This window comes from Vicugna pacos, chromosome 12, assembly GCF_048564905.1.
Source record: "Vicugna pacos chromosome 12, VicPac4, whole genome shotgun sequence".
Lineage (NCBI taxonomy): Eukaryota > Metazoa > Chordata > Mammalia > Artiodactyla > Camelidae > Vicugna > Vicugna pacos.
The window spans coordinates 57564441-57633055 of record NC_132998.1 but is presented as its reverse complement, the minus strand read 5'-3'; the positions used below and the strand labels follow the sequence as shown (position 1 = coordinate 57633055).

At 49.9% G+C, this 68615-nt stretch overlaps 5 protein-coding genes across 9 annotated transcripts in view; 1 reads left to right on the top strand and 4 right to left on the bottom strand.

The window, feature by feature from the left end:
• The window catches only part of EIF3L (eukaryotic translation initiation factor 3 subunit L), a 26210-nt gene extending 7188 nt beyond the window's left edge, over positions 1-19022 (bottom strand). The window contains exons 1-10 of one of the 2 annotated variants that reach the window (XM_072973490.1): positions 18964-19022; positions 13815-14083; positions 13229-13277; positions 12124-12334; positions 10991-11070; positions 8395-8456; positions 5831-5900; positions 5561-5634; positions 2250-2421; positions 523-677 (exon numbers count right to left, since the gene is read on the bottom strand). In XM_072973490.1, the coding sequence (XP_072829591.1) occupies positions 523-677; positions 2250-2421; positions 5561-5634; positions 5831-5900; positions 8395-8456; positions 10991-11070; positions 12124-12334; positions 13229-13277; positions 13815-13847 (906 nt within the window). In that variant the 5' untranslated portion in view covers positions 13848-14083; positions 18964-19022. Of the gene's footprint in view, positions 1-522; positions 678-2249; positions 2422-5560; positions 5635-5830; positions 5901-8394; positions 8457-10990; positions 11071-12123; positions 12335-13228; positions 13278-13814; positions 14187-18963 lie in introns of those variants that run through there. The other variant, XM_006207067.3, reaches the window with a different exon arrangement.
• A 282-nt stretch (positions 19023-19304) lies between these two features.
• ANKRD54 (ankyrin repeat domain 54) lies at positions 19305-28816 on the top strand. 4 transcript variants are annotated; one of them, XM_072973487.1, is made up of 9 exons: positions 19305-19763; positions 21247-21294; positions 24140-24238; positions 26206-26277; positions 26771-26818; positions 26894-27018; positions 27235-27342; positions 27702-27772; positions 28583-28816. In XM_072973487.1, exons 1-9 carry the CDS (start codon positions 19439-19441, stop codon positions 28749-28751), a joined length of 1065 nt encoding a protein of 354 aa, XP_072829588.1. In that variant the 5' UTR covers positions 19305-19438; the 3' UTR covers positions 28752-28816. The 4 variants fall into 4 exon arrangements, with proteins under 4 accessions (XP_072829588.1, XP_072829589.1, XP_072829590.1 ...); XM_072973488.1 differs by lacking the exon at positions 26771-26818; XM_072973489.1 differs by having other exon boundaries at positions 27702-28816.
• An 8086-nt stretch (positions 28817-36902) lies between these two features.
• GALR3 (galanin receptor 3) lies at positions 36903-40244 on the bottom strand. Its single transcript, XM_031671711.2, has 3 exons — positions 39674-40244; positions 38367-38744; positions 36903-37702 (listed from the first exon to the last, which is right to left on the bottom strand). The coding sequence occupies exons 2-3, from the start codon at positions 38723-38725 to the stop codon at positions 36925-36927; spliced, it is 1137 nt and encodes a 378-aa protein (XP_031527571.1). The 5' UTR covers positions 38726-38744; positions 39674-40244; the 3' UTR covers positions 36903-36924.
• Positions 40245-43189: 2945 nt separating this feature from the next.
• On the bottom strand, positions 43190-49478 carry GCAT (glycine C-acetyltransferase). Its single transcript, XM_006207066.4, has 9 exons — positions 49227-49478; positions 47638-47768; positions 46232-46333; positions 45621-45767; positions 44934-45088; positions 44715-44797; positions 44337-44508; positions 43755-43876; positions 43190-43491 (listed from the first exon to the last, which is right to left on the bottom strand). The coding sequence occupies exons 1-9, from the start codon at positions 49429-49431 to the stop codon at positions 43340-43342; spliced, it is 1269 nt and encodes a 422-aa protein (XP_006207128.1). The 5' UTR covers positions 49432-49478; the 3' UTR covers positions 43190-43339.
• Positions 49479-50375: 897 nt separating this feature from the next.
• Positions 50376-52180, bottom strand: H1-0 (H1.0 linker histone). Its single transcript, XM_015241610.3, has one exon. It carries the CDS (start codon positions 51888-51890, stop codon positions 51306-51308), a length of 585 nt encoding a protein of 194 aa, XP_015097096.2. The 5' UTR covers positions 51891-52180; the 3' UTR covers positions 50376-51305.
• Between the last annotated feature and the right edge of the window lie 16435 nt (positions 52181-68615).

Here is a 68615-nt window from a genome sequence, read left to right as displayed (position 1 = left end):
TAACTCTAAAATTTCTCACAGCTCTAAATCCCTCCACACCCCACTTATGTATTCTTTCTTGCTTTCTAATCCTTGCTTTTCCAAATAAGCCCTATAAAGGAAGGGACAGATGAGAGAAGACCGAGAGACACACACGTCAAACAAAAATATACCACTTTCCCGTGGCCAGGAAAAAACACCACTACCAATCATTATCCACACCATCTTAGAACTAAGCAAGTCTTTTGTTAATTCTTTAGTGAAACTTGAAGAGCAATAATCTGCCATTATCATTCTGGTTTGAAAACAGAATCAAAAGACTGATGAATATTTTAAGTGTTATTAAGCACCAAAGAGAAACCACTTCATCCAGGTTCAGATTTTCACTGCAGTGGTTTCCCCAATTCTTATATTAATTACCAACCGACATGCAGAGGAATTCTCTTTTTTCTCCCTGAAATCTGTCCTAATAGATCAGAATTTCTCTTAAAGCAGACAGACTTTCTGGCTCTGGGAAGAGGGCATGAGGAAACAGGGAATTACCTTCTTGTTCAGTTCGATATTCTCCAGCACCTTGATGGCCTGGTAGTAATCCCCCAACAGGGAGTGCAGACGCAGAAGCCCAACCAGGCTGAAGTACCCAAGCATCTTATAGAGGGAGTGCCGTCCATACTCCCCAGCCACACTCTCAGGGTCACCTGCGAGAGACGCACAGACACTGTGAACATTTCAGCAGGGGCAGGTGAAGGCGGCCAAACCTAACCCTTGACTATCACTCAGTAAACTCTTCACTGCCAGTCTCTAAAGCTTCCTGCAATAGGGAATCACTCTGCCTTTGAAGGAATACCAAGAAACAGGGCACCTAGCCTTATGTTAATCTTAAATTTACCAACTTAAGTCACATGAAAGGAGACAGCAGCCTCCTCCACACTACACCTGAGAATATGAGGGGATCCCCCACCACTTGTCAATAAGAGTTCCTGAGCAAGGCCTTTCTTTTCAGGAAGTCCATTAGATCACAGCTATCTTCCTAGTAATACTAAGGTACTATTTGCTTTCCTCACTGAGTTGACACTTGCACCCATGGTGCAAAAACAATGCTGGGTAAAACTGCTGACAACTCAGCATCAATCAGGCAGTGGCACTAAACTGTATGGTCGGCACTGTAGTCTTTACCACCACTCACTTGCAGTAAAAGAACCAGCCTTTTTTTTTTTTTTTGAGAGAATGACTGACACACAAGCTATGAGCTATGAATATTTAGATCTGGGTATTTAGCATACATTATCTCAAAAATGAATGAAGTAAACCTGTTAAGACTTCAACGAAAACAACTGACAGTATTTGCTACCAATGTAAACCTGAGCTTTTAAGCGAAAATTAGAATTTTATAAAACTTCTATCCGCCACTATGAGCTGTTAACCAAATACTCATCTGATGAAGTTGATGATGAAAATTGAACGGATGTGGTTTTAAAAAATTGTATAATAAAATATGTCAACATTTAGACAATCTTGCTAGCTCAATGAATCAGTATTTTACGAAACCATGCATGGCTAGAAGATTCATTCAAGCTGCAGTATAAACCAACAAACCTAAACAGAACAGAGTAAAAGTTCGCTGATAAGGCTTCAGATTCCACACGGCAACTAACCTGTATGAACCAAAGAACAGCCACGCTACCTGCAAAGGCTGTTAAATTTCTCCTCCTTGTCCCATTAAATATCTATGTGAGGCTAGATTTCCCTCGGATACTTTAACCAAAACAGCATATTGCAACAGACTGAATGCAGGAGCAGGAGACTCCAGACACAACATTGTAAAATGACTATAACTCAATAAAAAAATGTTTAAAAAAAAAATCACATCAAAAAAAAAAAGCAGGAGACTCCAGCTCTCTATGAAGTCAGACATGAAAGAGATTTGCAAAAACGCCACTCTTCTCACCATAACAACATTTTTACATAGATAAACTTTGTCATTCTTAATCTTGAAAGAGTGTAAAGCAGTCCTCACACAGAAGGTCTGAATGGTGCTTATCTACAGAAAGGCCCTGGAGAGGCAGTAGAAGTGCTTACAAACGCACGTCTCAGGAAGTGCTGGTTCAGCCTGGCATACAACAGACTGCCAAGCCCAGTGCCCCCCACATCAGCACTCGGCTACGGTCCCCACCCAAACACTAAAGAGCAGCCCATGACCTGAGAGACGGCGGCTCCTCGGCACACCTGTGGCCTCTACTCTTTAGGAACCGACGGCGAGCGGCACTCACCCCCGCTCGTGTACACCTCCAGCTGCCGGTTGATGTTGGACTTGTCCACCAGCGAGTGAAGGACGTTGAGGACACTGTGAACATTCCAGATTTTGGGGTTGGAACGAAGGAAGTCAATCTCCTCCTCCGACTTCTTGGCGGTCTTACAGCGGTACTGACTAAAGGACTGAAACTGTCGAGGAAGAAGGGAAAGATGCAGCAGTGGTGCCAGCCCCAGAAGCACAGCCTGAGTGCACAACGCTGCGGCTGCTACTCCCGCTAAGCCGTTCTGTAAACATTTGTTCTCTCAAAGCCATCTTTTTTCACCCCCGCGTTTGTTTTATGAGGGGGAGGTAATTAGGTTTATTTACTTATTTATATTCAGAGGAGGTACTGGGGATTGAACCCAGGACCTCGAGCATGCTAAGCACACGCTCTACCACTTGAGCTATACCCTCCCCTCTCTAACAGCGATCTTTGATTAAGAATTTTGTTCATACTGACTATGTTCCTTATTCCACAGCTAACTAAAAATCTCTAAAGTGAGCAGTAGTTTGTGGAAAAAAACATTCAATTTGGCATCCAACACAGCCTAAAGTTAGTTAATGTCTCTGGGCTTCACTATGTAGTCAACCTGGCCACCAGAATCAGGTGGCTTACAGCAGATCTATTCTTACGTGGCTTTGCTGTGCCAGGGTTGGGATCATGAATGACATGGTAGGGGTGGGGTAGGTATCTGCATGTGCGTGTCTTTCCTTCCAGAGCTGACCATCAATTCGCCAGTGTCAGGAGCCCACTCTAAGTCACCTATGTTCCAATCGCAGAGCCTGGCCTCGTATAAAGCCCATACAGGGTATATATCACAGGTATCTGTTTGGGGCAGTGGTTCTACCCGGGACCAGCCCTGGGCTGGCTCATCCATCACCCAGAGACTAGCACAAGAGACCTACTTACTCAATCAGAATTAAACGCTCCCTGGTTGATTCTGGTACACATGCAGGTTTGGAAACCAGCAGCTTAGAATCTAGGTCCTAAATAATGTAGAGTACTCATCAACTCTAAAATATCATCTTCCTCTAAGAGTGTAGGAGAAAATGTTTCCAAACTTACAATAAACAAAGAATAGTATCCAGAATATAGGAGTTCTCGTAAGCCAAAAATAACAAGATCATCCAATAGAAAAATGGACAAAGAATACTGATGATAACTTCAAAGAAAAACAAGCATGGTAAACTAACAGGGAATACTCAGATCTCTCTAGTTACCAGAGAAATGTAAATTTAAATGATTACTCTTTCTTTTCCATCAAATGATAAAAATTAGACTGATAACATCCACTACAGAAAACCTGCTCTCAAACACTGCTGGGAGTAGTGTAATTTGACACATACTTCTAGGGGGGTAGTATTACTATTTATTAAAATTCAAATTCACTTGTTCAATATCTATTGAGTGAATGAATATTCTATGTCTATATCTAATGAATAGTTCATTGAAATGTTCTATATCTTGATTGTGGTGGTGTACACATTTATCACATCTCATTAACTGTGTACTTAAAATCAGTACATTTTATTGCATGTAGACTATGACTCTGTAAACCTGATTTTTACAAATTTAAAAAGCCAATATCCTTCAGCCAACAATTCTAGTGATCCCTAGAAACAGACTTCTGCGTACACATACACCAGAAGGAATGATACATTCATATCAGGTACACAGCACAAAAGAATAAGGCAGGTCACTATCTAGGTGACACTTTTCTTTCCAGACAATAACTGATGCCTCTGCAAAAGCAAGGAAGGAAGACACTCACTTTATCTGCAGCTTAAAAAAGAAAAAAATTCAACAGTAATAACATATTCATGTATTACTGTATCAATACAGATAAATGAAACTGAGTGGTAGGGAAGAGTTACTCACCCCATGTGGTTTAGCTGGTGTTTTCTTTCTAAGGAGCTTAAAGTGCTCTTGCTGCTAACAAAGACTGGCTGGGAGGAATCACATTTGATCTGCACTGGCCAGTCTTTGTTAGCAGTGAGAGTACATAAACCCCTTAAGAGAACACCAGTTAAGCCCAGGGGATTATGATTACCTTAAGAGGGATGAAGAACCTTAGTACAGATGATCCTCTTTGACTTGCTGAGAGTCAACAGGACTGCCAACCTTCTAAAATTATGCCAAATCACAAGCCAAGGAGCCAGACAGGGCAAACAAGGCCCGTGTGGTTTGTGGCCTTCACCGTACAAAGGCACTAAAGTCTCATCTTTAGCAGGAGGCCTCTTTCTCAAAGAGCCCAAGGAATGCTCTCTCAGCTCACCAATCACAACTTATCAGCACTTTGTATTCACAAAGTCTCTTTGATCCATGGAGCTCAAATAACAGCTTTATCATTAAACATTTCTCCTGAAATACCCAGTAAGAGCTATGCCATTCCTGTAACACACTTGGAAAAGATATTTTTCCAAATTCAATTACTTTATCTTGTTTTTAGTCTATATTATTTTTCTAAAGAATAAAACTGGACTAAAGGAAGGTGGAGAAGAATGATGATTCTGACCACCAGAACTACCAGGCAACATGTCCTGAGTAATTATGCTGGGACAGGCACTGCACCATGTGCTTTACTCAGAGTGCCCCGGCAACCTTCCCAACAATCTGTGTTTTAGAGAAACCAAAGCAATGTGGCTAAGTAATCTGCCCAAGGTCCAGAGCTAGTGAACAGCAAGACTGGAACTTTCACCCCCAGGCTACACAGTTGCTGGATGCTGCGTCTGGCCTGGTTCCTGGTGGAGCACTCTGACATAGGTAACACTTCCATTCTGATTAACATGTTCTATATTATTCTGATCCAGTGTATACATAATCACCACCATCATAATCAAGATACAGAAACTTTCTTTTTTGTAGGTGAGGAAAGTGAGGCCCAGAGAGCTTATGGATCAAAGAGACTTTGTGAATACAAAATGCTGATAAGTTGTGATTGGTGAGCTGCTACAGAGCCACCAGGGGACAGCTGCCAGACTCATATCCACTTCTGCCTGAATTCAAAGACTGAAGCCTGTGTTCTTCCTGCCAGACCACTTCTCAAGGTCAGGTAAGAACCTGGTCAAAGTCAGGAGCTCAACTCTGACTTCCGAGTTTGTACCTGGAGCTCCTAGACCTCCATGACTCTTCAGAAGACCACGACCTGGCAGCCCACCACCATGTGGTATTTCATGCCAGGATGGGACGGTTTTATACCACGTATCTTTTTCACAATACAAACAATGGTAACAGCCGCTCCTTGTTTGGACCAGTTATTTCAAATGAGGCCAAAGCTGGCCAGATACCTGGTAGATGAACTCATCGATGATGTCCCAGAGCCACTGGTTGGGTAGTTCAAGGGGAGCAGGACCATCAGCATCTGTGCAGGGGACCCCAGAAAAGTCAGACTCACAGCAACGACTATGCCCATACAGTAAGGCTGTAGAACGCATTTTGAAATTTCTCTTAAAAGGACTATGAATCACAGGACTTCCCCCGCTTCCCACCTGCACATTAAAATCCTGCTAAAGAGAGCTGAAGGCCAATACCAGGCCTCATCATAACCTCAGACTCACTAAGAATGTAGTTGAAGAGATTGCAGTAGTTGTAATAGGATTCAAACCTCTGCTCCAAGGAGGGTCCTCCCTGTAAAGAAAACAGAGACATCAGGACACAGACACTTAATCTAAATGCGCTCTACTCACAGCCTACCATTGACAACTGAAAACAAATACAGCTGACCCTCGAAAACATGAGAGTTAGGGGTGCCAACGCTCCAGAGTCAAAAATCTGTGTGTAACTTAATAGTCAGGCCTCCATATACTCAGGTCCTCCACGTCTATAGATTCAACCAACAGTAGATCCCACGGTACTATAAATATTTATTGAAAAAAACCTAGGTGTAAGTGGACCCACGCAGTTTCAACCCACGTTGTTCAAGGGTCAACTGTACATGAAAATTGATGCCTGCTCCCTCCTTCTCTGTGTGTAAAGGGCACTCAAGTGACAAGGAAGACAGCTCCGTGCTATAGCAGTTCAAAGCGGCACTGAATACCTGACTACAATGGTCAGGTTTTATGTCAACAACCTTAACTGACCGCAGAGCGCATGTCGATTTGGCAAAGCAAAGTAGGGAGGGGAAGAAGTTTCAGGAAAAACAGGACTAACATAAGTAAAGAAATAAAATTGTGGTGTTTGAAGGTTGGGGAGTAAGACAGACAATACTACATTGGGCTACAATGGGCCAGAAAAGCAGAGGTCTTTTCAGTACCAAAGAAGGATTAAGCAAATCTACCATCACGTTTTTGTAAATAAAAGCTTAACTGGAACACAGACAGGCACACTCACTGTCCATGGCTGCTACAAAGCTGAAGAGATTTGACAGAGACACTACAGCCCTCAAAACCTAAAATACTTACTGTTTGGCCCTGTACATAGAAGGCTGCTCACCCCTGATCTAGACTTCATGTTGCTGGCAACTGAGAACCACTAAAGGTTTCTGAGCTGGGGAACAAGAATGGTGTATTGGTGATGGAGTAGAAAGAAGACAAGTAAAAGGCAGAAAGACGACAGACTGAAGACTGGAGTCTTAGCTCCACAGCTTACTAACTGTGGGGTCTGACAAGGTATTTAGTATCTCTAAAACGAAAGGTTATGAAGTTGAAGTACCTAACATCGTAAATACTCTTTTAATGAAAAACCTCCCTGACCCCGGGGGTCTAAGACTGGTCATGTATGTGAAACTGCCCCATCTGGTACCTAGCACAGAGGTCATGAGGTCAATGAGCTTCTGCTGAATCTTCATCTACAGACCAGAGGGAAGATTAGAGGTGGCAAGACCATCCATACTATTGGTTCTGATGCCATGGTCTTCCCAAAGCCATGTTATACAAGGCTAGATTCTCAGCCCAACCCACAAAGTACATGAGCCATGCCCTCAATGGTAGAAGGGAACCTTTACTTTCTGCCAGGTAAGGTAGTCAGAGAGCTAGCTCGGTGGGATGCAAGAAAAACACGGCCACCCTGCATTACTTTGGGAACAGGAACTCCTCCACCTACCACCACTGATGGTGGCCTCTGTATGAAGGCAAGAGCTCTAGTCCGGTCAAGTGGTCCTCAGGGAGACGAGAAGTGACTGTGAAGCTGGGAACTCTCAAGATGGAAATACTCTAAGGAGGCTGTGGTGCCAGTTTCTTTCATTTACACACACAAACATTCCAACAATTAACCAGTCACCATCAGGGATGAGACAGTGGATCAGAGCAATGAACACGATGAAGTTGGTGCCCTGGTGGAGTTTACCCTCTATTGGGAGAAGCAAACAAAACCCAAACAAACAAGTCAGACAATGTCAATGAGTAATATGTGTTCTGAAGTGCCACAGAGTATGGCTAAGAGCCCAGGGAAGGAGGGAAAGGTGTAGGAAATGAGACTGGCAAGGAAGTCAGGGACCAGATGAAGCAGGACCATAACTAAGACTTGGGATCTTATTCTACATATGATGGGAAGTCATGGTCGGACTGTGAGGAAAGGGGTGACTTGATGAGAATACGTTTTAAAAGGCTCATGCTGGTTACCAGGTTGAGAATAACCTTAAGTGGGCAAGAATGGAAACTGATAGCAGGTGAGCAGTTATGAAGTAACGCAGGCAAGAGATGATAATGCCTTGAACTGGAGTAGGTATCTGCATTTTTAAAAGACATAATGCTATATGTGCACTTTACAGACTACAGTATAGTGTAGCTTAACTTTTGTATGCACTGGGAAATCAAAAAACTCATGTGACTCGCTTTATTACAATATGTGCTTTACTGCAGTGGTCTGGTACCAAACCTGTAATATCTCCAAGGTATGCCCGTAAGTAGTAAAGATGGTATTTTAAGAGACTTATGGCACTCCAAAATTTAGAAACCAGGAAGAGAAGACACCAGCAAGTGCCCAACGTTGGAAGAGCAGAAGAAAGAAAACTGATGTCACAGTAAGACAGGCCTCGGTTCAAGGAGTTTTACCGTTTACTAATCGCATGAATTTGAGAAAAAGCAACCTCTTTGCACTTCAGTTTGCCTACTTCACAGTAGACAACTGTGTTCTGTGGTAAAAATGGCACAGTTTAAAAACTGCAACAAATGTAGATACTCACACTGACTTTGGCATATATATGCCTGTAGTATAATTCTTTGTACAAAATCAGGAAGACAGCATCTGAAAGAGATGGCAGAGGGGTGCTTCAGTAATCCACAAAACAGTTAGGGTCTTCTGGCAGTTTTAGCCCTTGGCAGGTTATAAAGGAGTAATCGTGACTTCAGAGACTAAATGACATCTAAACTCTTAACATTTAAATCCCAAGAATATATGCAACAAAAAAATTCGTTTCCCATTTCACTCTTTCAATCTCATCTTAATCTCACTCAGGTCCATTTCCCTTCACTATTTAGCTATTTTTGCCATCCAGTTGCTTAAATAAACCAGGACATAAATAGTAATGGCTCCCTGGAAGGTGATACGACACTATCAAAATTACAAGTAAATGGGTTTCTTTGACTTAGAGGTTTTATTTTAAAAACGATACAACCATTAAAAAGAAAGAAGAAAAAAAAAAGAAGCTCTTCAGGTGCCGATGCTGTGCGGAAGTTAGCATACAGGTCTGAGGCTTATCCTTAGAAAGGCCTGCTAGTAAAGCTGGTCCTTGGCTGGTACCTGGGAACCTAGATTTCAGGAGGGTTCCCACCATCCTGGTAAGGGTGGACAGAACAGTGCAAACAACATGGTTTACACTGAACACCTGCTTTCTTTCTGGCAGTCTAGAATTTCAGTTCATGCTAGGTAGAGGGTGTGCCTACATGACCAGCCCCTAATATAATCCCTGGACACTGAGTCTGTAATGAGTTTCTCTGGTAGCCAACTTTTCAAACATGTTGTCAAAATTCTTTGATCAAGAAATGAACAGCATTCCATGTGACTCCACAAAAAAGGACTGTTAGAAACTGGAGCCTGGTTTCCTCTGGACTTCATCCTATGCACCTTTTCCCTTCGCTGATTTTGCTCTCTATCCTCTGGCTGTAAAGGGATCACCTGATAGGTCTGCTGCTGTGGGTATGACTGACTCTTATGAGTCATCCCAGCAAATCATCAAAACTGGGGGTGGTCTCGGGAATCCTAGAGACACAAAATGCTCTCCAAAAATATAATAAATTTTAAAAGTGTAAAGGGGCATCTATTTAGTCTACGGAAAAAAGGGACAAGTTTTTCCCATTTGCTTATACACGCAGAGAGTACCACGGGAAGGATAACCGAGAAACGGTTAACACTAGACAGCTCCAGAGAGAAAAACTGAAAACTTGGGACGAAAACGGGATGGGGATTTTTATACCAAGTCTTTTACACTATGAGTCCTGTAAATCCTTACCTGTTTTAAACTATGTATTACGGGACTCCTGTTCTTAACATACACAGCATTACATTCTTTATAGGCAAAATATTAAATAGAACATAAGGTCTGGGCAACATGGAAACAAGTATTTCTTTAAGAGTTCTCAAAGTAATGATGATGATACTAATGTTAAGTGTCCAAAAAACCTTAGCTGTAACAAAAATGAAAGACTTGTACATTAAAAACTACAAAACATTATTGAGAGAAATTAAAGAACTAAACAGATGAAAAGACATCCCACATCCACGGATTAGAGGACTCAGTATTACTAAAATGGCAAAATTCTCCCCAATTGATCTTCAGACTCAACATAATCTCTATCAAAAATCCAAGCTGGCTTCTTTGCAGAAATTAACAAGCTGGTCTTAAAATTCATTTGGAAATTCAAAAGCCTCAGAAGACCCACAACAATTCTGAAAAAGAACAACAAAGCTGGAAGACTTATACTTCCTAACTTCAAAACTTACTTCAAAGCTACAATCGAGACAATGAAGTTGAAGGGGGAGTGGGGTGGGAAGGGACAGACTGGGAGTTCGAAATTTGTAGATACTGACAGGCATACGTAGAATAGATAAACAAGATTATACTGTATAGCACAGGGAAATATATACAAGATTTTGTGGTAGCTCACAGCGAAAAAGAATGCAACAATAAATATATCTATGCTCATGTATAACTGAAAAATTGTGCTCTACACTGGAAATTGACACAACATTGTAAACTGACTGTAACTCAATTAAAAAAAAGTGAAAAAAAAAAAGGCAGCGCAGTTGGTATAAGCATAAGGATAGACATGTATCAATGAAGTCAAACTGAGAGTCCAGAAATTAACCTTTCATTTACACGATAACCATTTTCAACAAGGGAGTCAAGACAACTCAAAGGAAAAAGAAGAGTTTTTCTGAAAACTGGTACTGGGACAGCTGGATATCCACATGCAAAAGAATGAAGTTGAATCTTCCTACTTCACACCATATATAAAAGACACCGTCAGAAAGTGAAATGTGAGAGAAGGCCAGAGAGCCCATTTTGGAGCAACTATAATGACCCCAAAACTTACAGAGCAAAAAGGAAACAAGTCAAGAGAAAAATCTCAATTTTAGCTTTCAGAATGTGTGAAAGATCTCTGTCCCCTCTTCATTTATTCAGCTTTCACTCAATAAGTTAGTTACTAAAAGTCTACCACGTAGCAAACCCTGGGGAAATAAAATGTTGATCAAAACAGACACAGATCGTTCGAAGCTTTCTAATGACCCCCCGTCACAGGATCCAATCCAGCACACAGGACACAAGAGCTCACACCTACCGTTGCCAACCTGTGGAGCAATGGTTTCAGCTTCAGGCCAAGGTGTATTCTTGAAGAATCTTTCAGTCAACTTGGTCCAGCTGAAAACCAAGCAGAAATGTTCTAGAATTCCAAAATAGGAACAACGTGAGAAGAGGCAACCCTCACATTTTACAGATGAGGACTAAAGCTCAGAAAGGGGAAGAAGTCACAGAAACAGAGTGAGGACCAGAGTTTCCAAATCTATAATTTTCCTGAACCAATTCTATACCTCAGATAATCTTTCTTAATATAGTGAAACATTTCTTATACATCAGTCAGGCACCCACCAAACTCTTCAGGATCATCTCCTGCCTCTGTATCATGAACTCTTGTCATATTTCACTGCTTACTGTTCCCTGATTTGAGAACTACTTTTCTGATACCCACAACCCCTGCCCTTAGCTTTCCACTTCCTGGAGCACAGTGCCTCCTCTCCTTCTTCAAACATGGAAACTAATCAGTCTGTTGCAGCCTGATGCCCTAACAGCCATAGAGCATCCAACTCAAACACTGCTGCCCAAGATGCTTCACAACCATACTTCCTTGAAGGCTTTCCTGTTCCCAACCCTGACTGACCCGGCTCACTTCTAATGGTCATTACACAAGGGCAGTCCCCTCAAAACTGGAAGCAACCACTTAAAGCTCGGCTCATCCTGATCTGCACTGAGAAGTTGTATAGCAGTTTAGAAATTAGGCTCTGGTGCAGACTGTGTAGGTTCAAAACTCAGCACATCCACTTAGCTAGCTATATGACTTAAGTGTTGTGTGTCCTCATCGATAAAATGAGGAAAACAACAGAACCTGCTTCATGGGGTTACTGTGAAGGGTAAATGAGTAAATACGGGAAAAGACCTCAGAACATTGCCTGTTCTATACTGATCATACCTATAATTGCTATTATAATTATTGATAGTGATGTTATTATTTCAGGCTTTATACAAGTTCTGGGGATAGAGTCCAACAAAATAACATATTCCTAGCTCCCAAAGAATCACAGAAACCTCTTGGACATTCTCTTTAGAGAGAAATGATTAAACATCACCCCTTTTTAGGGACTGCATTACTAGGCCAGTCCCACCTAGTAGGAGGTCATTTTAGCTAGTGGCCCATACCTGTTCTCATAGATGTCCTGGATCTCATATACCTTCTGGTCAATGACATCACTGGAGACACGACTGGCCTGTAGCTCATACACCTTCTGGTCAATCAAATCTGAGACAGTTTTGTGGAAATATTGGATGAAGTTTTTGATCACTTCAGGGATCACCTGATAGGTCTGCTGCTCATACTGACGTTCATAGGCCAGATCCTGCTTTGGGTCTCCTAGAGATTGGATATAATAAATGTTTCAAATCCACATACATGATATGACAAAAGGGCAAAACCATCCCCTAAAGTCTATAAAATTGGATATAATTCCCTTTTCAACACTCAGAAATATAAATCCTCTCCATGTCACCCCCAACCCCCACTGGCCTATTTCTTCAGAACATTTTCCACTACTTAAAGTTATTTATTTACTTATCGTTTCCCTCACTAGAACCTAAAGTCTGTAAGAGAAAGAACCTTGTGTGTCTTGTACCCAGGTATACCCTCAGGACCTGGAACAATTGTGTATGCTGGGTGGGGTGGGGGGGTGTGGGAAGGAGAAGCAAGTAATAGGCACTTAATATTTTTTGATTGAATGAATGACTGCCATTTTTCATCTGTATGACTTGGTGCAAGTCACTAAACTCTGTGCTCAGTTTTCTCATCTGTAAGACGGAGACAACATTAGCTTATGTACTTTACAGAACTGCTGTAAAGACTAAATGAAATATTTCACACAAAGTACCCAGCACAACTCATGGCACTAAGTCAAATCAAATTACCATAACAATTCAGGAAACCTCAAAAACAGTCCAAAAAAGATTTCATTTGGACTTGGTTTGAATCGCTTTAACTTTTCACAAGATTTTCTTTTTCAGTTAACAGTTTAAACAAAGAAACTGCAGCCAGGACAGTTATCCTTCCCTTTTGAGACTTTGAGGTGGACCATGAAAAGGGCCTCGGTTAACAGGCTCTACATCACTCTCCTGCTGAGAGCTAGTAACTAACTCCAAACCTGGACCATCAAAACATAGTTTTAAACAGGTGCCCGTCAGAACTGTTATGAAACATTCAAGAAGGTGCCAATCCCTATAAGTACCCAGCTAGCCGACAAACCTGTACACTCACCTGTGTGCATATCATAGTCGCCCGGGTAAGCATAGGGATCATAAGCAGCCTATTAACGGAAGAGACAAAGACAACAGTCACCAATTCGTGAATCTAAAATGCTCGTCCTAGGTTCTAAGGATACAAAGGTGGATAAGGCACAGTCCCTGCCTTTGAGGAACTCACATGACTGTGAGAAAAGAGAACAGACAACGACATTACGGCGTTACGGGTGCAGCTAAGTAGAACAACACACAAAAGGCTGTAGGAATCAGCGGGGTTTGACAAGGCTGCTCGCCCAGACCATAACAAGTAAGAATTTAATTACAGAAACACAGAATCCTACAACCAGCCTCCGTACGGAGCTTGGAAAAGGAGAGGACAAGGGGACTAGACACGAGGTGGGCGGGCCGAGACTGGGCTGATGAGGAGCCGGGAGCTGTGGGTGGCAGCAGCATGGGGACCGCGCAGGCAGGAAGGCCGGCTGAGGCTGGCTGCGGCCCGCGGAGACTCCCAGAGAGGCCCGAACACCGTCTCCCGCAGAGCCCAGCATCCAAAGAGCCTGGCCCCGGTCGCAGAGCCCAGCACATGCTTAGGGCCAGGTTACCTCAGACTCGTAATCATCAGCGGGATAAGACATGGCTGCGGCGATCGGAAACCAGGCCGGAGAGGGCGGAAAAAGCGGGCCTCACTGCTTCTTGAGGCCGGAAGTCCAGCCCCTCTCGGGCCCGCCGGGAAACCGGAAGCTCTTCTGGGGCCGCCGGCAATCTGAGACAGCCATGTTGGGAAGGGCGAAAGCGACAGATGGCAACGTTACTCTTCTTTCTTCAAATAGAGGCCCCACAAAGGAAGGTGACTCTATAGCACTTGCAAAAACTGTGAAATAAGGACATGAAATGTTTCGGCGTAATAAAGGATGGGCAAAGTAAGACAAAAATAGAATACCACACGGAAGATGGCTGACAGCGTCTTCGGGCCGACCACTCGTGTGAAGGAAAATTCGGATACTGGGGGCCTGATCACGGATTGAGGTGTAAGCGGTTTGCCTGCAGCGAATAACGTCTTCAAACGTTCCGGCCTCAAAAGTCTAAACTTACTGGGTGTAAAAAGTTGAGACTTGGTCCAATGCAGTAAGAGGGCTTTGGGAAAAGGCGCCCCTTAATTTTGGCTATAAAGTTTGGAGCAGGCAAAGATGAAGACAGCTGTGGTGTGAGGAAGTAGTGGTGGGACCCACGCACACTTATACTGAGCTATCACGCTGTGGGTGGTGGTTGGAATCAGGCAGTACCGTGGATTCGACTCCTGGGGAAGCCTTAAAATTAGGGATGGGGTTATAAAACAGACCAACCTAAACCGGTATGTCGGTCAAGGGCCTTAGCTTAAACATTTACAACGGCAACGCCTCGCTCTGTCTCCTTGTGCCGCGTTTTTGCTTTACGTTTTAGGGCGCCTGGAGTCCCCGGGACTCTCGGCTCAAGGAGGGTACCTGGCAACGTGCTTAGATGGTCATATATTTTTGTAAAATGTGCAGAAGAAATATTTTGTATTGCAATCGCTTAGAACCTCTCTCTACTCCGATTTCTCCTCTGTCAGACTTCCCCGTATGTCTAGTGGCCTTTGGGATTCAGTTAAAGAAAATCCAGTTGGCAACATTTGAGTTTTGTAGGATATGTTTATGTGATAGTTTTCCGTGTGTAGAATATACCAACCACCTTCTGTGATCAATGAGTGTCCTCAATGAAAAGAGTATTTAAGGTTAATCAGAGCACTAGATAGCTTGAAATTACCTGAAATCTTACAGTTAATATATGACAAAAATTTGACACAGGTTGACAAATCAACCCTCAACCTTGACAACTCTCAAAATGTTAATGACATTACTAAAAAAGAATTGCGAAGTCGGAAATTTTCTACATCATCAATAATTTAAAAAATTTTTGAACAGGCTAGAGGAAAGACTAAATTACCTTCCATTCCCATTATGAAAAATGACACAAAATTGTTGTTATATAAAGAGGTAATCAAAGCTTATCCAGCCTTAAAAAGAAAAAATATTATGGAGGTGTTCAAGAAAATTAAATTCATTTCTTTCTGGATTTTGTGATGTTTATGTTGTCATCTTTTTAAAAATACAAATTGCAGTTTGTAATTGCAAGATTTCTCCCACAATTTACGTTGTGATTTCTTGTTCTAGATAAATATTCTCCTTCCTTCGTAGTTTGGTTTTGTAATTTTCTGTTCTTTATTCTTCAAGTAAGCTTCACTCACCAGAAATGTGGATCCCTTGTTTGTAACCATCTAACATATTTATTTATTTAGGACTTCCCATCTCTTCCAGAATGTATACTCTACATAGCATTACATAGAGAATAGTAAGTGTTGTGGAAGGACCTTCCTCACTGGCTACTCTTTTTTACGTTCCTTTGTTGATTCCTCCTCATCTCTCCCATCACGAAATAGTGGACTGGCCTTCCTCCCTGGGCTTGGTCCTTGGGTCTCTTCTCTGTTTACCTTCCCTCCCTGCGTGGCTTATCCAGTCCAGTAGATTTAAGTACCCTCCATATGCTGTTGTCTTCCCACACTTTAATCTCCATCCCACACCCCACCCCTGAGGTGGACTCATAGCCCATGTAAGTACCTGGATGTCTAAAAGTCACCTCAAACTTAACACTTACAAACCAAGCTTCTGATTTTCTGCTTCAACCTCATTCCTCTCCCGTTCTCCCCATCTTAGTTAAAGGCAACTTCATTCTTTCTGCCCAAAGCCTCAGAACCACACTTGACTTACGTCTTTCTCACACCACACAGTGAATGCATCTCCATTTGGTTGGCTCTACCTTCAAAATATTCCCAGACTCAGTTCTCACCACCTGGCCTCCATGATGCTAGTCCTGGCCACTATCATCTCATTTGTATTGTAGTAGCTTCCTCACAGTCCCTGCTTCCAAGTTTCCCTATTTGTAGAATTGCATTTGAATGGGAACTTAGGACCTTGCTTGACAGCACATTAAGTCTGCTTAGAGATACAACTTCGACTTGAAAGCAGATGGACCCACATTATAGACTATGACATGTCCGATCACAGGGTGATTTTGCAAGGCTCCCTTGTTAATGGAAAAGCAGTACTTCAAAGGGAAAGAAACTGGGCAGAACAAAGCTCCTGGAATAATTTTACCTGGGAGAGTTGCTGAGAGGGTTTGGCAGCTGAAAAGCTACCCTATTTCTCTTGATCTTCTTTTGCTTGGGATTTGAGGCAGTAAATTCTGACTCACAGAAGCCCTAAGTTACATTTGATAGTTGTCCTGTGTTCTTCAGCTGTTATTTATTTCAAACACCTCACCTTCCCAAGAATCTTGAGTCTGTAGTTCACTTACTGTCCTGCTTGTTTCACTCTCCTAAGATGATCTCAGAAGCCCCTGCCCACCACCCTTTGCTGCAGTAGTACATGGGCCTTGAGAGACCAGTAGCTGAGTCTTTACAAATCAGAACTAGAAGTGTCTTTAGGGATCATCTGGTATAGCAGTCCGCTAGACAGAAAAAAACATTGCAGTGGCAGGCTATTTCCTGAATATATGTTGAACTGTAGCCTTCTTTCACCGTGAACATTGAAGACTATTGTTCTTGCCTACAAATAAATATTCACTTACTTTTCTGAAAACACAAGGCCCTCTCTCTGCAGTCTAAAAGATCAATTCTCAGATTGCTAAAATTGTAATTGCCATGCTACATATCTTGATGGGGGTGGTGGTCACCTGAGTGTATATATTTGTCAAAAATCATCGGCCTTGTTCACTTAAAATGTGGGAATTTTACTGTAAATACTTGATACCTCGATAAATTTGATTTAAAAATTATTGGTATAATTAGGGGGATGGAATAGCTCAGTGGTAGAGCATGTGCTTAGCATGCAGGAAGTCCTGGGTTCGATCCTCAGTACCTCCTTTAAAAGTAAATAAATAGATAAATCTAATTACCTCCCTCCTCCTCAAAAATTAAAATAAGTAAATTTAAAATGAAATAAAATACATTTTTTAAATTATAGGTAAAATTAACAACAAATAACTAACCAAAATTTTTTGGAACTTACACAATAGACAAAAAATTCGACTAAAAGGGTAAAAGCATAATTCTCGTATCAATAAAGAGTAAGCTTATTTAATCGTTAATGAAGGAAATACAACTTCATAGATCCAAGTTCCAGTCTAAAACCCTTGAGGCTAACTGGGTCCACATTCAACCCACACCCTATTCTTCCAAGATAACAATAGGTTCTTGCAACACACAGAGGGTTGGACTATGTAATTCATACTTCAACAAAGTTGATTGAAAAATTAGAAGTAACAGCCACCTCTAGATGTTCAGGGATCCTGTTCAAATTAAAAGATTTTTGACAATGCAAACATCTTAGTAGACCAGATGGCTTGAGGACCAGACCCAGTGGTAGGAGGAAGACACTGCTTATAAAGATAATTGGGCCAAAATCATCAAGGGTCTTGATTGCTAGGATAAAAGATGTGGACTTTAACAGGCAGATCCTAGAGATTTGTAGAAGATTGTGTTTTAGGCAGCAAGGACACCTTGGATTCTACAAAGAGGCTGGAGGGATGAAGACTATTTTGGAGGTTATTACATGGGAAAAGGGGAGATATGAATAATAAAGTTACTTCAGGGTACATTCATCAGGAGTGAGGTATAAATACCCAGATGTCACTTAAATTCTCTGGAGGCAGGTTCCAGTAGGCTTTTCCTTAAAGAGAGCAGTGTGATGAAGAGAGGCCTTTTCTGGGTTCAAATTCCAGTTCTTCAACTTTCTAGTCCTGTGCCACTGACAATTTATATAATATCTCATGACTACAATTTCCTAATCTGCAAAGTGGGTATAATAATATCTACCTGCTAAGGCTCTTGTGAAGGAGAATTAAAGGAAATATGACAATGATAATATATATCAAGCATTTGGTAAATGGTACACGCTCAGTGTTTATTTCTTCCCTCTGTTTACTTCTAGCTACAAGTGGATTTGGCATATGTCCTTCTTGGGCATGGGGCAGAGGAGGAGAGTTCAAATAAACACCATTTTTCTCCATAAATCAAATGATAAACCTTACAGTGGTGTTCTGAGAGAACTGCAAAATCTAAAAGTGCTTTTCAACTATCAAAGATTACAGTTTCACTGAGTTGAATAACAGGAAAGAACTTTTGCCTGGACACAGCCTTCCATTCAAGAGCTAGGTATCCATGAACAAGCCTTATCTCTCTGGTTTCAGCCCCTCGTCTATAAAATAGGGATGGTCCTCCTTGCTCACTCTATATAAGTTTTTGTGGTATACAGGGTTGTGAAGATTCTTACAAAAGACTGCACCGTGAGGGGTTGCTAAGCTCATCGTTAGCTGCCGAATACCTCCCTGTTTCCGGCTGACCTCTACCTGACTGTGAGCGTCTCAGGGGGCACCAAGTCTGATCCTGTGTCTAGGACCTAACATAGAGAATTAACTGGCTCAGTGACTGGCTCTCCGACTAAAGTGTCACTCTGGTGTTACTATGCTTAATTATATAATTCTTTGTAAATCAATGATCAACTCCAGGGTTACTGAGAGAGCTAAAGGGATCTATCGCATTTTGAAGTTACTACTCTGCAGTTCGTGGTGCTAGCCCCACATTTTAACATATTCTTACTTTCCTACTTACATTACGCATTTGTGGAAAGTTCTTTCTTTTCTTTCTTTTTACGTTCATTGATTTAAAATTTTTCTTACCTCTCTATCCCTTTCCTTTGGTGCCTTCACTTTCCTTTGTTGATTGGCTGCACATTATCTTAACGTGATTGGCTAGAGCAGCTGCCCGTTATCTTTCCCATGATCCGATGGGAAAAATGGGAGGGGGAAGTGTCTTAAACTCAGCTGTTTTATTGGCTGCGGTAGGGACTTACGGCGAGGGCGTAAGCAACTCAAATTTGTGATTGGCCCTAGTGTCCGTCAGTCTCGGTGCCGGAAACCAGCTCTATTGCCCATTCTATGCCCGATTGGCTGTAGGGGTTTAGGCTCGAAGGGTTTTCATTGGTCCGGAACGGCCCAGCTAGCAGCCTGAGCCCGCCCCCTGTTCGGTTGCTGTGGTTGCAGGCCCTGCCCGCCTGCTCGCCCGCTGACAGGGAGGCTTAGGGCGGAGGGAAGCTGGTCCGTTGGTCTGTCGGGAACGAGGCTCCGGCGGCCAAGCCAGCGCGGAGCCGTTGCCATGGCAGCCGCAGCCAGGGGCGCGGACGAAGAGCCGCGTTCGGGCCGCTCTAGCTCGGATGGCGAGTGTGCGGTGGCGCCGGAGCCGCTGACGGGCCCCGAGGGCCTCTTCTCCTTTGCTGATTTCGGGTCCGCTCTGGGCGGCGGCGCAGGCCTCCCGGGCCGGGTGTCCGGCGGGGCCCAGTCCCCGCTGCGCTACCTCCACGTCCTGTGGCAGCAGGACGCGGCGCCCCGCGATGAGCTGCGTTGTAAGATTCCCGCCGGCCGGCTGAGGCGCGCCGCCAGGCCCCACCGCCGGCTCGGGCCCACTGGCAAGGAGGTGCACGGTGAGGAGCGCGGCGGGAGGCGGGGCTGGCCCTCAGCAGAGAACCGGGCCCTGACCGCACCCGCCCGCTCAGGATGGTCCTTCGACGTCTGAGCCACGGGCCCCGAGTGACCCCTGAATCTCCTTTCAGGACTAATAGTAGTAGTAAACCTGCTAAGGACTGTGAGTTTAAAAAAAGTCTTCCTGCTCAGAACCAGTCCTGGAGGGTTTTTACATTTGGTAATTTATGAATAGAAACTTTTCCTGACTCCACGTGTTTATTTGTAGAAAATAAATGGGGTACTGGAGAATACGTTCACATCAGAGACTGGAGGCCAGAACCTTTAGCTAAGTCCTACCAACTTCTTTAAATGCACAGACCTGGACTGGACTTTTCTATCTCGTTGAAGCCTTGGGCAAATTATAGAACCTTTCACTTTAGTTTTCTCGTCTGTAGAACGGGTACAGTATGCTTTACAGTGTTGTTGCCAGAGTTAAGTAAGGTGAAGAATGTATAGGTATTATTCTGCCTTTGTTGTGTGCCAAACACTGCTGGGTGACATGTGATCACTTCAGATCCTCATGATAATTCATTGAGATCCAGATACTGTTCCCATTTTACTGCAGAGGAAACTGAGGCTAAAGAAATTGTCTTGCTCCAAGTCACATAGCTAAAAACTGGTTGTGCTGGTATTAGAACCCAGGTCTGCCAGACTCGAACTCTTACTTTGGCACTTCTGCCATATTGTCTCCTACATTTTATGGATGCCATGGAAACCAACACCCTGAAAGATTGAAGAATGGGGACTTTTAGGGTCCTTCTGGAACCTACTAATATCTTAGTGGTGTTATGAAGATTAAATGAGAACTTGAAAGTGCTGTATAAACCATAAAGTGCTATACAAATGTAAGGAATTATTATGTATATGAATTGCAATTTTTGACCATTTCTCTGATGATAAAGGCATTGCTTTATATTAGCCGCTAATACAGAGGCAGTGCCATTGTGGAGAAGAGAGTTTCTGCATAGGAATTACCAAATTTCAGTTAGTCATTTGGGAATGGCCTGTTTTGAAGGAGAATATAAGATTATCTGTGTAACCAGCTCACAAAGAGCATTCCATGTAAATCATCTCATTTTGTCTTTGCCACAACTCAGGGCTGTCAGGACGGAGCTCAGCCTTGTTTTGCAGATGATAGACCTGAGGCCCAGGGGGCTTAACTAACTTGTTCAAGGTCACCCCCGCCACGACAAGTGGCAGAGCCAAGATCTGGCTCCAAAGGCCTTGGAGGATTTGCTACAAAATGTGGCTTTTGCACTAGCTGTGTCACATTTCAAGTTTGTCCTTGTTCCCAGGGTAGTGGCTCCTGTATCCTGGCACCTTTCTCTCTTTAGATGCTACTGTGGCTGAATGGTGGGTAACTAGGAAGCCATCGCTTTCTGCTTCATCATGGCTGTTGCTGTTTGCTTTTTTTTTTACTTGGCACTCTTTTTCTCTTCACAGCTCTGAAGAGGCTAAGGGACTCAGCCAATGCCAACGATGTGGAAACAGGTGAGTGTGCAGAGCGAGTCCAGCTCCATGGTCTGGGCTGGGAAGGAAAAATCCAGGTAACCAATACCTGGGAAGACAGTGCTTGAATTCTGCCAGCTCACCCTTTGGACCAGGCTTACTCTATTTATTGTATCACTGCAGTCACCTTGCAGACGACAAGTCTGGCTTAGATGCTCACTCTTCCCTGCTTTCCCTGTCACCTTGTACTTCCTGATGTCATAGTGTTTATCACCCCATGGGCTCCCTGATGGCGGGGACCACGTCTGCTTTTGTATCCCTGGCATCCAGTAGCAGAGTAGGAGGTTTTTGGAATTTCTGGTCAGTGGGAATGAATAGTCACCTTGAAACCGCCAGGAGAGCCACCATCTGCCCCAAGCCACCACCTTCAACTGCTCACTGAGGCTTTGTGGTAGTTGAGTGACTGGTTCTCAAACTTCAGTTGCCAGAACATCTCAAAGGCATGGGAGGGCTCCTAGCACGACACCACTTTGGTTTTTTTGTTACTGCTCTTCACTGCTCACTAGCTGACAGAGCGGTAAGAGCATCAAAGATCCAAGATAAAGTATAGGAAAATATTTTTAATTTTATCCTCTGAATTCTTTCTATGAATCAGGAAAAAGTGGTGTATTGGTTTTCTATGGCTGCTGTAATAAATAACCATGAACACAGTGGTGTGAAACAACACAAGTTTATCATCATACAATTCAGTAGGTTGGAAGTCCAACACAGGTCTCATCAGACTGAAATCAAAGTGTCCGCAGGGCCGTATTTCTTTCTGGAGACTCGGAGGAGACTCTGTTTCCCTGCCTTTTCTGGCTGGAAGCCACTCGCCATCCTGGCTCACAGTTGTCTCCTTCCATCTTCCAAGTCAGCAATAGCAGACTGAGTCCTTATGCTGTCATCTCTGGTTTCTCAAGACAGGGAAAGGTTCTCTGATTTTAAAGACTCCTGGGATTAGGTTTGGCCTGCATAATCCAGGATAATCTTCTAGCTCAAGATCCCTAGCCTTAATCACATTTGCAAAGTCCCTTTTGCTATGAAAGCTAGCATATCCATAAATCCTGCGGACGAGGGTGTGGACATCTTTGGGGGCTGTTATTCTGCCTACCTCACAGTTTTGGTGGTGGGATGCTATGGTCCACAGATAAAAGGTGAGCGTGGATTGAGGGCTGTGGAATAGGAGAGCCCATTTACAACAGGTGTGGAGAGATGGTCACTTACCTGTGGGGGCTGGGTGTTCCACCATGAGCCTTGAAGTGGGTCCCTTACCCCTGGTAGAGCACAGTGAGCAGGCCTGGAAACTGGAGGGCTTTTCAATTCTCTCTACTTTCATTCATGGAGCAGGACAAGTAATATCTTAGTCCAAGTTATCAAGATAAAACAAAAAAAAAAAACCTCTAACATATTCGGAAAGGAAGAATATAAAGCAACACCATTTCCAAAATAAAACCCCCTGAACAACCAGAGACATGTGTTAAGTTCTCGAATCAGAGAAACCTGGGTTTCTCTCCCAGCTTGGCCTCCTGTTAGCTTAGGCTGGAGTCCGTCTCCTGGCCTGTAGCATGGACGTGGTACCATGCTGGGTGGTCGAGGAGCTTGGCAGACATGTACCTGACGCCTGGCTGGTCCTTGGTGTACAGTCCCAGTTACTCTAAAAGAGCGGAGCATGTTAATACGAGCAGGATGAACAGGGCACCATGGGGATACAGGAGAGGGAGTGGCTAACTTGAGGGAGGAGACAGAGATTCATGGAGCAGGAGGTATCTGGGCTTCGTCTTAGAAGGATTACAGGAGCACTGTGGAACATCTGTAAATATGTTTTTATAATTCCATGGTGTGCACTCAAACAAAACCAGTCCACTGCAGCTGCTGCTCCATGTATAGGGCCATGATGGAGTTCAGAAGGAACCTGGGAAGTGGAGTTAGAACAAGCGTCTGTCCCTGCAGGCCAGTCTGGTGGTTCGACCTTTAAACTCATTGTAAATTGCCACTGCCAACACAAGACCAAAGCATGTGACTTGTCAGCGCGCAGCATGACAGCATTAAGGACTGATGCTAAACCTCAAAAAAAAAAAAAAAGAGAGAGAGAGAGACTAAAATGTTGCTTGCTCTAGGATGATGTTTGGCAGCAATTTCTGCCTTTCAGTCGGACACGTACTATAATGTAATGCATAATGCCTCACATTTTATAATGGCTCTGCACTTTTCAAGGAAGGAATTTTATATCCATTACTGTTATCACAGCAGCTCTGGAGATTGGCTGGGCGGAGATTACTCCCATTTTGCTGGTGAACTGGGGCCCCAGTCTAGGCCTTCCTACAGCCAGTCCAGCTCTTCCCATTGCCCCATGTTGTTGGCAGTGAACTCCTTTCTTTTTTGCTTGGCTTAGCCTGGGGCTTTGTGTGGCAGAACCTGTGCTCTGTCCACTCTAGAGGGCTGCCTTCTATGAGCAAATTAAGCACCAGCCAACAGCCTAGGCAGCTGTGTCCAGCCGGAATGGATGTGTATCCACACTCAGGTGGAGAGGTGGGGCCAAAGTCTATGCTGGGTATTTCCGTGACTCCAGAATTCCTGACGCTGAGGGCCAAGAGCCTTTTGTGATGTTCTACCCCTAGATGCATAGTTTGAGCACCCAGGATCTGTGACCCTCAGAATCAGTTGTGTCCTCAGGAGAACAAGTCCCTTGGCACAGCAGTCCCTGGGGGGCCAGCATCCAGAAGGGACTAGCTCTCCCAACATTATCGATGCCTTGCCTGAAAGGGCACCTCTCTCCATCCCCTGGGGGCTGCAGCTTGGCTAACACTGCCTCTCTCTCTACTTTCTCCCTCTGTCTTGGTGGTGTCAGTGCAGCAGCTGCTGGAAGATGGCGCGGATCCCTGCGCAGCTGACGACAAGGGCCGCACTGCTCTGCATTTCGCCTCCTGCAACGGCAACGACCAGATTGGTGAGTCCTGGGGAGCGGGGCAGAGTGGGGCTGGGCAAGTAGCATCACCCCAGAGGCACCAGCGTTGGGAAGATCTGCTGTCTGCCAAACGAGGGGTGCGGATATAAGGAAGGCCAGGCCCATCTGACTCCCTTAGCCTGTGGAAGTGGCACTGCCAGACACCCTTCCAGACATTCCGGCAGCATTTACTCAGTGCTAAGGGCAGCAGTGGGACAGCAGTCCCCCCCCCCGCCTTTCTACAGAAGTCCTTTTTGGATGTGGTATAACTTACAAACAGTGAACTTTCTGGATGTAACCACCGTGCCCAGCAGCCTTCCTCATGCACCTTCCTGTCCTTACCCCGACGTGGACTTTGTTCACCATAAATCAATCTGTCCTGTTTCTGAATTTCACATAAATGGAAGCACAGAGTATGCACTCTTCTGTGTCTTGACTTCCTTCACTCAAAATCACATCCTTGAGATTCATCCCTGAAGGCTGTGTAACAGTATTTCGTGCGTTCTTATTGTCGGATGGTGGTGTTTCATTGTGTGACGGATCACAGTTCACCCATTCTACTACTAATGGCTGTCTGTTGTTTCCTTGTTCGGGCTGTTAGGAGCAAAGCTGCTAGGAACATTCTTGTATGTATGACTCTGTGGATAGAAGCACTTACCTGTGTTAGATACAAACACAGGAGTGGAATTGTTGGGTCACTGGGGCACACACATGTTCAGCGTTAGTGGTACTGCCAAACTTTTCCCCACTTCCACGCCCACCAGCAGTGTAAGAAGTTCCACATCTTCCCACCAATCCTTGCCATTGCTTGTTATTGTCTCTTAAATTTTAGCCCTTCTGGTATAGTGGTATCTCTTTGTGGTCTAACTTGCATTTCTCTGATGACCAATAACATTGAGCACATCTTCATGTATTTTTTGGCCATTTTCATTTCCTCTTTTGTGAAGTATCTGCCCAAGTCTTTTGTCCATTTTTTTTAAAAACAGTTACTTATCTTTTTTCTTATTGATTTGTAGAAATTCTTTGTATATTCTGGATACAAATCATTGATTAAATGTAGACGACTTTTTCCTAGCTTATCTGTTTGTTCTCCAAATGTCTTTTGATAGACACAAGTTCTTAATTTTTTTATAGATTTATTTTACTGCATTTTTTATTATTTGGGGGGGTAATTAGGTTTGTTTATTTATTTATGTATTTAAAAAATTTTTTAACAGAGGTACTGAGGATTGAACCCAGGACCTCGTGCATGCTAAGTGTGTGCTCTGCCACTGAACTATTCTCCCTCAACAGAAGTTCTTAATATTAATGAATCCAATTTATCAATCTTTTCTGTTTTATGGCTAGTACTTTTGTGACCTATTTAAGAAACCTTTGCCTATCCCAAGGTTGTGAAGATATTCTCCTGTTTTCTTTTATAGGCCTGTTTTAGCTTTCACACTTAGATCCCTGATCCCTCTTGAATTTGTTTCTGTATATGTTGTGAGGCTCAGGCTGGCCTCCTCCGATGAGTTAGTCTGCCTGCAGATCCATCTGGGTGATCGGTGAGCCACGGTGATAGCACAGCCCACCCCTGAGGTGGCCTATAGACCCTGAAGGAGCGGGTGCACAGCATCTTCTGTTGACCTAATTCCCACCGTGGTGCTTGGTTGTGGAGGGAAGAGGAAATGCCCTTAAGAGCCTTTACTAGCAGCCACTGCTGTTAGGAGAACTTTCTTTAACTCTTAAAATTTCTGTTGCCTAATACCTGCATGGGTCAGGGGCCCTCCCAGAACCCTCAGTTCCTGGCCCTCAGTGTCCTGCGCATGAGCCTCATGGGCAAGCAAGTGAGTGAACGAGACAACGTAGGGAACTGTGTTGGCTTTCAGTGTTCCACACTTGGAGTGAGTCTCTTCAGCTTGGTTAGGGGTGGGGGTTAGGGTGCTGCCCATAGAAGCCCCCAACCCCTTCTTGGGTTGTCCTGTTTCTAGTGCAGCTGCTCCTGGACCACGGAGCCGACCCTAACCAGCGAGATGGGCTGGGGAACACGCCACTGCACCTGGGTAAGTGCCGGGCAAGCTGCCATGACACCCTTCTCTGCAGCACAGACAGGTGCCTTTGATGGAAAGCCTGGGGTCCTGTGGGCTCCCAGCAGACTCTCCTATTACTGGGAGGGAGCCTGAGCCCCCAGGGCTGCACTCCCCCAGGCTGTGTCCCATAGCCTTCCCCATCAGTCACTGGTTGGCTGTGTCCTGAGCAGAGCTGATTTTACAACCTAAACTGGCTTAGCAGCAGCTCTGCTGGGGGAGATGAGACCTGCAGCCAGTTCCTGCCCCATGGCTGATTCACGCCGTGGCTCATGGGGAGGCAGGTCCCATCTCCAAGCCTCAGTTTCCCAAACTGGACAGGGAGGGAGTTTGATTGCTGAGTCCTGCCCAGTTGCTGCCTCGGTGATGCCTTCTTCGGGGGCATGACCTGGCACCGGGACACTCAGAGCCAGGACACAGCACCAAGCCTGGTGGTCCTGGACTCTCCATCCCTGCCCTTCTTCCTCAGCTGCCTGCACCAACCATGTCCCTGTCATCACCACACTGCTGCGAGGAGGTATGTGGTCCCTTCCCCTTCTCCCTCCTCTCTCACCCACACCCCCGGCATGCTTACCTCTGCCTGCTCCCACAGGCGCCCGTGTAGATGCCCTGGACCGAGCTGGCCGCACACCCCTGCACCTGGCTAAGTCGAAGCTCAACATCCTGCAGGAAGGCCACTCCCAGTGCCTGGAGGCTGTGCGGCTGGAGGTGAAGCAGGTGAGTGCCCACCTCGGGCTAAGCCTGCAACACCAAGTGAGCACTGGTCACGTGCTGCCCAAACCACAGACACACCAGCCCCCGGTGCCAGGGCTCCTGGGTCACTTCACGTGGGCCCCAGCTGGTACCTGTTCCACTGTGCCTCTTGGCAGCAGCATTGGGCCTCTCTGTGCCTCCTAGTTAGAAGCCAGCACTCAGCCCACCCTCTTATTTCAGATCATCCAGATGTTGAGGGAGTACCTGGAGCGCCTGGGGCGGCATGAGCAGCGGGAGCGGCTGGACGACCTCTGCACCCGCCTCCAGATGACAAGCACCAAAGAGCAGGTGAGCCACAGCTGCCGGGCCAGAGCCAGGGCCTAGCAGGAGCCTCCGGGCCAGCCCATCCCTGCTCTGCCGCAGCCAGAGCTCGCAGGAGAAAGAGGCGTGGCTAGGGGGTGGCAGCCGACTGTGGACCTCAAAGCTTCCTGCTGCCTTTGAAGCATCTGTGGCCTTTCTCTCTCGGGCAGTCTGAGAATACCCGGCATCAAGGATTAACCCTGGGACAGCTGTTCTGTAGTCATAGTGAAGCCACCACGTGCCCTGGGAGGAGAGTCAGCTCCTGCCTCCATGCCTGCAGTCTTGCCTGCGGTGTTGTGGGGGAAACCTGGGGCACCCCATCACAGAGCCTCGGTTTCACCCTGCAGGTGGATGAAGTGACCGACCTCCTGGCCAGCTTCACCTCCCTCAGCTTGCAGATGCAGAACCTGGAGAAGAGGTAGCAAGAGAGGCCCCCGCCTTCCTGCTGCGCCGCTCCCCTACCTGCCCCGCTTTACAAAAAAAAAAAAAAAAAAAGCCCGATGCCTGGGACTTTGTCTGCTGCGGCCCTCACCTCTGCTGCTGTGAGGCAGAGATGCTCACTCACCAAACTCAGAGCCGCTCCCAGCCATGGTCTCTAGCATCTCTGCGGGCTGGGACCACAGCCCCCAGCTTCTTTGGCTCCCACAGCACTGCAGCCAGACCTCAGCTCTGGCCAACATGCGCTGTCCTCGCAGGCCTCACTTGTCCCACGGCCGCCCTGGTGCCCTCAGAAGGCCCCAGAGCCTTCTGTGGGTCCCTTCCCAGCCATGGGCTTGTTGCAGCCAGGAGGGTGGGGCTCAGAGCAGGCACCCTCTGGCCTCGGGGGCTTCTTGGCTGGCTCTGCACCCCTCACCAGCACTTAGGTCTAGACTTGTCACCTGACTTTCGAGGCAGCATGGCAGTGAGTTTCTCCGATTGGAAGGGGAGAGTTGGTGAAGCCTAGACCTTAGAAATACAAGGTTAGGAAGGACCCGGCTGAACCCAAAGCAGAAAATCCCCAGCCCTTTCTCTCCCGATCACTGAAAACAGCAGGAGGGCGTAGCCATTCCACGGCCTTGTTGTAGTAGGCTGAGGAGTGGCCCCCAAGATGGCCATGTTCTAATCCAGGAACCTGTGAACAGTACCTTATATGACAAGGGATTTTGCAGGTGTCATGAAGGGTCTTTAGACAAGGTGATCATCCTGGATTATGTAGGCGGGCCTGGTGTAATCACAAGACCTTTATTAGAGGGAAGCAGGAGATAACGGTGACAGAAGCAAGAAGTTGGAGTAATGCGGGGAAGGGTCACAAGCCAAGGAATGCAGGCGGCCTCCGGAAGCTAGAAAAGGCAAGGAAATGGATTCTCAGAACTTCCAGAAGGAACCAGCCTGCTGACACCTTGACTTTAGCCCAGTGAGACAGATTTTAGATTCTGACTGCCGGAACCGTAAGAGAATAAATATGCGTGGTTTTAAGCCTCTACGTTTGTGGTAATTTGTTGCAGTAGCAACAGGAAACTCATACGTTAGTGAAGGTTTGAAAACTCACTGCAGAGGAGGCCCCCACTCTTCCCCCTCCCAAGTGCAGACATTCCCCATGGGGCTTGGACACACAAAAGGCAGCGCCCCTCTGGCAGGGCCTGCTGCAACAGGAAGCCTGAAAGGAAGGCCTGTGGTCCTCGCCTCTCCAACGAGGCATTTGACTACAGAGTGAAGACAGACTTTCTAGATTATCAGTCTGTCCGTTTCTGGCTCTGCCCCACTTTCCTTCTCACCAGATTGGAATCCTGGCTACTTTTCAGAGGAGGGGGCCTTGTCCTCCAGATCCCAGCTTGATCAGATCTGAATTGAACTTGTGAGACCCAGCTGTTTCCCGACCCTAAAGAAAAAAGGGTCTCTCTGTGGGTGTGAGATACAGGCCCAGGGCTGCCTCCAGGCCCCTGTGAGAGGGGAAGCTGAAAGCCCCTCCAGGCCCCCAGGGTTAAGGAAGATCAGCGCCCCAAGACTGGGGAAAGAAGAGGGCAGAGGAAGCGGTAAAGTATTTCCATGGAACTCAAGCAGTTGCTGCAGTGGCTGCTGGCTGGCTGTGGGCCAGAGTCGGGTGAGGAGCCAGTGGCACAAGTGGGTGGGTTGGGCAGCTTTTCTCCCTTCCTGTCCATGAGATTTTCGCCCTCAGGTGAGCCTGCCCACTCAGGCCCAGGGCACGTTAGATTCTGGGGGCTCTGCCCCTGTGCCCGGACACAGCCCCCTTGGCCCATGGCCCCAGCAGTGGGGCTGAGCAGAGAAGAGTCCGGGGCAGCGGAGAAACGGGGGTGGGGGGGACTGGACCTCAAACTCGCTGAGCCCCTTCTCTTGGGACTTGCTTTTCTGGGCCTCCCCCGTCACACCCCTGGGGCTGATCACCTGGGAGAGGGCTGAAGCAAGGTTTCTCAGTCTCAGGTCTACGGGGTTCAATTATTGGGCCCTTAGAGAGGTATGAACCCTCTGAAATGATGCAAGGTTTTGTGTGGGGAGTGTGCATGTGTGTTTCTGATAAAAGGGTTTATAGCTTTTATTCTCAGCAGAGTTCATACTCAGAAGAGGTTAGGATCTCTGCTGCAGAACTTTAGGAGCAGATAGGTGAGGGGCCTTCCCAGGGCATCCTGGGGACCTTCTGGGCATTTCTGGGACCTGTTATCAGCTAGAGCAGGCTGCTTTCTATTGGGAGAGCTGAGGGGGTGGGGCATGCTGGGACTCTGAAATTGCCCTGAGATTACTGCATGTGTCTGCAAGACAGCCTACCACAGACTCACTGGCTAACTCCTAACAAGTCCTTGGCCTGGACCAAACCACCCCCACTTGGAAAGCGGGGCACATCCCCGCAGCATCCTCCATCCCTGTAGAGGATCCCCTATTCCTGGCCCTATAGCCATGTAACCAGGAGAAGGGCCATTGGGGCAAGCAAGGGAGCTAAGGTCAGCCTCCTCCCTGGCCATATAGACAGTGAACAAAGGGCTTGACAGATGAAGGTAGCTTAGGGGCCAGTCATCAGACACTTGCTGGACAGCCAGGCAGCCAGCCAATCACCCTTGCCCCATTTCCAGCCAAGATTTTTCTTGCAACCCCAAATCTGTCTGAAGAGCTAGCCAGTTAAAAGTCAGCCTCAGACATTAGGGTGAGTCAGAAAATACACAGGTGGGCACTGAGCAGGCTGGGCTGGGCCAGGGGCAGGATGGAGGACTCCACAGAGGTTGCCCACACAGACCAGTTTGCTGGGGGAAGCAGGGAGGGGGGCGTGGGTGGCAGGAAGAAGAGATCCACGTTGATTGATTTCACCTTCTAGGCAGGGTCCTTTGCTTTATTCATTCATGTTTGAAATACCTATCGGGCACTTGCTCTGAGCTTGGCAGTGTTCCAGGTGGGAATATAGCAGGGAGTGAAAAAAAACAAAATCTCTGCCATTGCCCATGGCAGACGGTGGTAATGCCTGGAGAAGAATATTCACAAGTTACTAAACCATCCTGTGAGATAACTGGCCTTGCTGCTGCCTTGGGTAGGTGAGAAAATGCAGTTTTCCCAGCGTGATCTAACCAGGCGGCTGGGCTGAAGCCTGGATCCACTCCCACAGCTCATGCTGTTTCTATCACACCTAAAATGAGAACTTTCTCAGAAGCAGAGTTTCCTAAAACTGAGGGCAGTGACCTTTGTTGAGCTCCTACTATGTGCCAGCAGGCCCTTTATCTAAGCCCTTTGATTTAGTGTTTGCAGTCAAAGGGGAGCCAGCACTGTTGCTCCCACTATTTTATAGATGCAGAAGATTGAGGCTCAGAGAGAATAACTTGCTTGAGGTCAGATAGCAATACAGGGCCCAGCCCACCCCAGTATTCTCTGCCAAGGTTCCCAAAGCACCAAGTCCCCAGTGCTCCTTACTTAATAAACGTCTCCGTCCCCGTGAGCAGTCTTGGGTGTGGGGAGGGGCAAGCCCTTTCCTTGCCTAGCACGTGGTACAGTGTGCTTGGTGGACAGGCACGCACTTGGTTACCTGGGGGAGAGAAAGGACAGTACGAGGTGATGCGGCTGAGCTGGGTCTGCAGTGGTTCTTGCTCATCCTTGGTGGCTGCCCAGACTATTACAGGCCTTCCAAGTGGCTGGAGAGCTGGGTGGGTGGGAGGAGTGGTGTGAACCAGGCCTGGTGGGTGGAGGACAGGCACAAGCTGGCTGTGGGACCAGGAGACAGCTTGGAAAATGCTGGGTCCAGAGCAAGAGGGGCTGGCCAGAGAGGGAGGTGAGGCTAGACTGCAGAGATCCTGAGGTCTGAAGATTTGTCTTAGCAACAGAAAGCAGGTGAGGCAGGCTGTCACCTCCGCCCTGGAGATCAGATGCACCCTTACCCAGAGCAGCTCTGGGGAGAAGCCCCACCAGCTCCCCACACTGTTTCAGGTGCTGAGCCCAAGCCAAGGTTAGGAGGTCAGGAAGCTGGACTGATGCCTGGATAATCCCAACAAAGTCCCTGGCTCCCTGCAGCTACAGGGCCCAAAGTGAATTACAGCCCAAACCCCCTGATGCTGGCTCTCAAGCTAACAGCAAGGCCTCAGTGCCCGCAGGGAGACAGATAGGATCAGTTCACTTCACAGTTGAGGAAATAGGCTCAGGGAAGCAAAGAAGTCTTGCCCAAAGATCCATACCAGGAGCCAGAGTAGTCTCTGACTGGCCCATGCCAACCTGGTGACTTCCTCCTGCTTTGGAAGCCAAGGATGATGGCACATGTTATCAAAGCACTTGGCGGTCAGCCCGCCCAGTGGGCAGAGGTGGGTGAGTCGGGCCTCCCCAGCTGGACTGTAAGGGTTTTGATGGAGGCAGGGATCTGCCTGGGAGAGTCCTTGAATCCTTGCCTAGAGCTGGCAGCAGCCAGTGAACAGCCCGAGGCGGTGTGCCAGGGAGGGAACGTGGCTCAGATGGCTCAGTTCTACAGGTGCTGGGTAACAGAGGTTGGAGCCACGAAGTGCAGGAGCCAGAATTCAAACCCGACGGGGTGGCTCATAGTCCATGCCTTGACCCCTGCACTATGCCACCTCTCTGAGTTCACCCTACAGGTCCACTGGATGCCCAGCCCAGCCCTCTCGCCAGTGCCACAGCTGTCCAGAGCATCCCTATGTACTCCAGGCTGGCACCTTTGCCCCTCAACCCTCCTGACCATCCTTCCTCCTGCTTCAGTCTCACCCCTCACAGCCCAGGCCTCTGAAACAAGGTGGCACCAAGCAGAGGCCTCAATAAATCAGTCTTGTTCTCTTAAGCCAGAAACAATTCCACCCCTGCACAGCCTGTCCCTCTGGCCTCATGCCACCTTGGATCCAGCCGGAGATTTGCAAATGAGCCCTGGATCAGAGCTGAGGAGCTGATGTTCATGAATAGGAAACCTCGGGGTGGTTAATTGGTATTTTTGTCCCCAGGTACACACCGTGAAGTTGATAATGATGCTGTTCCTGTCAGCCTTAGGCCAGGAGAGGGGTTGCTTGTGCAGGTGGCTGGGGTGGGGGGGTCATCTTTGCACATTCGAGTTCCTCCCTGCCCTTCCAAAAACTCCTACCTGCCTCTCTCCTCCATGAAACTGAAATCAGACCAACATGATTTAGACTCCAGCTCTGTTTTGGGCTACCCCTGTGATCTTGGGCCAGTTACTCACTCCCTCTGAGCCTCAGTTTCTCCATCTTCAAGCTCTACAGCAGATGAGACATATGTTCCAGGGCCAAGCACAAGGCCTTAAACATAGCAGGTGCCCAGTACACCACTGCCCCATGGACACACCCCACACCATGTCCCCAGGCTGCTGGTCTCAACATGTTCCAACCAAGCTCAACATCTCCCTCCCCCAGGGGCCAACCCCAAACCTCTCTCCCCATCATCCCCACTGCCACCCCCAGTAGCCCAAGCCAGAAGTCTGGGGTGTCATCTAGGACAGCTCTCTCCACCTCCATGATCCCTCCCTACGTGGTTGTGCTGTATGTCCACATCTCCCCACGTGCTGCCAACGCCTTTGATCTCTTCACTTCTCTGGATTCTCACACCAGCCTCCTGTCTCCCTGCCCCGAGTCTCATTCTGCTCTCCCTCCCCAGGAAAAGCCTGCCGTGCAATCAGAAAGAGTTCCCTAAAGAGTAAATATGATCAGGTCACTCTTTTGTTTAAACCCTTTCAGTGGTTCCCCATTGCCATCAGGTCAAGGTACAGTCTCAGTTTCAGACAAGATTTACCAAATCCTTTGCTGCTGCCCTGCCCCCACCTCTCCCACCTCCCTTCCTGCTGGGGCTCTCCTGTACCTGGTTCCAGGCCCTGGATGCATCACGCTGTGCCTGCCTGCAGCGGGAGGACTCCGGGTGGCCTGTGCACGTGTTTCCCATCTCTCCCTTCCCCATCTGCCCTGAGTAACTCCCGCTTCAGGGCTTGGCTTGAGCATCAACTCTTCCAGGAAGTCTTCTCTGCTTCCCCAAGCTGGCTTAGGGCCCTCCTCTGAGCTCCCACAATCCCCCGTGCTCTGTCTTTCCTGCAGGAGAACCCTATACTTGATAAGTGCTCAAACATGAATGCCACAGGCCTATCCCTGAGAGGTTTGAACAAACAAAAGGGTGAGGGGGCTGCTGAATTCAAATCTCCCCTCAACTAAGAGGGGCTTCTCCCTGGGAACCCCAGGCTGCCCCAAGCCTGGCTGGAGACGTTGCAGGAGGCTCAGGTCAGGTGAATTCTCCTGGGCCTTGGGGGCAGCGGCCAGGGCTCATTCAGTCCTGGCCCCTGTTGCCTCCTCTGGCCCTACGGGACTCACAGCTCTCTCCTAACCATAGTATTACAACCATCTGCTCTTCTAAGCATTTTCATTAGCCCCCTGAAGCAGACCAAAAGCCTCAGGGGCCAAGACCAAGCCCAGCAGCAGCCCATCAATCTCCCTGCCAAATCCACAGCAAAAATAATTTCTCAGCCCTAGGCCAGGCTCTGGGTGGTGGCTTTCCTGGCCGAGGGCTCACAGAGCAGCCTCTGGATTGGGCACCTCCAACCCCACCTCTACACAGCAATCCCAGGGGCTAATGGGGCCCCTCCCCTCCTCAAAACCTTCAGTAACGTAAATACCTGCCTGAAGGATGAAGTTCCTGCCCTCCAGCAGTGATCTCACTGCACCCTCCCTCCCGGCCTCCCCAGGGCCCACCCGGCCCTGCTTCAGCGGCAGAAGCCCACTTACTGCTCCTACCTGTACCTGCCTTGGCACAGGCTGTTGCTCCGTCTAGCAGCTCCGTCCTTCCACGTTTTTCCAGGAAAATGCATATTAAATATCACTTCTTCTGGGACTCCTGCTTGGATGGCTCAGGAAGGCAGGAGTTTCCTCCTCAGGGCCCTTTCAAATGCCATCCTTTCTTCTGCTGGTATTTGACGCTATAGCTAGACTGAGAGCTCCTGGAAGGCAAGGATCAGGTCTAGCTCAAGCCAACTCTGATTTCCTCTCAAGGACTCGCTTAGGGCCGGCACTCGAATGTTTGAGGGATAAAGGAAAGAAGGAGGGAGTCAAGTCTTTCCTTCCTTGGCATCTCCGTCCTCATGTATCTGCTGTGTGCCTGCTCTGGGCCAGGCTGCACTGCCCTCCATTAGTTGGAGTGTCTGGGTTTCTTTATCTGGTTCCAGTGGGCCAGAGAGACCGCTTCAGAAGCAGGAGGCCTCGGGGTCCAGCCAGGGGCCTGGGCTGTACAACTGTCCCTCGGTCAGGCCCCTGTGGAGGGCTTCTACCGACCAACCCCTTCCCTGGGCCTGGGGTTTCATGCAGGTTCAGACTCTGGCTCTGCCACTCCCTGGCTGGGTGACTGTCTCCCGCCCATCCTAGATGGAGGCTGTTTCCAGTCAGTCACCTGTCCATGCCCACAGAGGTGACTGTGGAGGGGAACAGCCCCACTGGGTGGCTGAACTAACCACAGCATAAGTCAACCCTGGGAGGTTTTGTTCTCTATTTCTAGTTCGCAAGCACTCACCATTGTTTGGTAGCAAACTGTCAGATACTCTGAGATGTTTTCCCAATGCCTCCCGGGCTGCCGTGAGAGCCATCCCTCTGGCCCAGGTAGGATCCAAGCTCTGCCTCGAATTTGCCACTTGGCTCTGATCAAGCTGCCTCACTGCCTTGAGCCTCAGTTTTCACTTCTGAAAACGGAGGTAATATCCCTTGCCTGCCAGGGTTAGTGGCAGGCATGGGTGAGCCAGGGGAGGTGTGAGTGGTGGCCACAGGGAGACAGGAGGCCATGTTGGGTGCTGCAGAAGCCGGCGGCATCACACTCCCTACCCTCCAGGAAACACTCCCACTGCTGCAGCCTGAGTCAACCAGGGGCACTTGGCAGAGATGTGGGAGAAAGAGCACCGGACATGTGTCCGGCCCCAGTGCTGGGCCCCTGTAGCAGTTGCTCCCACAGCTGGATCTCAGCCTCCCCCGTGAAGGCTGCCTGCCATTCTGACTCCTGGGTCTGTGGCAGGTGGCAGGCGTTGATGAGGCCTCAGCAGCTGCCTACTGTCAGGGAGGGCCTTCCCAGGGTGCCTGGCAGCCAGGAGGTGTGCTGGGGAGACACGGAAGCGGAAAGGTCTCAGGCCTCAGCCCAGAAGCTATTAAACATTATCAACATATGGGGAGGGAGGGAGGGTGGGAAGTGGGCGGCCCTACAACCAACGAGACTCATTTATTGGATAATTTGGAGGTTTCACAGCCACAGCCTACCCCAGCTGTGTGCAGGGACAGGTAGGGAGGGGACCACAGGGTAGTTAGGGCTGCTGAAGGGCCAGCTGCAGCCCGAGTGTGGCTCAGTGTCTCCCCTAAGCCAGGGACTTGATGGCCTCTTGAAGCCCATCAGGACCCACTGTCCTGAGTACCTGAACAAAACTCTCCTAAGGAAGGGGGCTGGGAGCCCTCTGAGGCTACCAGGGCCTCCAGTCGGGCATGGGGGAGCTCCAGGGTTGGGGAAGAGGGCTGATGCAGAATCAGGAAGAACCAAGAAAAACGTTGGAAACCATGGGAACTGAGAGCAGAGGCCCCAGAGAAGTAGGTTCTACTGAGTAGAAAAACTTAAACTCCAGTGGGTTTGAATCCAACCTCTGCCATAGGCTAGCTGTGTGACAAATCACTAAACCTCTCTGGTTCCCGAAGTCTACATCTGTAAGGTAGAACTAATTATGCCTACCTTGCAAAGCTGTTTTGATAATTAGATTGAAGAATGTAGCACTGCAAAATACTTAATAAATATTTGCTACATTTATTTTATCTGCTAGTATTATTCAGGATAAGGCTTGAAAGGGAGAAGGGACTTGGTAAAGGGTGATGGACGAAACAGGGCTTACAAGATGCTGACCGAGTTGGAGGGATGGGCAGAGGGACGACCCTCCTTTCTGCTAGATTGGCTATGGTCAGAGACAGAGTCTGGAGGCTGCCCTGCGCTTGGCTGGGTTGAACCATTTTTACCGCCAAGGGGTGTCCCCAGCTCAGCCACTGCACCTCAGAGGGCTCCTGGCTTTAGCCCCATCCCCTAGTAGCGTCCTGCCCTGTGGGAAAGGGGAATGACAGACTGACGGACACCCAGCAGAGTGGAGGTGGGCAAGGTTTATTCCGGTCCTCGGACAAGCAGGGCGCCTCCAGCCTCTCCGCCGCAGGCAGGCTCCTGACCCAGCTCTCCGCCCCAGCCGCCGGCCGCCGACAACCTCCCGCGAGGCCGGGCGTCCCCAGGGCAGCCGGCGGGGTCGCAGGACGCCGGGCGCACTCGACGGCGGGTGCGGCGGGCGCCTGAGGGGCAGCAGGGGTGGGGGCGGCGGCGGCCGCAGGGCCACAGGCGGCGGAGGCGCGCGCGGAAGTGGCGCGAGGCGAGCGCGTAGACGAGCGGGTTGAGGCAGGAGTTGGCGTAGGCGAGGCAGTGCGAGGCCAGGCGGCACGCGTAGGTGGCCGGGCTGAAGGCGAAGCGGCCGTACCAGAAGCAGAGGATGAGCGCGTGGTGTGGGCCCCAGCAGAGGGCGTAGAGCGCGGCCACCGCCAGCATGGCGCGCCCCGCGCGGCCCGTGGCTCTGCGCCGGGCCTCGGCCGCCGCCGCGCTCGCGGGGCCCACGGCCGCCCACAGGAAGCGCAGCGTGCGCCCGTAGGCCAGGCTCACCACGGCCACCGGCAGCAGGTAGCCGGCGGCGAAGGTGGCCACGTCGAGGGCGCGGCGGCGCGCGTCCTCCCAGGCGGGCACGCAGAGCTCCAGCGCGCCGTAGCGCACGGTGCCGTAGTAGCTGAGGTAGGGCGCCGAGAAGAGCGCCGCCAGCAGCCAGACCAGGCCCACGGCGGCGCGGGCGTTGCGCGGCGTGCGCAGGGCGCGCGAGCGCAGCGGGTGCCGCACGGCCAGGTACCTGCGGGCGGGCGCGGGGTCAGCGCGACGGGCTGGTGGGCGGCCCGCACCCGCGCCCCGACGTTGACGCGGCGCCAGGACTGGTGGACCGCCGCCTGGACAGCCGCGTCTGAACGGCCGGGGTGATCCTGCGCCCGGCCTTGCAGGCTGGTTGTGTGGATGGAGGGAGTTAGCGCGGAAGGCCCTGAGGAGCGCCTGGCACCCAGCGGGGCTGGGCCCGAGGCTCAGGAGAAGTGACCAGCCTGAGGTCATCAGCTAGAGGACGAGCCTGGGTTTGACCCCAAGTTTCAAGCCATGAAAGCAGGTTTGACTACAACCCGGGCCAAGTTGTGGGCAGTAATAAAATATCTTATGAATTCATTCGTGTGTTCCTTTTGCCATTCATTTCACGCTTACAGAGCAGCTACTTTGTGCCAGGCCCTGTGCTGACACTGGGGACACGGAGATGTCCTCGGAAAGCTCCCAATGGAGTTAGGGGGAGGGCAGGATGATCCCCTCAAGCAGGCCCTGCAGGTGCCCAGAAAATGGTTTGTGGGAGCTAGAGAGCTATTCCTTTTCTCCCTCCCCCATCCCTTTTTGGTTCTCTGTTCTCTCCTTTCTAAGGCCAATGAGAATCTGTTCCTGTCTTCCCTCCCAGTCCCAGCCAGGTCCCCGGCACAGCGCACCTGTCCACTGAGACAGCCGCCAGCGTAAAGCTGCTGGCATACATGGTGAGGTAGATGAGCAGGTGCACAGCCTTACAAACGAGGGCCCCAAAAAGCCAGGCGTCCAGCGTGTAGATGGCAGCCTGAAAAGGCACGCAGCACAGGATGAAGCAGAGGTCAGCCACTGCCAGGTTGAGGATGAACAGATCCGTAGTGCTGCCTGGCTCCTGCCAGGCACTCGGGCCGGGCTGCAGCAGCACCGCCAGCACCAGCCCATTGCCCACCGTGCCCAGCAGGAAGATGAGGGCAAAGACCACAGGCACGGCCACAGCCCCTATACTCCCTGCGCTGTCTAGCGAAATGTTCTGGGCATCAGCCATCTCCCCATCAGTCGGGCACCTGAGGAAGAGAAACTGGAGTCCTCAGGCAGAAGCCCCCATGCTCTGGTCACTTGACTCAGGTGTCTAGTCCCCTACTCTGGGCCTGGCCAGGTCTCCTGGGCTGGAAGTTTGTGGGGGATGGGGATAGGAGTGGGGGGACAGTTATCACTGAGACCCACTGTGTCAGCTCCTGGCAGAGTCACATTGGTGTCTGAAGTGGGCTTCTCAGTTTCCTAGGGAACACTTCCATAGCCCAGGGCACGAAAGACTGATTAGGTAGTTGGTAGACACTTCTAACTAGTGATGCAGGTAAAGGCAGGCAAAGTGGGGTAAGGACATGGCGGATGGGGGGAGGGGCAGCTGTCACCCCAGGAGCTGGTGTATTTTCCTTGCTTTTCAATGGGGATCTGAAACACAAGGAAGACTCTTGGACAGGGGTCAGATTCAGCCAAACCTGGATGACATCCCTGAGTCACTGGATAGTCCAGTCCAGTGAGAGCACAGCTGGCAGTAGCACAGCTGGGAAAACCATATAGGTCACTGGTCCCTATTGGCACATGAGGAAGTTGAGGCTCAGAGAGGGACACAGGAGTCTAATATGACAAGAGTGGCAGATCTGGGGCTGTTGCCACCCTGGACCCTGACTCCCAGGCTGAAGCACGCATCTGAGAGACTGTTTACAGGTGGTGCCCCTGACAACCTGCGTGTGTGCCTGTGTGTGTGTGTGTGTGCGCATGCGCGCACATCTGTGCTCACCCCTCACCCCTGCCCCACCCCATGTCCCACATAAGAAACCACCTGAGTCCCACTGCACTCCTGGACCTCTGTGGTGGTGGGATGAATTAAGGGCAAGGGGGTCAGACAGGGAGGAGGGGAGAAAGGTGAAATCTGTGCCCCCTCCCCCAGCATGCAGCAGGCCCCCCAAAGCCCAGGATGGGCAACACCCACCTCAACCCTGGGCACTGGGCCCCGGCTTGATCCTGGGTGAACTGGCCAGGCTGAAGCTGCCTCCTGGCTCAGTGGCTTCCTCTTGGTGCCTCCCTGCTGGTACAGGTCTGACTCCCACTGCTCCCTCTTCTCCTTTAAGGCCCCTCCTCTGCCGAGCCGGACTTGGGCACTCCCTCCGAAGTAGCCACCTCCTCCTCAGATCCTGATTTCCCCCAGGTGGCATGCTCTTCTGCCTGGCTCCTCTGCCTCTCTGCGTTGCTCCTGCCTCTTTCTGCAGTGAGTAACCCATTGATCTCGCTCTCCTAGATTCGTTTTGTAGTTAACTCCTCCGTGCCCAGGCCCCAGTCCTTTCCTGTCACTCTCACCTCCTGTGGTCCTGACTGATGACTCCCATTCCTGCTCCAAGGAGGGCCCGATTCCAAGCTCAGAAAGGATTCCTAGTCTTGAGTGGGGTGTCCTATGCTAGGAAACCAGAATAGGATTCCCTTTTCTGCAGACTTCAGATAGGACTCCTCCTCCTGGCCCTGAGAAATCTCCAGACCCGTCAGCTTCCCTAAGCCTGTTCTCAGGGTTCAGTCTGCCTGAAGACTGGAAGGTTTATGTGCCTGTCCAAACAGTCTGGCTTTAGCCTGAGGGCAATGAGGAACTAGAGGAGGTTCTAGAGCAGAGACAGGACCTTCCCATTTATTTTGTAATGAGTTTACTATCGCCTGGGGTTAAAGGATGGACAGAGGGGGAGACATTTAATGAGTGATCAGTTAGGAGCCTTTTGTCCAGGCAAGAGCCAAAGAAGTTACTAGGTCTTGGTGAACAGCTGTATGACTCAGTCATGGTGTTCTGATCTGGATCTCCTGGAGAAGGAGTGGACCACAAGGCCAAATGCTTCCAGAGGGTTAGAGGCTATGTCCTGGGGGGTGAGGTGCATTGGATGTAGCAACAAGGTGGTTGTTCGTGAACTAGGTAAGTGGAGTGGGGGCAGAAGGCAGTCTGCAATGAATTAGGGGAGATCAGAGGTGGTAGGGACCCTGCAGAAGCTGGGAGGGTGGGTAAATGTCAAGGGGATGCCTGTGAGGGGATGCTGATGAAGCCAGGACCTGTAATCAAGGCCTGAGACGCTGGGAACGGACTCTTCAGAACTGGCTTCCTGCAAGCCCCTGGGATTTTCACGGCTTCTCTAAAGCCTGATGTCACCCATTCCAGATGCAGAGCACCCCCGAATTTTTGGAAACAGAGAGGACTCATTGAATTGAAGATATTAGGAATCATACCTAGATTCTCCAAACCTGAATTCAGAGCTGTCAGAATTAAGGAATTAGAATTGGAGAATTGTATGATCTACAAGGGCAGAAGTGTAGGATTCTGGACTTAGCACGGGAGGATTTTGGAGTCATTCAGTTGGAGGTCCACAACCACCCTGTATGAAAGTAATGCACTGTTAGCCTCTGAGAAAGTCTGGACTCGTGCATGTGGCATGGCTGAACCCTGAAAGCCTGAGATCCCTGACACACTGTCCTCCCTCCCCTTGGGAGCCCCCAGCCTGCCATGCCCCTCCTTGCCTGAGGCTGGGCTCTGGGTGCGCTAGGGCAGTACCAGGGCAAAGAGCTCCCAGCAACGACAAGGCTGAGCTGCTGATATAATACCAGGGGAGGAAAGGAGGGAGGGAAGACGGTGAGAAACCAGAGAGAGCCCTCCTGTGGGGCAGGCAGGAAGGGTGCCTCGCCATGGCCCAATCCCAGGGAGCCCAACCACTCCTCCCCTTGCTCCAACTGCTGCTCCTGGCAGCTGTGGCCTTGAACCCTTCACCCAATGTAGAGAACAGATGGTGCACCCTGGGAGTGGTCCCTGGTGACCTGGAACCTGCAGGATATGGAAGTGTGGCTTGTCGGCAGCCGGCCCTTGGCCCTATAGCCTGTCTTGGCCTCTGGCGACGACCAGTACATGTCCAAACCAAGCATGTGCACCCAGAGCTGCCGCCGCACCTGCTAGCACTTCCAACGACTCCTTAGGCTGGCCCACGGTGTCATGGTGCTACCGCTACCCAAGCTGTCCCCCGGGGAGCACAATGCCAGTGGTGGTGCCCGGGAGCTGCAGAAGGTGGTGGCACCCACTTTGTGCCACTGCATGGTGGGCTTTGCCTCATGCCGCCTTGTTACCCTGCAGCTGCTTGTGGCTGCCCAGTAGGACCGCTGGCCTGGGCAGACCATGCACGTCAAGCTGCTGGCTTGGCACTGCTGGCTTGGCCGGGGGCTGGCACCAGGCTGTGTGCACTTGCTCCTGCAGCAGTGCACCCGGTTCCAGGTGCCCTAGCTTGTGGTGGTGGCAGCATGTAAGTATTCATGCTCCTGATGTGGCCACAGCAGCCCTTCTTCCTGAGGCTGCATCCCCCAGTACCCCAGAATCCTGGACCCAGTCTTAAGCTCCTCAGGATCACAGACTAGGATTCTCAGAATCCCAGCATTAGGATCCTGCCAGCTTGGGCCAGAGCTTGCCCAGATTGCCCATCCCTAGACATCCAGCTGAGGGGCTGAGGGGAGGGCTGAGGGTGTGGGGCAGCAGAGACATGGTCCCAGTTCCCTGCTGTTAATGAAGAAGGGCCTTCCCATCCTCCCTGCCCCATCCCCAGCAAACTACGAGCTTCCCAAGGCTGCATCACACTGAGGCTGGAGCTGCTGTGACTTAAAACACCAGGTGCCCCTAAGGCTGAATGGGGAGGGCAATGGAGAGAGAAGGGCCAGGGCCCACGACTGGGAAGGGGAATCGTCATCTCCAGCAGGGGAGCAGTAAGCTGTTGCTGGGGAACCAGCGTGGGATGACGCCTTGGCAGCAGCAAATCAGCCCTCCTGGTCTTGCCTGCAGGGCAGCATACAAACCACTCAGCCCAAGGCCAGAAGTCGGGGTGGGGAGGTTGGGGGGAAGGATGCGGGTGCGGGGTGCGGCAGGGCCATAGCAGCCAGAGCCTGAGCTCGCTGCGCCCCCTGGTGGCCGATCATCAGGCCAGTAGGTCTGGGGAAGACAAGAGATGGAAGGGCCCCAGGTACCAACATAACATCTACTCTTGGCACGGCGGGGTAAACAGAGGCACATGCAGGGGATGGGGTCTGCCCCAAGGCCACAGAGGCAGGGACAAAGTGGGCAAGAACACATGGTTCCAAGCTGTCAGGGGCCTCTCCAGAAGTGACATTCTCTCCTTTAGGGCTGAATCCTTTGCTTCTCTCAAACATGGGTTTGGGTGCCCTGCCCCTTCTCATCTGGGCAGCTGTGGGCCATCCTTTGGATGGGGAGCAGAGGACGAGGTGTTCACCAAGGCTAGACTCTGGAGGCTGCAGAGTTGGGGGGGGGGGCGTGGGAAGGGGCCTGCAGGGCTGCTCCTCGGCTGCCCTCTACAGCAGCACAGAATCCAACTGAGCCCAATGGGGGCGCCTGTCTCTACTGCCCCAGCTCCTGACTGATTCTTCCACCAGCCACAGGACAGGATCTGCTCCGAGAGAATAAAGCAGACCAACACGTCATAGCCTGTTTCCACACTGTTGCTTCACACTCATGGCCACAAGCACAGGCTCACCCCAGCCTGGCCCCAGGACTTGACAAAGCTCAGAGCCTCTTTGTCACAAAGAGGCCCCCTTTGTCACTACGGAGCCCTTGGCTCCACTTGTCACTGCCCAGGACTCAAGGCAGTGCCCCGTGCAGCCGCCCCACCTCCACGAAGGCCTCCACGCAGCGGTCGATGTCCTCCTCGCTGTGCACCGCGGAGATCTGTACCCGGATCCGGGCTTTACCCTTGGGGACCACAGGGTAGCTGAACCCGATGACAAAGATGCCTGGGTGGGGAGAGAGAGCCAATCTGGGGCTCACCAGAGCCCGACAGGCTTTGGGGCATGACTAACACCTCCTACTTTTTTTCTGAGGGCCACAGAAGGAAAGGGAGCTGCCCAAGGTCTCTCAGACATGCCTCATAGCCTGCGGTTTTCAAGCTCGGACAGACAGGTGGTCTAATGGGTAGGAGGGTGGGGGGAAGGAGGGCAGTCACAGTCTAGGGGTTCTGTCTTTTTTTTTTTGGCCCCTCACATCCCAGCCCTCTCACCTCTCTTTAGCATGTCATCCGCCATGCAAGAGGCCAGCCGAGCGTCACCCAGCATCACAGGGCAGATGGGGTGATTGGCTCCCGAGATGGTGAAGCCAGCAGCCTCCATCTTACTGCGGAATCTGTGGGCACAAGCTGGGTGTCACAGGGAGCTAGAGGGCTGTGGAGTAGTCATACCAGCTCTGATGGGCATGTGACCCAAGGTTTGTGGCCAAGTCTGCAGGAGGGACCAACAAAGACAGAGATGCAGACCCTGAGAGGCAGATGGAGAGCCAGGCAGAGGAACGGGCAGACCAAAAAGGGAGGCAAAAGACAGGATTGCAGAGGGGGAGACACAGGGTCATTGGCAGAGAAATGCACCAGGAAATGGAAAGAAGAGGCAGAGACAGATAGCGGGAAGAGGGAGGTAGGCAAGTAGGCAGCCCTTGGCTAAGAGAACTGAGTCCCCATGCAACCCGCTGGGGACATGCTGTGGGCAGAGACAGAACCCGTACACAGGCAGCCACGGGCCGGCGCAGGCAAAGAGACAGACCCTCACCAGCTCCTCCGCCCCAGCCTGCCCCACCCTGCCAGGGACCGCACCGCTGGGTCTTGGCCGCCATAGACTGGACAATGGCATTGCTCTCCATGAGCAGGTCCAGGGCCTTGGAGGCAGAGCCGACAACAGCAGGTGGCAGACTGTTGGAGAAGAGGTAGGGCCGGGCACGCTGCCGTAGCAGGGACACCAGGGCCCCGGGCCCCGTCGTGTAGCCCCCTGAGAATAAGGGCAAAGATGGGGACAGGGGTGGTGGTGGCAGTCAGGCCAGGAGCCAGAGCCTCCCCCCAAGCCCCTCCTGACAGCATAGTCCATGCTGTCTTCTTCCCTGCAGCCCCTGGTCTCCCCCGCCACCTTCCCTGGGACCCCTCCAGGGCCCTGCACAGGGGTAAGGGGAGCCCAGGGGCCCAAGAGCCTGCAGGCACCTGATGCTCCACCCAGCGCCTTCCCCAGTGTGGAGTTGATGATGGTGACCTGGTCCATCACGCCCAGCAGCTCATCCGTGCCCCTGCAAGGGAAACTGCCACTTCCACTACTGGCCGCTTGAGCGCCCAAAATCGTGGATTGGCTTGGGGGCTGGCCTCCGGGTTTCCCACCCACCCTTAGAAGTCCAACCCAAGGTCTCAGGTGCTGTGTGCTCCCACCGTCCTGTGGCCCCCAGGAAGCCAGTGGCATGGCATTCGTCCACAAAGACCAAGGCACCATATCGAGAGGCAAGGTGGCAGATCTCCTGCAGGGGCGCGATGTCACCGTCCATGGAAAAGGCCCCATCAGTGGCCACCAGACGCAGCCGATGCTTCTGCAGGGAAGATACAGACAGGTGGTGGCTGGAATCACAAACTGGGCCAAACCATCCACTCTCTGCGCTGCTCGGGGCTATAAGGGCTCGGGCTGCCCAGTGCCCAGCACCAAGGTGAGCACATAACCACCACCATGCTGGGGCTGGTACATCCTCTCCCCCTTCTGGGCCTCTCAGAGCCTCATCCTTCTCTTCCAGGGCAGTCTGGAGCCACAATGCACTGGGTGGTGAGAATACTCTCAGTCTCCCCTCCCAGAGGACAGGCTGGGGTGGGGCCAGTTCTGTCCATAAGCTCATCCCACCCTTACGCCTAGCAGGGGCCTGCCACATATAAGGTGCTTACTAAAACTCATGGCAGCATTGTGCAATGGAATAAAGCTTTGGGTCTGAGGATCTGGGTTCAAATCATGACTGTTTCGAACTTTCAGGCTGTCTGTGAGGAGTTGGCCTCTGCAAGCCTTGCTTCCTTCACTGTGGGGAGGCTGGGGATAAGCCCAGTCCTTGTCCCTGGAACCACTAGGCCTTGCCCCACCTGGGCCTCCTGCAGCTTGGCCTCCAGATCAGCCATATCCAGGTGGCGGTAGCGGTACTTGTGGGCCTTGCATAGACGGATGCCATCGATGATGGAGGCATGGTTCAGCTCATCCGACAGGACTGCATCCTGTGGGGTCAGCAGGGCCTGGAGGAAGGCATTAAGAGTAGAGCCATCACCCAACCACCTTGGGTTTCTCCCTTATTCCTCAGGACTGCCCCGAATCAATATTTCACTGCCCCCCAGGGCATTCTTCTGGGCAGGGAGGCAAGGAGCCCTCTGGGTCCCCAGAGCCCCAGGACTGGGCTGAACCAGGGGCCTTGCTCTAGTGAAACCAGGTGAGAACATGTCTGGTGAATGCCTGGCCCCTAATACTGTCTCAGCCTTTCAGCTGATGTAGGTTACCCTAAAAATGCCCTGGAAGCTGGCCTCTTTGTAAGTCCCAGGATTCCTCCTGGAGACCTGCTGGCCCTAACTTAACCTCCAGAAGAAGTGGGCATTGGGGCCTCTAGGCATGGCACTGACATCCTGCCCAGTTCTCCTGACTGCACACTCCCAAGCCTTCCACAGCCGGGCAGTCCTCACCAGCTCCCACCCGTGGCCTCACATACCTCAAAGAGGCCGGCGTTGGCATCAAAACAGCTGGGATACAGGATGGCATCCTCCCGCTGGTGAAAGCGGGCTATCTTTGCTTCTAGATCCTTGTGAATGCTCTGAAGTAAGCAAGTGAAACGGGTGTTAATGCCTATGGGGCCACTTGGGACAAGTCGTGGGGACAGGCTTAGGGCCACAAATAGATCCTCTTCCTTGTTTTTGCACCACAAGGGTTCACCAGAGCCAACAAGAATCTGGCAGATGGTTCCTACTGAGGAATTAGGGGCCTACTAGGTGCCCCTTCTGGGTTGGGTCTTCATTTCACAATGGGAGTCTGATGGTAGAATTATGGGTGCTATTGTCTTCCTGATAGCACACTGAGCCCCTTTTTCGGTTGCTTAATGGCAAAGAAGATTACAAAAGTAACTCTAGGTTCACTTGGGTCTCACATGTTTTTTGGGGGTGGGGAGGAGGCTCAAATTCTTAAATTTGAAAGCTGTCCGGTCTAAAGTACCCTGGCTGGGAGTCAGGAGTTCTGTCTCTGACATTCATTTCACCTTCACTTTTCTAAGAGGACAGATAAAAATAATTACAAGGAATCAGAAACACCCACTCTTGAATCAGACCATCTGGGTTCAAGTTCCACCACAACAGGCTGTGTGCCCTTGGGCCAGTCATTTAACTTCTCTGAGCCTCAGTGCCTTCATCTCTATAACAGGGATAAGAATAGCATTTATCACTTGGGATTATTATTAGCATTAATGAATTAATATTCATAATGTTCTTAAAACAGCACCTGATACACAGTAAGCTATAATTTCATGTTTATAAAAGTTCATTTTAAGAAATTTACAAAATAAAATTAATAACCAACATTCATTGAGCACTACTATGTGCTAGGCACTACTCTAACCATCTTTCCATGTATTAACTCTTTAATTTAACTCTCTGATTTGGGATAATCTTACCAAGTACTATTATCCCCACTTTACCAATGAAGGCATTGAGGCACAGAGAAGTTAAGACACTTGCCCACAGTAACAGAACCAATAAATGGTGGTGTTGGGAACCAAGCTCAGGCTGAGTATCTCCAGAACCCTCCATCTCAATCCCTGCCTTCTATTCTTCCTTTCCTGAAGAGTAACAGGAGAAGGAGCTCTGTTCTGCAAGGGGGGAAATGAATGTTCAGAGAGGTAAAGTTTCCTGCCCAAGGTTTCAGAGCAAAATAGAAGCCTGAACCCACCCTTTCTGGTGGACCACTCTGGGGCTAAGAGTGGGCCCAGAGTTCTGGGATGAGCTGATCTGGCCAAGCTAGCCCTGGTGACTGTGGAAGCGACATCTGGGGTCAGTGCCCAAAGCTGGGAGACCATCCCCCTTCTCACACTGCCCCCACTCCCACTGGCCTGGATACACCCACGTGTACCTGGGTCCCACAGATGAAGCGGACAGAGCTAAGGCCGGCTCCAAACTCCTTCAGGGCCTGCAGACCTGCCTGGATCACCTCCGGGTGACTGCTCAGGCCCAGGTAGTTGTTGGCACAGAAGTTAAGGATTCCTGAGGTGGAGGACAGGGGACAGACACAGCAGCTCAAGGCAAAGAAGGGCTTGGAAAGGTGTCAGTGTCAGGCCCTGGGGACTCAGAGAGGAAATGAATTTGGATTCATCCTTGGAAAGGCAACAACCATACAATATGATCCATTCTGGGGCAGAAGCCATGATGGGGAGCCGAGAGCCCCTAGGAAGCACCGAATCCAACAGCTACAGGATGGGGAGGTTCAGGGAAGGATTCAGAGCAGAGCCTTGAAGATAAGTTTAAACTCTGACTTTGCATCACACTTCACTCAAAGAGGAACCCAGCCCTGCCACACTGACTTCTCAAGTCACTGAAGACCAGCAGCAACTCCTCATTTGTGCCCTGGTTTCCTCGTGGGTAAAAGAACAGGGCTAGGTCAGAGACCCACCCTGGTCCCCAGACTCCACACAGTTGACTTTGCTGCTTGGTACAGAACTGCATGCCCAGCCTCTGAGACCTTAACCCGAGTTGTAAAGCCCAAAGTGAACACAGCTGACCTGAAGAGGAAACTAAGGATCTAGAAGTTTACTCAGCTTGGAAGAGGCAAAAACAGGATGAGAATCTGGGTTTCCTCTTAATTTCCCATCTTCTGATCTGCTCCAAGCTCCCTGGGGGAAGGTAGGGACTTCCTGGCACCTCTGTTTTACAAATGAGCACAGCTGCACTGAGGATTCTATGCTTATGTCCTGGGTAGAAGGCAGGTTTGGGGGCCGTTTGTAACCAGCACCCACCTGGGGCCTGGCACACACAACATGGACAGTGAGACAGAAACAGGGAGGCCTGGTAGGCCAGTTCATAACGTGACTTCTGCAGCAGCCCTCAAGTCCCTTGCTCACTGTGATTTTCGCCAGGGAGTTGGCGTCTACAGCCAGCTGGCTGACCTTCCAGCTCCAATATGCCGGAAGAACTAGACCAAAGTCTGGCTCTGCCTCCAGCTAGGTGGAGACTCTCCGGCAAGCCACTTCACATCTCTGAGCCTCGGCTTCTCTGCAAATGGGATTAGTCATTCCTACGTTCCGGGATTTGTAGGACTCCACATGCAGCCATTAGTAGAAGCCTGAACAAAGCAGCAACTCCAGAAATGCAGGATTTCTTGCTGCTGCCTTCCCACCACCCTTCCTTGAAGCCATATGGTGGGAGCCAGCTGCGTGTCTATTTTGCTCTCACGTTCTCAGAGTTGGGCCTCGATCCAGCCCTGTTCGTTGAGCCAAAAAAGTCTTCAAGGGCAAATTACCTCTCTCCGTGGAAACGAGTCTCACCAGGTTAGAGTTAACTGTGGGAAGTCGGCAAGTCTGCCTGATACATGGGAAAGGGTCCAGTGGCTACGTGTGCAGGTGCTCCCGCCAGCCCACTGCCTCCAGGACCTCAATTCCAGCGCATGCCTCAGAACGGCCCTTGAACACCCGGTCAGGTCTGACAGTTCCCAGGATGGGGAGTTACCTCCGGAGACACCGTCCACGTGTATGCGCGGCCCCTGACGAGACGTGATGACTCGCTCGCTTTTCCAGGTACCAGCCCCGCGGATGCCTTCCAGCTCCTCCTCCAGAATGCCACGCAGCTGAGCCAGCGCGGACTGCGCGCGGCGGCCGCGGGGGGCCTGGGAGAGCGCAGCGCAGAGGACGCGGCCAGCCCACGTAGGACCCATCTCTCCCAAACGCGCTCTGGACTGTGCGCAGTGCGGCCGGGGCCTGATCACGTGGTGGGGGCCGGGCTCTGACAGCCAATCGGAAGGAGAGGGGTCCCAGCTAAAGGAGCAGGGGAGGCGGACCCAGGGATGGGCGGGCGGGGCCTGGCGGGATCCGCAGAGGACGAAAGTGGATTGATCTGTAAATTGAGACTGGAACTCTCCTTGTGAGGGAAGGGGAGGCGACCCGACGGAAGAAGGCTCGTCAAGGCCCAGCCCACCAGACTCCCCCACCTCCCATTCCCAGGCCGTGCCTACACACACCTCTCCGAAAGGAAGGGTATGCCCTCTGGGCTCCTGGACTCCTTCTAGGCAGCCGCCTAGAAGCGGGCTGAGGTACGTTCCGTACCCTCCAACCCTAGGGTTTCCGGGGTTCTGGCGAGCTCTTGGCATCCTCCCGTTCTCAGGTGCAAACGCCCCCAGATTTCCCCCACTGCGCGCCCATTCACTTGCTCCACATTTTCCTTCAATCTTAGAAGTGAGGAAAAACTCACCGCTCAGGTTTTTTTTTCCTTTTCCAATTTTATTTTAAAGTTTTAAAATTACAAAGACAGCAAATTCTTCCCGGCACAAATAACACTTGTTTAAAAATAAAGGGGGGGGGGGCGCAAATGAGCGTTTTCCTATTTTATTAAAAAAAAAAAAAAAGGGAAAAGACGACTGTACACGTTTTTTCTCCCAGCTCCCGGGTGCGAAAAGTAAGTACTAGCCCTAGATATGTATATATACATATGCACAAACATACACACAGACCTAGCTAGCTCTGTAAAACTACTTAGCAATTCAAAGTCGACTGAAGTATGTCTTACTGTCCACTCCCCGCCCCCACCCTCCTTCCCCATCTACAACTACTTATAAAAGACTCAGAAGTATAGAGGTCGGGAGGTTTTTAAGTGGCGGGTGGCAGGGCTGGAGCCCCACCAGACCACCAAGCAGAGCCACCTCTGTACAGGAGGCACCAAAAATAAGGGGGGAAAGGAAAAAAGTCCTCCTAGGATACAATCCAATTGTGTGGAAAAACCCAAGTTTCAACAGGGCACACTGAGGCACTTGGCTGACTGACTTCCCACCCTCTCCCCAAAGGTTCCACTGCCCTTTAATAGGAGACTTCAAAGCCAGAGATTCCCCAATGGCTAGTTTCCAACTGACTGAGAGAAGCCACAGCTTCTTGGGCCAGCTGTAACTTGGACCCCCTCCCCTTCCCTAGGACAAAAGGGAGGCCACAGGGGCAGACTGACTTAAGTGAGAAGGAAACTGGATTTGGATGCCCCACTGCTCACCACTGGGAGGTGGAAGTCAGTCCAAAGAGGGTTTTTTCCCACCTCCCTCCTTTGCCATCCAGCTGCTGCTACCCCTCTTCTCTACACCAAGGTTCTGAAACTCTCACAAGGGGTGTTCAACTTAAAGCTCACTTGCCTCATAGGTACCCCTACAAACCTCACAATTACTGGGCTCCCTTGCACCTAGCCACAACAAGCTGCCTTGCCCATTCTTCCCCGACTTTTACCTTCAGAGTGAACCAACCATCCAATTAAACAAAACACACAAACCCACCCAAATCCTCAACCCTATAAGTAGATTAATAACAAATTAACAAAACAAAGTAAGTACATTCTCATCTTTACAGAGATAAGATCTCTTGTTGCTGTCCTTGCATGATTGGTTAAAGAAAAAGGAACTATTTCCTAATTTCTGAGGAATCCAAATTGTCTCTTCATAAAGTCAGAATAGAAAGGGGCAATGGGCTGCAGATGAGGATCAAGAGAAAAGAAAGGAGAAAAGTATTTACAGAAAATAGGAGACAAGCAGGAGTGTCCACAAGAAAAGCCTCATTGTCACTTCTTCTTGCCGGCCCTCTTGGCACTGGACTTAGCTTTGGGCTTCACTGGTTTCGCCTTCTTAGGCTTGGAAGCCTTGACTGGCTTGGCTTTGACAGTCTTGGGTTTTTTGGTTTTCTTGGGCGTGGCAGCTGGCTTCTTCTTGGCCTTCTTGACTGGAGTAGCTTTGGGCTTCTTGCTTGGGGCTTTGGAGGCGGCCTTCTTGGGCTTGGCTGCCTTCTTTGGCGTGGCCACCTTCTTGACTTCCTTCTTCGTCTTCTTGAAGGCCACTGACCTCTTGGGCTCATCGCTCTTGGCCAGACGGAAAGACCCCGAGGCACCGACCCCTTTGGTCTGCTTGAGGACTCCAGTGGTGACCAAGCGCTTGATGGACAACTTGATTTGGGAGTCAGCGTTCTCACCCACCTTGTAGTGGCTCTTGATGTACTTCTGGATGGACTGGCGCGAGGAGCCAGCGCGGTTCTTCTCCGCCTGGATGGCAGCCACGATCATGTCTGAATACTTGGGGTGGTCTGTGGACTTCTTGGAGGCCTTGGCCCGCTTGGGCTTGGCCGCAGGGGTGGACGTGGAGTTCTCGGTCATGATGGCCTGACTGGTCCTGCCGTTGAAGAAGGCGCCTTCCAAAGGGCCAGCCCTCGTCGGAAGCCGAGGAAAGCCTGATTCGGAATCTGCTCTGGCGCCCTTGACTCCCAGGCCAGTCCGGAGGCCGGCTTTCGGGGGCCTGGCTCGGGTCGCGGGGAAACTCGCTGGGCCGGGTCTGCGTGGCCCAGCCCCGCTGGTCTGTCGGTCGTCCTCGGCGCCCGGCTCTGCCTCCGCCTCCGCCTCCTCTGCCTCCCTTTTCCCAGCTCCGCGTCTGGCGCTCGGGCGGCGCATCCGGGTATTTAGCGGCGGCGGGCGGACCGCGGTGAGGACAGGGCTGCTGGCTGCCTGCTCCCGGCCCGGAATGGCGCCGCGCCGCCGCCATCTGTGTTTCTTCCGCCGAGCAAATCCGACCTTTCCCCCGAGCCCCGGCCTTCCCGCCCCCCGCCGCCGCCCGGGGCCGCTGCCTGGCTCCCTGGGCTCTCCCGCCGGGCGCCCCGCCGACCCGGCCGCCGCTCCCCGCGCCTGCCACGCGCCCCAAACGGAGCCGAGGACCGCTGGCGCGCCGGCACATTTCCCCTTTGCGGGGGGCTGGCTCTGCGGGGCCGTGGAGCCCGGGTGCGGGAAACCCCTCGTAGCAAAGCTCCCCCCTGGGGCTACCGGGGACCCCGCTCCTGGCCCGCGGCGGGTCCCCCCAGCCCGGCGGAGAGGCCGGAAAGCGGCCCCAACTAACACAACGCGGCCCCGAGCCGGGCGACTCCCAGCCGGGCCGAGCCGGGACAGGGGGGAGGGGTCGCTCCCCCGGGGTCCGGTCACCTCTTGGGGGTCATCCCACCACCGGGCCCCCCGTACCTCTACCCTCTCTCTGTCCATGAGGCCCCTGAGCAAACTTTCCCTGGAAGAGTTGGAAGGGCACTTTGAAACTTTGTCCCTTCCCCCTCCTCTGTCTTCTCTCCCCCAGCACGCCCCCTGACCTCTTTGTTGAGGTTCTCGCCTGAGGCCGAACCCCGAATGCTGCCTGGGTCCCCTGAGGGAATGAGGAGGGGTCTCGCGAGTCGCCTCCTCTCTTCAAAGACCCCCCACATCCCCCATATATCGTAACCGGGAATTCATTTATAGTCCTCCCTCAGCCTAGGAGTTTTAGGGTATCAGAGGCAGAGCTCGCTGCCCCTACCTCTAGGGCCCACCCTGGGGGGTCCAGTCCCTCTCCCAGGGCTCCTTGAAGGCAATGAGGGAGGCTGTCCTCAATGAAGGAGCTGCCCCGCAGGCTCTAACTACTGTCTTGGGGGCCCCTGGGATGAGGAGAAGCCCTGAGAGCTTTGGGAGCTTGGGGAAAAGGGGCTCTAAGGAAGGGGATCTAGGATGGGGTCGCGTTCCTTGAGTCGTGACTAATCCTCCGAAAGTGTGAGTTGTTCAGGGAGCCGAGGCCAGGACCACGGCCATTTTGCTGGGAAGATGCAAGGTCTTTGTTAAAATGTATACATCTTTTTCAGTGTTGCTTGGCAGGTATAGATGAGGAAAACAAGGGGCCCGACCGTCTGTAGGGAGTCTTGGGGGCTCACAGAGGCTTTAGGGTCCAGAGGCTAGCAGATGGGACCCCAGAGTTCCTGGGACCCCTTGTCTGTGACAGAGCTACTCACGTGCAGGGTACCCACTTGGCAGGGGCCCTGGGTTAAGATTCTGGGATGCTGGCCCTCTGAGCTCCCTCTCACAACAAACCCGCTTTTATTCCCTAAGCAAAGAGGCTCGTCACTCTTCATTTAAACAATACCCTGGTAGTAGGGGTTTATAGCTGGTCAGAATGATGAAGGCGTCTCTCTATTAAGGTAGGGTCCCGGAGCTGTTTGCAAACACCTGCTGTTGAGGAGGGGAAGGGGGAATGGTTGGAGGGTTTAGATGGGGGGACTGGTCGTGACTGGGACGTCTGGGGGAAGAGCTCCTACTGGACTTTGGAGTCTTTGAGGCCAAGGAAATTAACGGGTTCCCCCTACACCAAGGGATGGATTAATCCAAATGATAGGGAAGGGGGAGGGGAAGTCCTGAGCCTCCGTGTCGGTATAGGATGACTTCTCCCGGGCTTATCTTGGTGGCACAGGCAGGGAAGAGAAGCCAGGGAAGGCCAGGTTAGTTCAAAAGGTCAACCTTCTTATCTGGATGATGTCAGTTACCCCGAAGTTTCCTGATTTGAAAACACAACATTCTGGTGGGTTTGTTTTGGTTATTTTCAAAGAAAATTTTTCTGGTTTCCACTAAGGTCTGAATGGGAAAATAATCATCCACATGGACAGCCTGAGGTCCCTGATGTTGTACCACACTGGACTCCCAGAGACATGTCGTCCCCCGACCCCAGGTCCCTGCGTGTCTGAAAATAAGGACTGGATGAATCCAATGGCACGATGATGAAATAATTTTATTTGCACAGCGCTCTCCACCCATTTCTTGATCCTTTGCTCCTCTTGCCTGGGGAGGCAATCAACACGATCACTACCCCCAGGACCCTCATTTCACGGTGGAGGCCGCGGGACTAGGAAGGTTAGATGTGGGGGCGCACTCTGAGGCTCAGCTTCTGGCCCTCCCAGACCTTCGCTACATTTTGTAGCTCTCACATCTCTAATCCCCACCCATCGCAGCAACCTGTAAATTCTTTACCGGAACTGAAGGCAGAAATGGAGGGAGGGTTCGCTTCGGGGTCTCGTGGGCTTTACCGCGATCAGACAGCCCTTCTCCCCGCAAGGTGGCGAGATTCACCGCCCCTCCCCGGCATTCAGAAGAACTGGAGGGGAAAGGGGGCCAAGAGGGGATGCCCCGGAATTGGGTGCAAGGTCTGAGGCGGAGGTGGGCACGAAGAGGACAGGCTGCCTCCAGATTGGCTTGGCCTCACCTCGCCTCGCTGACACTGCAGGTCTTGAGGGGGCTTCTTGATTGCGGCTCGACCCCGCTGCACACCTTGGCAGGGCGCTTTCGGGCCCCCACCAAGCTCAGAGATGTTTACTGGCGGGCAGAATGCAGAACTCCCTCCGCCCCATTTAACGCGAGCCCTTTAAAAGCCCCGGAGCCGCAGAGCTGCGGGCAATTCCTCCTGGGAAATGTAGTTCCTCAATGGCGAGCCCCGCACTGCGACCCGCGCGGGACCCTCGCGAGCCTCGGAACCGCCTGGCCGCCCCCGGCATGGAGAGGGGATCAGACATGCCTGTCCATGCACGTGGGGAGGGGTCCAGGCCTCCCCGATGCTTTTTTTACTTTTCAAAAAAAGCCTTAGCGTTTTTACCTGTCAAAAAGATACCTCTACCTACCTCTGGGGTTGGTGTGAGAGTGAAATGAAATCCTGTATGAAAAAGCGTAAATTGCACTAGAATGCCAGGGGCCCTGTCTTTATTAATACGCGTGTGTCAATGTGCCAGCATCTACTGAGCCCTTAATACATACCATTTCCATTTTTCAGAGAGGAGGTCTACGATGGCTAAATGACTTGTCTAAGATGGGTCAGCCTGGAGGAGGGTGACAGGTGACAGACTCCTAAGCCAATGAACTTTCCCACTCACTATCTTGGTCTCTTGAGACCTTGCAAGACAAGAACTCATTCTGGTCTTTGGAACTCTGAGGTATTCACCTGATAAGTGTCAGGCACTGGGATCAGCACTGGGATGGGTCTCTGAACAAGAGACTCGAGATCCCTGCCCTTGTGGAGCTGACATTCTAGTAGAGAAGGCAGAAAAGCGATAGACTAAATAAAGAACTTAATTATGTAGTATGTTGGAAAGCCATAACTGCAAAGACAAAATTAGAATAGGGTGAGGGGGTAGTTAATAGATAGTGCTGAGAGGAGGATGTTTGCAATTTTAAATAGAGAGGTCAGAGAAGGACTCATTAAGAAGCTGACACATGAGCAAAGAATCAAAAGAGATGAGAGAGAGAGCTATTCTTATTCTTGGAGGAAAAATCTTCCAAGCAGAGGGAACAGCCAGTGCAAAGTCCCTGTGGCAGGAGTGTACAGGGTGGTTGAATTAAGAAGGACAGGAGGAGGAGACAGATTTTTTTTTTTAAGTTAAGGGCCAGGAAGTAAAGGAGACACAAGTCATGTAGGGTTTTGTGGGCCATTGTAGGGACTTTGGCTTTTACTCTGAGTGAGATGGAAGCCATTGGAGAGTTTTGAGCAGAAGAGGGACATGGTGGGACCCAGGCAATTGTCAACCACAGTCAACTCTGGCTGCTGTGTGAAGAGGCTGCAGAGAGCAAGGACAGAAGCAAGGTTGGGAGGTTGGGAGACTCTTGCAATAGTCCAGGTGAGAGATCTGGTAGTTTGGCCCATGTGGCAGCAGTGGAGGGGGTGGGAAGTGGTCAGGTCCCAGGAGGATCCCAAGGATTTGGGCTTGAAAAATCGAAGATGGAGCTGTCATTAACTGAGATAGAGAAGACCTAGGGTTTGAGAGTTCTGGCTGGGTTAGATTTGAGATGCCTCCCAGATGTGTGAGTGGAGATGCTGAGAAGGCAGGTAAATAGAAGAATTCTGAGTTTGGAGTCCAGGGAGTTTGCGGCCTTAGATGCACACCTGGGAGCTCAGGCAGGTGGCTGATATCGAAAGCCCTGCATGGCATGCCAGAGTGAGTGGAGGCAGACAGGAAGAAGACAAAATGGTGGGCCTGGGAACACTGACATGAGAAGGGAGGAGTGAAGAGGAGACACCACCAAGGAAGACCAAGGATGAGCAACCAGGAGGATGGGAGGAAAACCAGAGGAGGGGGTGTCCTTAAGACCAGTGAGGAAGGGAGTGTACCCAGGTGGGAAGGGAGAAGCCAATCTGTCAAATGCCACTGGTCAGGGCAGCAACGGCCATCATCTGTGCTTGTGGCATGGGAGTTGCCCTCACTGGAAAGTGAAGATATTTGACAAAAGGGTCTCCAGGAGCCCTTCCAACCCTCTGGAACTCAGGAGCAGGGCTCTGTGGACACAGGTTGAACCCCCAGCTTTTACACACCTAAAAGAAATCAGTGTGGAAGTGGCAAAGCCAGCTGTGGGGACAGAGAGGAAGGCCTGGATTTCAGGGACATTCAAGCAGTCAGACTGACAAGCCTTGAAGAGCAAGATAAAGGAAAAGAAAGCTGAAGGTGTCAGTCGGGGTGTCAGGATGTGGACTGTGGTGAGGAGGGGCAAGGGCCACACTCAATCTGCAGAGCCAAGAGGAGGTGTCTGGAGGAAGCCAGAAAAAGAGTCAGGGGCTCAGGAGAGAGGTCTGGGCTAGAGACGGGGAATTGGCAGGGTTTGTAGCAAAGTGTCAGCCCTTCTCAAAGGAAGTGTGGAGACGGAGTGGGGAAGGGGCCCTGGACATGGGCCCTGGACATGGCCCCTGGGATCCCAGCATTTCAGAATCAGGCAGAGGAAGAGGAGCCAGCCAAAAATGATGGGGAGGTGGGACAAGAGCCCCCTCCTCTGGAACTCCTAACCCACTCAAAGCCCAGCCCCAGGACTGCCTTCTCCATGAGGCCTTGCTGACTTCCACACCTCCCCTGCTCTGGTGCTTCTCAAGAATTTCTACCTGGCAGTGTAGTTCAGTGGCTCTCAAATGGAGACAATTTTGTGCCCCCAAGGACATTTGGCAATGCCTAGAAACATTTTTGATGGTCACGACTGGGGCAATGCTACTGGCATCTCGTGGATAGAGCCCAGGGATGCTGCTGTAACAGCCTACAATGCACAGCGCAGCAAACCACTCCCCCGCCCCCCGCCGCAGCAAAGGATTATCCAGCCCCAAAGGTCCATTGCACGATGTAGAGATACTGTGTGAGGCCAGGAGTTTCCTGGGGGTGGGGGATTCTCACCTGCTCTGTTGATTCACGCTGAGCACAGTGTTCTCATCATAGATGTGTTACCAAGCCAAACTTGGATCTGCTTGCCCACATGCTGTAAAGCCAGTCAATCTCCTGACACCGGGTTGTGGTGAAGGAAGGTACAGTATTGCAGGTGCCAAGCAAGGAGTCCAGGCAGCTAGTGCTTCAAAGACCTGAACTCCCTGACTGCTGACTCCTGAACTCCTCGACTTTGTTTAATGGCTGAACTATTATTATTTTGTCTTGCTTGACTGTTTTCCTTTCTTTCTGCATTTTCTCACTTCTCTGATGAAATGTACTCTTTGGAACTCCGGGAGGCCTAGGAGACTAAAGTTTTTCTACAGATGAGAGGAAGACATGGGGGTAGGCGTGGGTCTTTTCCAGAAAGGCCCCGTAGGGTCCTGTTCAGTTACAGATGCTCAGAGGATGTTAACTGATACGTGAACCTGAATGAATCCTACTCCTGGGACGGCCAGCACATGTCAGTGTGTGCCAGGCACTGGCCTTACTTAAGACATTCAATCTTCCTTGTAATGCTGAGGCATGGACACTGTTATTATTCTCAATTTACAGATGGGGAAACTGAAGCAGAGGTGAAGTAACTTTCCCAAAGTCACAGCCAGTAAATGGCAGAGCTGGATTTCAGACTAAGGAATGTCTGACAACAATGTGCTTACCACTTTCTCTGCTGCTTCTTTCTAAAGAACAAATGCAGAAGGAAAGGAGCAATGGATGAAGTCCTAAGGCTCAGAGGACAAAGGCCCTTTAATGTCACTCTTGGAAATTTATCAAATTATAGATTATCACCATTGTCATTAAGTAAGGGACCCCTTACTTATTTTCTTGAACAAACGAATGAATTTGTGTGTCCCTTCCCTTCAAACAGATTGTCCGTATTACAACAAAGAGAGGAAAAAGGCTGCAGATTTTTCTTCCTGGTGAGAGATCCTTCTTCATTAAGGGGGTGCTCACTGCTTTCTAAGCTTCTTTTGCTCTTATTTTTTCAATTGTGATAAAATACACGTAACAAAATTTAGCATCTTAACCATTTTTAAGTATATAGTTTAGTAGTATACGAAGTATGTTCACATTGTTGTGCACCCAGTCTCCAGAATTTTTTTCATCTTGCACAACTGAAACTCTGCCCTCATTAAATAACTCTCCAACCTCCCCTCTTCCAGCCCTGGCAACCACAGTTTTACTTTCTGTCTCTATGAATCTGTCTACTCCAGGGACCTCGTATAAGTGGGATCATACAGTATTTGTTCTTTTGTGACTGGCTTGTTTCACTTAGCATAATATCCTCAAGTTTCATGCACGTTGTAGCATGTGTCAGAATTTTCTTCCTTTTTAATGCTGAGTAATATTCCGTGGCATGTATATGCTCCACTTTGTTTATCCATTTATTCACTAATGAACACTTGGTTTGCTTCTACCTTTTGACTACCGTGGGTAATACTGCTATGAATATGGGTGTATTCAAGCTTCTTTTAACAGTAGAGAAAATTTTGCCCCACAGCCTCCTGGATGAGGTCAGAGAGTTACGCCTGGCTGTCCTGGGGGCTTTCCCTTCTACCCTGAAGAGAGATAGGAAAAGAATGTTACTCAGTGTATAGTGTCCGCTGCTGCTGGACCAAATTACCCCAAACTTGGTGGCTTAGAACAATACATACTTATTATCTTACAGTTCTTGAGTTCAGAGTCCACAATGGGTCTCACTGGGCTAAAATCAAGGTGTCAACAGGTGTGCACTCCTGGAGGCTCTAGGGAAGAATCTGTTTTCTTGGCTTTTCCAAGTTCCAGAGGCACCCTGCATTCCTTGGCTTGTGGGCTCTTTCCATATTAAAAGCCAGCAATAATCGGGTGAGTCTTTTTTATGATGCCATCTCTCTGGGTCTGACTCTTCTACCTCCCTCTTCCCCCATTTAAGGACCCTCTGCTCTGGCCGAGTGCTGGGTGTGAACAGAACGGACTCAGCCTGTTCCCACAGGGCTCAGAGTCCACCGGGAAGACAGCATTGATATCATTGCAAATTGTGATTGTGTAAAGTGCCAATAAGGACAAGAACCAGGGCCTGGGGCAGGGGGAGGGGCGAGTCACAGGAGGACTTACATGGATCAAGTGCCAGGGGAGGCCATGTGGCTGGATGGGGACAGGACGGGGAGTGTGATGGGAGATGCCATCAGACTGGAGAGCCAGCTGGAGGATGTGGGGCTTTAAGCCACGGCAAGGGGTGTAGATTTTGTTCTGAGTGCAGTGAGAAGCCACTGCAGAATTTTAAGCTTAAAATTTTGTTTCTTAAAATAATTAATCCAGTTTTTTTAATAAAAAATTTAAATTATGACAGACACCATCCGTGCAAGAGCATATGCAACCTAAATGCAGTTCTTAAACTAACACGGAAACAAGTGTTTCCCTCGCTGAAGTTAACATAAGAAACGTCATCAGTCCCTTGGAAGCCCCCTTTGTCCCCGGCCCTGACCACATCTCCATGACTTCTATCCTGAAAATCTGTAAGCAATTCTCTCTTTTTTCTTTATAGAGTTCCCATATATGTACTTAACCCCTTACACTACTGTGTAGCTTAGTTTTGCCTGGTTTTGGACCACGTACAGATGGCATCAGATCATGGGTATCTTTTTCTGTGCCTTGCTTCTTTCACTCAGTATATTTTTGAGAGTCATTGGTGCAAGCAACTGTGGCTCACTGGTCAGCACACGTACTGGTTCTGCAGCGCCTGATGCTTCTACAATTTTTTGAATCCTTTTTAAAAAAATACAAAATCAGAGTATTGGGTAAAAAGTAAATTATTTTTAGATGAAGGAACTCACAACAAATCACAGATTTTTTTTTAAAGCTGATAAATATCACAAGCATCATGAAATCCAGAAATATATTTTTACCGATGTACTGTCTGACCCACATTGCCAGGATCCCCCTCAGAGTTTCATAAGGGACTTGGACAAGGGAGGGAAACCAAGGCTTCAGCAAGATCAGCTTCCCCATGAGTCTATCCCAGAATGTGGTGTGTTTCACTGTCAGGTGGGGCTGCAGTTTTTCTCCGTTTTTGTGGTAGTTGGCGCCCAAATCTGTCCACGTCCGCATCCCTGGAACCCGTGTGTATATTGTCACACGGCAAGGAGGGATTAAGTTCGCAGATGGAATTAAGATCATTGACCTTGAGATGGGAGAGTACCCTGGATTATCCAGATGGGACAATGTAATCACAAAAGTGGGAGAAGAGAGAGGCGGAAGAGTCAGAACCAGAGAGATGAAAGAGACTTAGCCAACCACTGCTGGCTTTTAAGATGGAAAGAGCCCACAAACCAAGGAATGCGGGCTGCCTCTGGAAGGTGGAAAAGACAAAACCAGATCCTCCCCTGGAGGCTCCAGAACAAACACAACCTGCCATGTGATTTTTTTTTTTAGAGAGAACTTGATGCTATGTGATTTTTGATTTTAGCCCAGTGAGATCTTTTTTGGACTTCTGACCTCCAGAACTGTAAAGTAATAGATTGTTTTTTTCTTTTTTCAGGGGAGGAGGTAATTAGGTTTATTTATTTGTTTAATGGCAGTACCAAAGATTGAACCCAGGACCACGTGCATGTTAGGCATGTGCTTTACCACTTGAGCTATACCCTCATCCCCAAATTGTGTTGTTTTAAGCCACCACATTTGGGACAGTTTGTTTCAGCAGCCTTAGGAAAACTAATATACTACTATTTGGGTTGGATATTTGGGTTGTTTCTAGTTTCTTGCTTTTCAGACAGTGTTGCTGGGACTTTCCTACTGCAAGTGTCCTGGAGTAATAACATGCAGCCTCAGCTTTACCAGGACGAGCCAGCTGCTTCTCCCAGGCTGCAGCTGGGATGATGGATTCAGGCAAGGCAGGTGGTGAGACCACTGGGGCCATCTCAGCCAGGCAGGTCCTGGGCTAAAGAGGGGGCAGTGGAGGTGGGAAGAATGGGCAGATGTGAGAAATATTTAGGAGGATAAGTCCACAGGACTTGCTAAAGTGTCCCTTGTTGGGGGTGAAGAAGCCACCAGAAGGACTCTCATGTCTCTGGCACAGAAGCAAGGATGGCCGTGGGTCCAGAGATGAAGATGGTGGGGAGTCTGGCACCAGGACCCTGCCTTGCAGACCTTCTTCTTTCCTGCCCTAACTGGTGGCTCTCCTGGTCCCTCCTCATCCTTCGCAGCCTCATGCCTTGGAAGCTGACCTCTTACCTGCTTCTCCTAAGTTAGAAAAATAATCAGAATCCCACATGGATTGAGAGCCAAGTGCTGGACAGAGAGACAAACACACACTCCCAGGACAAAGGAACAAAAATGCCAGTGACAGCTTCACGGTTAAACTCTAACTGATCTAACTGGACTAAACTTTTGTTTCCTAAGAATGAAAGAAACGAAGACATCACCGAGGCACAGACTGAGGGGTTTGATTCTTAGAGGCAGTTTAACCTCCTGCATGGATGCCATCATGGCGGCTGCATGTGCAGACTTGGGAGGTGTCTATGGTACACCAACTCAGAAAAGCAAGCTGCGAAAAATATGTTGCGGGATCGCATTTTCATAACGTAGGGAATTTAGGGACTTCCATACAAGGTATAATGATAGTTGCCATTTACGGAGCAGTTACTGTGTGCCCGGCACTGCGCTCAGTGCTCTCATGATGGGGACTGATGCTTTTGGATCTTTTCCTACTACTGACACTTCCTTTGACAAATGGGGAAGGAATTGTCTAAAGGGGTCTGACTCCATGCTCTTAACCGACTCTTAAAGCTGTCCCTCCCGTAATCTGGGGACTAGGTGGGCAAATGTGGGGGTGTCCTGGGGAGCCCTGGGAGGAACCAGCTCTGGGTTCTTACCTGTCCCTTCTACAGGTCAGTGAGATCAGCTGCCATCTGACCCACTGGCATAGTCCTGACCAAGGTCAGCTGGCAAAGAAGACACCTGTGCCTCAAATGAGGGAACTCACTCTGTGGGAAGAGGGGTGTGGACAGCTGACCCAAGCCCAGGGCTGGAGGCTGGCATTGTGAGGCTGGCAGACACCATGTGCGGCTTGGGCTGGAGGCTATCCTGGACCCACCCATTCTAGCGTCATGCCCACTGCAGGGAGCAAGGACTGAGCTCCTGGTGTGAATGAGAGGGCTGTAACTTGGGGCCCCTGAGCAGGCAGGTTGAGCCTTGGAAAGTGGGCCTGGCCTCCTTTGGATGAAGTGAGCTCCTGGGAACCTCAGGCTATTCTAGAAGAGACCTCTAGAGGGAGACGCTGGGCTTCCTAATAAATGCAGGAGGGTGCACAAGAGATGGTTAAAAAACTACCATGCAGCGATGTGACCAGGAAGTGGTTCTCCAGGCTGGGCAAGTGGGCCAGGGATGCAAGCGTGCCCAGGCAGTGTTACTACCGCCAGCTTTCTCTGAGAAGTGGAATTGCGTCCTGGTGGGCTTTTATTTGGTTACTTTTACACTTCTGTATTGTTTTAATTTTTTAAACAATAGACACGTATTACCTTTGTAATAAAGAACCTTTGTCAAAAATGTCAAAAACATGCATATGAGGAAAAGTCAAAAAATAATATTTAAAAAATCCTTCAGGGTAAATATGATGAACAGTAAATATCCACTGTTACAAATCCTTAGGAGGAAAATGGTAAGTCCACAACGGGAGATAGTACCTAAACAGCTCAATTATAGACAAGTAAATACCAGTAGTTAATTTGGTCTCATATATAAGCAAAGATGTGCAGCTTCAAACAACAGCAATGTCATATTTTTCACCTTTCACGTTAACCTAAGATTTTTAGAAATGGTTACAGTGCTGGGAGTGAGACGGGCATTCCGTTCCCTGGCTCGCAAGAGTGGACATTATTAGATCAACATATTTGGATAACAATTTGCCACTAGGACTCAAGGGCCTCAAATTGTTCCAACTCAACCTGGATCTAACCATGAAAAAAGAACTCGACAAACCCAAACCGAGAGATGTTTTGCAAGATGGCCAGCTTAGACCCTCCAAAAACGTTAAAGTCGTGAAAGACTACAAAGGCAGAGACACATCCCAGATGAGAGGAGACACGAGGGACCTGCCAATTAGATGCCATGTATGCTCCTGGATGGACCTTGGGTCTGAAAAAGAACAAGTTCTAACAGATGTTATTGAAACAGTCGAGGAAGTTTGAATGTGGGTTGTATGTTAGATAGTATTGCACCTGTGTTCCATTTCCTGTGCGTGCTCATTGGATTGTGGTCCTGTGAGTGGATGTCCTTTTACTTGAGAGGTGGACACTGAAGGACGGAATGTCGTGATGCCTGCAGCTCGGATCCTTGAGCGACATATATGTCTTTAGACAGAGATACAGGATGATGGGTTTGTATATATGTAGACATAGGTGTCAACAGAGAACACGAGGGAAAGCAAGGGTGGCAAAATCGCAACAGCTGGTGAGCCGGGGCGAAGGATGTACGGGGGTTTACTGGACTATTCTTGCACTTCATCTGTAGGTTTGAAAATGTGCAGAGTAAGTCGGAGGAAAAGTGTTCAAGGGCGAGTGAGTCCAGCGGCATAGCCCATTCTCAGCCCCGCACCTGAGCAAGAGGCAGGACGCGCCAGCCTGGTGAGGTTGACCCTGGCTCTGGTATCCAGTGCCACCCAGCCTGCTCCTGCTCTCCCCAGTCCTTAGGGGAGCTCAGCGCCTCCAGATTGGAGACCCTTTGCAGGCCTATCTGGGGTTCATACCATGTGCTACCCTGCCCTGGCCCCAGCCCCTAAGCCAGTCCTTTCTACTCAATCCCTCATCCCACATGAGTTTCAGGATGAGGCCAGACGGCGATCCTAGTCCCAGAGCTTGGCACTCACCCCTGGGTGGTGTCAAGGAGACCATGTCCCAGTCCTCGCTCTGCCTGTGATCTTGCCTGAGTCTCCCCCTTAGCCCTGCTCTGGGGCCATGTTCTCATTGGACTTGCCTGTCTGTCCTCCCTAACACTCACGGCTTGTGTCTCTCCCAGCCATGGGCAAGTGTTGGATGGGCAGCCTCAGCCTGGAAGGTCATGGAAGCCCCCAGAGGTGGGGGTCTCCTGGGAGAAGCCGGGGGACCCCATCCCAAATCCGAGGCCCTGCTTCTGTCACTCAGTGCAGACCCTGCCATTGAAGCCCAGGGCACATGGAGAGTCTGTTTATATTTCTTTTTTCAAACAGCAGTAACAGCCAATGTCAGCACCAGTTGTTCCCCTAATCTTGGGGCACGTGTTCTGCTATCGAAGTGGTCAGCTGAGCTTGAACTGGGAGCCCTTCACGTGAGCCAGAGCCCGCCTGGATGAGGAGATAAGGAGGGGTCCCTGGGAGAGGGGAGAACTGGGGCATCTTGGGAGCAACACACAACACAAACAAAACCAGAGTATCCAGGAAAAATATGGTAAAGTGCACAGGTCATGGCCCCTTCCCTCTCAGAGACCGAAACCAGCCGCCTCCCAGCACTTTGCTGTCCTTCAGGCAGCCTGCTCCCCCGCTGCCCAGAGGAAGGAGCGTTGCCTTCTTTGACCCCAGCTTTCAGAAATGAAAGGCAAAGACTTCTACAGTCAAAGGATTCAGAGAAATTATGGAAGCTAAGAATTCGGTCTTCATCTTAGACAATTCTCACTTATGTTAAAATTGTAAAATATTAGAATCACAATCTCTTATAAAGTGGTTAGACAGATGGGCAAATATTATTTTTCTGCTTTATGCATCACACTCTCAGATACCCTAACTGGTACCCTGGCCAGCACAGCAGCCAAAGGGACCTGGAACCAAGGCCATGATGCCCAGGATGGTGACGAGGCCCACATGCTGGGCCTGGCTGCTGTCTGGTGAGGGCCATGCCCAACTGGGGCCCAAACGCAGCTGCCACCACTCCCTGCAAGTGTTCAACACAAGCTTTGGTGCTGGCTGGGGTGGAGAGCAAAGTACTGCTCCCAGGAAGCGGTGGACATAAACTCTGGGTCACGGCATCTTCTCTGGAAAGTTTGGGGGCCCCTTTCCCCTGGGCACTGAAGGTATTTAAATGTACTTTAGGAGGCAATGCGGCGGGGAGAAGCACCTGAATCTGCTGTGTGACCTGAAATAGTTTGCTAACCCTCTCTGGGCTCATGTACTCTCTCCTATAAACTCAGGGCTTGACTGGAGCTCACTGACCCGCTAGAAGTCCAAAAGTCTAACACGGTGGTGAGGTCCAAGCACCACAGATACATGCTGTCTGGGTAATCCCAGCTTTACCACTTACAGGTATGAGGCTCTGGGAAAGGCTGACCCTTCTGTGTCTCAGTTTCCTTCCCTGTAAACTGGAGATAATAATGGTGTCTACCTGATAGAGTTTTCATGAAGACTAAATGTATATATGTGTGTATAAATATGTATGTGAATATGTAATGTGTTTATAATAAACAATACATGTCATATTTAACATCTATAGTATTATATGTATTATAATATGATTACATATATATAGACAGATATATATGCCTGACATGTAATCAGTGCAGTTTAAGTGTTAGCTCTCATAATCATTGTTGGTATTTCAACACCTGGATGGAAATGACGTGTTTACCCACAGTTAGGCGGCAGAGACTCACAAAAGTGTTAAGTGTCTTTACTTTCAGCTAAGATTTATGTCAATTCAGTGTGGGAACAGTGGATTTTCTCCTGCTGATCCAAAGCTTTGACTGGCAGTTCCAGATGGCTTTCCTCAATTGAAAAAAAAATTATATATATATATATATATATATATATATATATATATATATATATAGGAACCTCTTATTTCTAAATGTAGTTTGCTTGAGAGATCAAAAGTTCTAAAACATGGAAGGGGTCCACTTATAGGAATCTAGCCTAAGGAAATGACCAGAAATTCACACAAATATTTCTGTACGAGAATGTTCACTGCAGCATTATTTTTAACTCTAGAAAAAGTTGAAAAAAATTATGAGACAGTTAGAGATATGTCAGTGGAATAAATCTTGGTCTTATGGTGGAGCTCTTCAATTTGATGGCCTGAAGAGATGATATGTCAAGAGGTAAAAAGGTTATATTTCAACAGGGTAGTTTTTAGCATTTTGAGGTTTTCAAGTAGCCTATGTGTAGTGTGATCCCATGAAAAGTATATACATTTTACATTGAAAGAAGTATCTAAGTCGTAGTTGTGTGTATATACGTAGGATTATGCGATAGTCTGACAGTATATTCAACAATTTGATCAAGTTTAGTATCTAGTGGTAGGTTTACTGATGATTCTTTTTTCTTTTAGCTCATCTGATTTTTCACACTTTCAAAAATCAACGTACTTCACTTGTACAGTAAATAACAATTTTTTAAACTTAGAGGGGACATAATAAAAGTGGCCCTCAAAGCCAGTTCCTACTGTACTCAAAGAACACCAGGTCTTTTGGTGGCTGAGCCTGAGCCGTATCCCGGTCCCCCAAGACTTTTGCCAGATCAGGTGGCCCCACCCCTCTCCTCTCAAAGGTGGTTTTCTGAGGTCCCCTTGGGGCCCAGCCCTGTGCTAAGTGATTTGTGTTCATGAGATTGTTGTATCTTCTTGATCTTCCTTTGAGGCAGAGATGATTATTCCCATTTTATAGATGAGGAAGCAGAGGCTCAGAGATGTTAAAGGACGTGCCCAAGGTCACAGAGGTGAAAGGTGCTGGAGCTAGAACCAAACATGCTGGACTCTAAAGTTCACGCCTTTGACCATCGCGTGGTCTTGTCTCACTCCTTTTCTGACCTCTGGTCCCTCCCTGCACAGTCAGTACGGGCTGGGGTACAACTAGAGTCCTTCTTTCTTCTAGTCCAGTTTATGTGTCCCCAGCCTGAGAAAGAATTCCCAAGATGCCTTCTAAATCTTAGGCAACTGAGTTGGCAAATACTGGTGATGGTGGAGCCAATACCCACGTCCCCCTTGAACACAGTGACATAGCCTTGAATGTTTGGGTCTGGCACATGGCCACTCAAAGTAGAGGCTGCCTTTCTCACCCTCTTTTGCAGTTAGGAGTGGCCATGTGACCAAGTTCTGGCTAAAGGAATATAAGTAGAAGTGTTGTGCTAGAGATTCTTTAAGAGAAAGCTGGCAGAGACCCTTTGCCCCTTCTTCGCTTAACTCCTTCTACCTGCTGGCTGGGATGCAGATGTGTTGACTAGAACTAGAGCAGCCATCTTGGACCACGGGGTGCGTTTGTGAATGGAGGCTGTGTGTGATGGGGTCTAGGTTCTACATATAAATATATAGTCTGGACCCCAGATACCATGGCTCAGCTCAGCTTGGGATTCCTCCCTTCAAACTTTTCCTGATAAGGCAAATAAACATCCTTCTTGTTTAAGCTACTGTACTGTCACCCACAGCCAAACATAATTCACTCATTGATGACCACTCTTTACCAGAATCTGGACTGGGTGTTGGGAACAAAGACAAATCAGACATGAGCCCATGAAACTCACAGTTCAGAGGGGAGAAGAAGATGGAAGAGACAATCCCAGGACAACTCAGTTTCATACAATAGGCAGCCGTTTATTCACATAGTCAATTCTTGCCAAGAGATGGCTCTGCTGCTCAACACCAGGCACTGTGCGAGGTAGAGGGACACTGACGTGGCTGGCCCTCAAGGTGCTCTCAGGCTGAGAACACACAGTGACCCTGGAGCCTTTTCTCCATCCAGAGTAGTGGCCTCTGAATCAGTGGGTCTAGAATGTGGTTCCCGGCCCCACATCAGTCTGGGTCCTCTCTTAGTGGGTCTGAGATGTCAGCTGGGCCTGGCTCAGGTTAGGGCAACCTTTTGGACTGCCTGCCTCACTGCCCTGTGTACATATTTAGCTTGGGAGGAGAAGGCAGAGGTGAATGGGCAGGTGGAGAGGGTGCATGTATGCTGACAC

Excerpts from the sequence above, each read along its gene's own strand:
- GCAT (XM_006207066.4), bottom strand. The coding sequence starts at position 49,431 with ATGGGTCCTACGTGGGCTGGCCGCGTCCTCTGCGCTGCGCTCTCCCAG. Across the intron at positions 45,768-46,231 it reads CCAACGCCGGCCTCTTTGAG|GCCCTGCTGACCCCACAGGA; the intron begins GTATGTGAGGCC and ends GCCTTCCTCCAG. Across the intron at positions 43,877-44,336 it reads ATGGCGGCCAAGACCCAGCG|ATTCCGCAGTAAGATGGAGG; the intron begins GTGCGGTCCCTG and ends TTGTGCCCACAG.
- ANKRD54 (XM_072973487.1), top strand. The coding sequence starts at position 19,439 with ATGGCAGCCGCAGCCAGGGGCGCGGACGAAGAGCCGCGTTCGGGCCGC. Across the intron at positions 21,295-24,139 it reads TGCCAACGATGTGGAAACAG|TGCAGCAGCTGCTGGAAGAT; the intron begins GTGAGTGTGCAG and ends TGGTGGTGTCAG. Across the intron at positions 27,019-27,234 it reads TGCGGCTGGAGGTGAAGCAG|ATCATCCAGATGTTGAGGGA; the intron begins GTGAGTGCCCAC and ends CTCTTATTTCAG.
- GALR3 (XM_031671711.2), bottom strand. The coding sequence starts at position 38,725 with ATGGCTGATGCCCAGAACATTTCGCTAGACAGCGCAGGGAGTATAGGG. Across the intron at positions 37,703-38,366 it reads GCGGCTGTCTCAGTGGACAG|GTACCTGGCCGTGCGGCACC; the intron begins GTGCGCTGTGCC and ends GCCCGCCCGCAG.
- H1-0 (XM_015241610.3), bottom strand. The coding sequence starts at position 51,890 with ATGACCGAGAACTCCACGTCCACCCCTGCGGCCAAGCCCAAGCGGGCC.